At 44.3% G+C, this 72,089-nt stretch overlaps 1 protein-coding gene and 3 long non-coding RNA genes across 5 annotated transcripts; 2 read left to right on the forward strand and 2 right to left on the reverse strand.

Moving 5' to 3' along the window:
• Window positions 1-1,315: 1,315 nt before the first annotated feature.
• On the reverse strand, window positions 1,316-2,884 carry LOC122690847 (small integral membrane protein 10-like protein 2A). The gene has a single exon (XM_043897833.1). It carries the CDS (start codon window positions 2,841-2,843, stop codon window positions 2,637-2,639), a length of 207 nt encoding a protein of 68 aa, XP_043753768.1. The 5' UTR covers window positions 2,844-2,884; the 3' UTR covers window positions 1,316-2,636.
• A 27,036-nt stretch (window positions 2,885-29,920) lies between these two features.
• On the forward strand, window positions 29,921-33,948 carry LOC122690856. The gene is made up of 3 exons (XR_006340130.1): window positions 29,921-29,975; window positions 32,618-32,792; window positions 32,920-33,948. It is a non-coding gene; the product is annotated as an uncharacterized LOC122690856 (long non-coding RNA).
• A 16,722-nt stretch (window positions 33,949-50,670) lies between these two features.
• On the forward strand, window positions 50,671-53,010 carry LOC122690857. Its single transcript, XR_006340131.1, has 3 exons — window positions 50,671-51,037; window positions 51,736-51,830; window positions 52,832-53,010. It is a non-coding gene; the product is annotated as an uncharacterized LOC122690857 (long non-coding RNA).
• Window positions 53,011-55,668: 2,658 nt separating this feature from the next.
• LOC122690855 lies at window positions 55,669-60,164 on the reverse strand. 2 transcript variants are annotated; one of them, XR_006340128.1, is made up of 3 exons: window positions 59,443-60,164; window positions 56,629-56,803; window positions 55,669-56,501 (listed from the first exon to the last, which is right to left on the reverse strand). It is a non-coding gene; the product is annotated as an uncharacterized LOC122690855 (long non-coding RNA). The 2 variants fall into 2 exon arrangements; XR_006340127.1 differs by having other exon boundaries at window positions 56,629-56,866.
• Window positions 60,165-72,089: the final 11,925 nt, after the last annotated feature.

A 72,089-nucleotide genomic window follows, 5' to 3' on the forward strand; every position in this document is an offset into this window, starting at 1 on the left:
CTTTACCATCCGAGCCACCTGGGGAGCCTGATCCCCTAAAGGTAGCAGGTAATCTAATACCTCCCTATGAGAAGTGATCCTTTTAGCCACTTCATGAAAGCCATGAATGCATATTTGGGGATATGCTGTGCATATAGTGTTTCCAAGTATTAGTTCTCTATAATTAAGAAGAGTGTATGTTATATAATATATATTTCTGTCTGGCTCAGTAACGGCAACCCACTCCAGTATTCTTGCCTGGAAAATGCCATGGACAGAGGAGCCTGTTAGGCTACAGTCCCTGGGATCACAACAAGTCAGACAGGACTGAGCAACTGAGCATGCATATACTACCCCATTCCATTGATGGACTATTTCTGTTTAGCCCAGCTTCTGTTGCATATTTAGCTTATCCCCCCCCCCCCGCCCCCTTGCTATTATGATCAATACTAAAATGTGAGAACCTTGTCTAAACATCATGGGGTACTTGCCCAATTCTTCAGTTTTGAAAAATTAAATCACTGGAGCCCATCATACAGAGTGAAGTAAGCCAGAAAGATTAAGATCAATACAGTATACTAATGCATATATATGGAACTTAGAAAGATGGTAACGATAACCCTATATGCAAAAGAGAAAAAGAGACACAGATGTACAGAACAGAATTTTGGACTCTGTGGGAGAAGGCAAGGGTGGGATGTTTCGAGAGAACAGCATGGAAACATGTATCTTATCTAGGGTGAAATAGATCACCAGCCCAGGCTGGATGCATGAGACAAGTGCTCGGGCCTGGTGCACTGGGAAGACCCAGAGGAATCGGGTGGAGAGGGAGGTGGGAGGGGGGATCGGGATGGGGAATACATGTAAATCCATGGCTGATTCATGTCAATGTATGACAGAAACCACTACAATATTGTAAAGTAATTAGCCTCAAACTAATAAAAATAAATGGAAAAAAAAATAAAAGAAAGAAAAAAAAGAAAAATTAAATCACACTTTTTGTTTTGTTTTTACCTTAAACATGACATTGTAGAGATTAGCTCATGAGAAGTTTCATAGAGTAAGGAAGCTCTGGACTATCTGAAGATTACTGATCATTTCATCAGGCATTTCCTTATGATCTTATGCTGTACTTGGAAAGCAAGGAAATCATATTTCATGTGATCATTCGGGAACAGTTTAGGATACGCATCCACTATCGCAGAAAGATAGGAAGGCAGAACCTACCTGGACTCATGGGCCACTCCCCAACCCCCTTCCCCCAAATTTCATTCCAACTGCAGTAAATTCACTTTTAATAGGTTTTAATTTTTAATCAAGATAATACATGCATATAAAGGATTATTTAAAAAAAAATCAACCAGTACAAAAGGGCATATAATGAAAAGCAGTGAATCCCCACCTACCCTTCTTAGCTTTTGCTTCCCCATTCCAGAGGCAAAAACTTTACATGTCTGCCTAGAGGTTAACTCCATTTTTCCTAGTAATATGCTTTTCTTACTATTTGTTAACTTTGATGAAGTGAGACATTTTCTGCTGCCTTCCCGCTGTCTCCTGGGTTTTCCTGCCCCACTTCCCTACCATTGTATCACTATTTTTAAGTTTCCTGTTGGTTAACTCCTTCAGTTTAAAAATGTAACCCCTGAATCTGCCTTATTCTTTCACCTGGAGACTTCCTAGTTTAGGAGAATAACACCACTATTCCCTTTCCTCCCCTCTGGTTGCCAACTTGTTGCCTGTACTTGTCAAAGTTGATTACCATTCCCATTCTGTTCTATGACCATAATTTAGTCTTCCCTGATTTGTCTAGAGATTTACTCTAAAAACGAAAAAGCATAACTAATATTTCCCCTGTAATGGTTATTTAAACACTGTTCATTGAATAGGGATGTTGAAGCTATGATTGGATTTTCTGTGATTGCAGAGTCTTGATCCACGTATGCCAGTGTTCCGATTCCTTTTCTCACACTCCCCGCAATGGTTGAAAACTGAGGTTGCTTCATATAGGAAGCATGTTCTCCTTGTACAGTTTGAAATGTTTGTTTTCCCCTGAAAGTTCTGTTTTTTCCTTTGGGGGATGAAGACAAGTATGTCTTCCAGATCATGTGATCAGTTTCCTCCAGCTTCCATCCATCTATTGCCTAGAATTGATTCCATCCAGTGGGAAGTCCTTTCACTTCTTTTTCAAATTTGGAAGATTTGCTTCCGATTTGGACCATTCTTGTGCAGTTTATTTAAGTCCTTGGTAACTTTTCCTTTTTTTTTCTCCTTTAGCGCATCCTGTGCTCATTGTAATTTCCCAGCGTGCGTGCTCATTCTTTACCAGCTGAGCCACGAGGGAAGAAACCCTTTATGTACAGAAGAACTTCTTAAATATTTCTGAGGATTTTCAGATTTTTAAGTTCTGTTCCTTGAATTAGCTACTTCCTTGAGATTCAACTTCTCGTTTATTTTAGAGTTTCCTGGTTAGATTGCAGACTTGCCACAAATAATGATTTCTAGCTGCGCGTTTATATGAAAAGGTGGGGCGACAGCAGGACAGGCCGGCAAGTGTGTGTGCGTGAGGCGAGCTGGGCACTGTGCTCTAGGGCGGGTGAGCCAGTGGGTGGAGGTCAGCCATCCTGCTGGGCCTCCCCACTGCCACAAAGTTAGTTGCTCTAAATATGTACCTGCAGGCGGACGTTTAGAATCACCGAAGCCGCTATGTAGAAGTAGGGGAAATTCATGCGCAGACGCCAGGCCAGGTCGAAGAAGGTGATCAGCGTGCGCGTGAGCCCCTTGCAGAAGGCGCCATACGAGCCGCGGGTCGTGGCTGAGCGCGACAGCCGCACTGCTACGCCCGACAGGGCCGCTGCTGCTGCCATCGGTTTGCTGTGGCCCCGGATACAGAGCCCAGAGCCAGGTGATTCCCGCTGGTTCAGGGGACAGAAGGATGCTCTCGCGGGGGAATCGGCGCGGTAGGTGGATCGCGTGGCAGCAGATGCTAATTGCGCTGCACTGCGGGATCCCTCCTCCTCTGGCTGTGCTCCCTCCTCCTCTGGCTGTGCTCTGGCCACAGCCGGCACTGGTGCCCCGCCGGGCCGCCCTCCTAGGCTGCCTCGGGGCCACGTGGGGCGGGATCAGGCAGAGCGCCAGGGATCCAGAGCCCTGGGACGGGGAAGGGGCAATGTTAAGGGGGAGTCGGGAGGAGCGGGGAGGGGCGGGCAGTTTGTCCGGGAGACCTAGCTTCCTGACCCCAGTGGTCCTTTTTCAACTTTTAACTTTTAAATTTTAACGGAAGCAAAGTGAAACTTGCTCGAATCGTTAGAAATTTTGCTCCGTAAGCAGGATCTTGAGCAACTTCGAAGCTTGAACGCATTTCCTGTCGCCTCACATCCCTTTAGGAATTTTTTCGGTCCCCGGTTGTAAGCTAGTACAAACACACCAAACCAACTAATTGAACTTTAAGTTGTGTGCATTCTGCGTTATTCATTCAAGCGTCTTATTTGTTTTTGCTTTATATCTGTAGTATTCTGCTAATGGGCAAAGTCTAAAAGCGAGTTGTTAGACTTTGTCAGCAGCACAATGAGAACAATGGAAAGCAAATTCCCTGCTTCGTTTCCCTTTCACCACCCTGCCCCAGCAGCCATGAACTGAGATCATGTTTCCTGTATATACCTCCAGATGTGATGTGTTGATAAGGTGCCCTTACCATGTCAATAACACACAACTACCTCACTCTCCCTGAAGATGGATAATTACACCAATACATATATCAGCTCATAGTGTTCGATAATTCTTATAACAAGTCCCTTGTTGATGGGTGTTCTGAACGTTTCCAGTTTTTCTTATGCCAAAATTTATTGCAATAGCATCATTGTAAACATGAATTTGCAAGTGGCAGAAGAGGATGAATAATATAATTCATTCTTTATTATAAAAAACCATCACATAGCATAGATATTTAGTGTTTGGGGTCAAAAAGTTTTCCTAATACATGCGGTTGATCAAAGAAGTTTAGAGAAGGAAGCTCTATACAATATTGTCAGTCTTGGAATTTTTTTCCTCAACATGATAGACAACAGGTGTATCTTATTATTCTTCTAATTTGCATTTATTTAACTATCAGAGAAGCTTAGCAACTTTACAAAATTTCTTAAGTTTTAATATATATGATTTTTACCAATTGTTTGTAGATCATTGAAACTTAAGTATATATTATGAGAAAAGCAAGGTTTCTAGGATCACAACCACCAGAAAAAAAAGACTATTAACAGCTTGGTATATGTTTTAGTCAATTTTATTAAACAAAACACACAGACACACATACACACACATATATATATTTCACACACCAATAGTAAGACAAAAGTGAAATCATAGTAACATACTGCCTTGATAGTTGTTTTAAACATAATGATATATCTTGCTTATCCTTTCATATTGATTCTTTGTGATTAATAGTACCGTGTATGACTCCTTATAGCAGGCCAATCATTAACTGAAGGATATTTGGATGGTTTCAAAGTTTCCACAGTCATAAACAGTGTTGAGATTAGCATCCTCAGGCATATCTTTGTATACTTCTCTGATGTCTCGCTCTGGTACATTCCTAGAAATGGAGTTCTTGGATCAAAAGTTTTTCATTTGTTTAATGATTTTGATACATATTGTCAAACTGCCTTTCACACAGCTCTAAGGTATCCATGAACATCTTCTACTTTCTTAATAATAGCATTGATATTCTTTTAAATCTTGGGCATTCTAGGTGAAAATGACATCTCATTGTTTTAATTTGCATATTTTGTTTACTGGCAAGGTTAGACATCTTTTATACATACAGATATTGTTGCACATTTGCATGAAAGGAAGTACTCTGTCAAAAGATTTGTAGTCTTATAGAACACAAATTTATGGTTACTGGAGGGAGAGGGATAAATTAGGAGTTTGGGATTAACACATTGCTATATATAAAAGACAGTGAAGAATCTGCCTGCTATGCGGTAGACCCAGGTTTGATCCCTGGGTCGGGAAGATTCCCTGGAGAAGGGAATGTCTATGACCAACACTTTCACTTTTTCATATAGAAAAGAGATAAAGAACAAAGACCTGTATAGCATAGGGAACTATATTCAATATCGTGCAATAACATACAGTGGGAAAGAATCTGAAAAAGTATATTTAGATATAGATATATAGGCTTCCCCAGTGGCTCAGACAGTAAGTCAGTCAGACAGAAAAGCCCTCCATAAAACTGAGGGCTTCCTAGGCGGTGCAATGGTAAACCAGTGCAGGAAACACGAGTTCAATCCCTGCATCAGAAAGATCCCCTGGAGTAGTAAATGAAAACCCACTCCAGTATTCTTGCCTGGAAAATTCCATGGACAGAGGAGACGGCAGGCTACAGTCATGGGATCACAGAGAGTTGAATACGACTGAGTGCACACACACATATATAACTGAATCACTTTATTGTACACCTGAAACTAACACAATACTGTAAATAAATTATACTTCAATTAAATATATATATTAAATAAATATGTATATATATAAACATTTGGATGAGCTAAGAAAAAGATTTGCAGTCTTCATTTTAATCAGTATATTCAATTTCCGTGTAAGAAAGGTTGTACCAATTTCCACTCCCTCAGGTAATGTATGACGCTGTCCATTTCCCCACATCCTCACTCATATTATTATTAGGTATTATTTTATTATTGCTAATCTAAAAGCAAAGCATTATTCTGATTAATTTGCTTATATTTGATTACAGTTGAAGCTGAATATTATGTTTATTGGTCATTCATAGTGGCCTCAAAAGGAAGGAGGGCCCCATGGACTAGATGACTGGAAGGCAGACTAAAAGGGTCCTGGAAACCCCAGGGGCAGTGGCATCAGTGGGGGAGAGGAGAGTTAGGCTTTTTTTTTCAGTTAACTTTCCCTTCTCCTCACCCCTTTCTCTTTGCCCCTCAAGTTGCCCAGGCTCGGTTCCTTTGCTCATTTTTATATTAAAATTTTTGTCTAAGGCAAGCAGAACAGCACAAGCAATCTATAAATGATACAATCTCAACCCCAGCTTTAGGAGAAACAGAGTAGACAAGACAGCCTCAGGCAATGCATTGTCTTTGGGAAACTGTACAATCTTGTGAAAGTTGCTCAGTCGTGTCTGACTCTTTGAGACCCCATAACTATACAGTCCATGGAATTCTCTAGGCCAGAATACTGGAGTGTGTAGCCTTTCCCTTCTCCAGGGGATCTTCCCAACCCAGGGATCGAACCCAGGTCTCTTGCATTGCAATTGGATTTACCAACTGAGCTATCAGGGAAGCCCCTAGTGGCCCAAAATGTTTGATAAATTCCTGGAATGAACACAGATTGGCTCAAACTGAAATCACACAGGAGGGCACCACAGCCCAGCGAATCTCAGGCAGGCAAAGGATGCTGCAGAAACAGAGCCACTTTGAGGGAAGAAGGACCAGGTATGGAAAGCGGACATGGGAGGATGAGGGAAAGGAAATGATTATTTTAAAAAGTATTTGAAAAATGGCTGAATAATTTGGGTTTTACTTTCACCATCTTCCTTTCCCTCATCACCAGTGAAGGAGTGTATCTCCTGGATGAAAATGAACAGTGTTTTTTGTAAAGAAATTGAGTGATATGCCTGCAAAAGGCTAGGGCTCCAGAATAGGAGGGGGAAGAGGATTGGTGCCTGGGGCAGAATAAAAATCACCACAAATGCTCCCTCTCCCTGAATCCATAACTTTGCACTGAGGCTGCAGATCTGTCAAGAGGTGACCTATTTGTTTCTTCTCTTGAAGATATCTTTTAACTTGCTTTGGTCAATGGGACATTGGCAAAAACAGTGCAGACAAAAGCGAGAAAAGTGCTTATGCATTGGGGCCCACACTATTGCTAGTCTTGTAAGCCTGCTGGCATCAGACTGGATGATCAAACTCATGCCCCAATTATCCCTGTATGCCCAAATAATAGCCAACCAACTCCTAGAAGTAGTGTCACCAAGACTGCTAGCAGCAGCTGACCACAGATACGTGAGAGTCCAGCGGACACAAGCAAAAGAATAGTCCAGATGTGCCCAGCCCAAATTGCCAACTCCCAACAACTGTACATTAAATAAATAGTGGTTGTTTTAAGGCTCTGGGTTTTGAGTGGTTTGATCTTTGGTGGAAATTACTTGAATCATGGGGCCCTAGGACTCAAATAGAAATATGACTCATTTAACCAAAAGAAGTCTGGCAAAAAGAGAGTTGGGTCACCATGAGAGAGGGCCATAGCTCCTCAGGTTGTGTATCCAGGGTCCCTAGAATGAAGGGGCGACTGAGAGCCTCGAGGAAGGATGTTATGGTAACACTGTAATTATGCACAGTAAATCTTCCTAGTTACCCCTGAAAGGACACACAGTAATTTCCCAAAGTAATTGTGTAGCGGAGAAATAAAAATCCACATATTCGCCAGGGCTTAGTAGACAATGGCTCTGAGCTGACAGTCATCCTGGGGAATGAGAGCATCACAGTTACCCACAGTCAGAGTGAGGGCTAATGAATGTCAAATGATAAATGGATAAATCCAACTCATAGTGGGGCCAGGGGTGTACAAACCCACTCTCCGGTAATTTCTCCAGTTCCTAGGTTTACAGTTGTAATAGGTAAAACCAGCAACTGGCAAAATACCCCAACTGGCTCCCCGTGGAAAAAGAATTTTTCTGTTGAGGAAGGGACAGGTGGAAACCTGGAACTTACTCTCCTTTCCAATTGTAGCAGGAATAGCAAACACAATTATCACTCTTGTTACATGCCAGACACTCTTCCAAGCACTTTATATGCATTAAAAAAATATTCCTCAAAACAACACTACAAAGTAGGTACTATTTTTGTTTGCTTTTAGGTATTTTAAAATGATTTTTTAATCTAAGTCTAGTTGACTTACAATATTGTATTAGTTTCACAGTAGGTACTGTTATTGTACACATTTTACAGAAAAGTTAAGCTTAAGTAACTTACCCAGGGTCACCAGTTAATAATTGATAAGGTAGAACTTAAACCAGAAGCTGGCTCCAGAGTCCATGCTATTAACCGTTATATTGTACTGTCTAAATAGTAAACTGTAACCAATACTGCAGACACAGGAGACTCTCAGAAATGAGGGTCGCCATCAAGACTTTAAAATTCCAGTGTAGTGATCCCTATTACATAACATTCTTATGTGATATACTTGTTTGGCTAGTGAAGAGTACCAGAGGGCTCTTGAAATAGAAATGATATATATGGAGTGGCTTTGAGGAGGTTCTGAAGGCACAAGTAACATTTGTGAGCAGTGACTCACACTGCCACTGTGCCCCCACCTGCCACATGGCTTTCCTTTTGTCAACCCACACTTATGGTTTCATGGGAACTGTTATGGGCTAAACTGAATATTTTTTATTTGGCCGTGCTGGGCCTTTGTTGCCATGTGCAGGCTTTCTCTAGTTGTGGCGAGTAGGGGCTGCTCCTAGTTGCGGTGCTCAGGCTTCTTATTGCAGTGGCTTCTCTTGTTGTGAAGCACTGGCTTTTGTAGTTGCAGCTCGTGGACTCTGGAGTGCAGGCTCAGTAGTTGTAGCACTCAGGCTCAGTAGTTGTGGGACACAGAGTTAATTGCTTGGAGGCATGTGGGATCTTCCCAGTCTAGGGACTGAACCCATGTCCCCTGCCCTGGAAGTCAGACTCTCAACCTGGACCACCAGGGAAGTCCCAAGACAAGGTCGTTAAACATGTAACTGAGGTTATATAAGGTCCTTGAGGTGAGCCTTAATCCAGCATGACTGCTGTTCTTATAAGAAGAGTGAGTGAGTGACTGAGTGAGTCATGTCTGACTCTTTGTGACCCCATGGACTGTAGCCCATCAGGGTCCTCTGTCCATGGGATTCTCCAGGCAAGAATACTGGAGTGGGTTGCCATTTCCTCTTCCTGTCCCAGGGATCAAACCTGGGTCTCCCGCATTGCAGGCAGCGTCTTGACCAACTGAGCCATCAGGGGAGATTATAAGGACTCAAATAGGCCCAGAGAGAAGACCATGTGAAGACATTTGGAGAAGATGGCAGAGGTGAGGGCTTCAGAAGAAACTAACACTGCTGATAACTTAATTTCTGACTTCTAGCCTCCAGGGCTCTAAGGAAATAAATTTCTGTTGTTAGGGCCACCCATTCTGTGGTTCTTTGTCATGGCAATCCTGGCAAACTAATATAGGGACTTCTTTATAGACCAGTTGTATTTAGTCAGGGTTCTCCAGAGAAACAATAGTGTGTGTGTGTGTGTGTGTGTATATATGAAAAGATTTATGATAGAAATTGTCTCACACAATTATGGAGACTGAGAACTTCCACAGTCTGCTGTCAGCTAGCTAGAGAACCGGGAAGGCCAGTGGTATAATTCAGTCCAAGTCCTAAGTCTGAGAACCAGGGGTGCTGGTATAAATCCTGGAGTTCAAAGGCCCAGGAACCAGCACCACAATCAAATGTTTGAGGGTAGGAAAAGATGGATGTCCCGGGTCAAAAAGAGAGAGAATTCTCCCTTTGCCTTTTTGTTCCTTTCAGGCCCTCCCACCAAACTGGTGAGGATGGATGTCCTTACTCAGTCAGGAATCTATTGAAGTACAGCTTTGTGTGACATTAGGGCACCAGCCAGAAGCATATCGCTGCAGCAGTCCAGCCCCACATAGGAGCAGGCCGAGAAAGACAGTGCAAAAGTAAAATCTTCCCTGAAGATTGGTATATCTGGTTGTTCAATTTGCTTAGAAGGAGAGATGGCCTCAGGTATGGCTCTACACTGTCTGATGTTCAGGAACTAGGAAAGAAAATAATTTATAGTACTGGTGACAAGAAGGTTTGGGAGGAGTAATATGTAGCTGGACCTCTAGGAAGGGCCAGAGAGTGTGAGTACATTTGTGCTTCATATAAATGCCCAACAGAGCATGTTAGCTGTGATGAAGGCTCTCAAGAATCATGTAAACAAGGCGACTTACCTAAGAATGTCAGCCAGCCCCACCCTGAGTCTTGCTCAGTGGCCCACATACAAAGTGGCCATGGTTGCAGGGACAGAGGCTCTTCATAGGCTCAATTACATGGGCGGCCCCTCACCCAGGCTGATGTAGTTATCAGATCAGTTGAGTGTCCAACCCCAACTTGCCAATAGCAGAGGCCAATACCAAACTCATGATACGTGCCATTTCCTTCTGGGAGGACGGTTCCAACCAGCCATCTGGTGGCAGGTTAATTACATTGGACCCCTTCCATGAGAGAAGGGGCAGGAATATGGACTTGCCTTCCCTAACTGCAACACTGCAGCCAGCACCACTCTCGCCGACATACAATTATGATATCCCACACAACACTGCTTCTGACTAAGGAACTCCTTTTACAGAAAAAGGCAAAAAAGAGTTAAACAGAATTCACCCTGGTCATACCTTATCCTCCATCATCTAAAATGGTGAACTGCCTATTCAGCCTCCATTTGCAAGTATTTCCTTCACATCCTCTTGATTTTGGCCTCTGCTGATTTAAAACTCTGATTATTAGTCTACCAGTAGAAATAACAGTGATTCTGTTGAATAGATTGTTGAGACTGCAACCTAGCCATCTGAGCTTCATGCATCACTGGGCCAGCAGGCAAAATATGGGTTTGATTGGTGTGATTGATCCTGATCATCAAGGGGATGCATTCTCCTACACAATGCATGCAGGAAGAATTAAGTCTGAAACTCTGTGGCTCCTCTTGAAACTGGAATATTCAGTGGTCAAAGTTAATGAAAGATTACAGCCACATCACATAGGCAAGACCACTGAAAGCTCAAACCTCTGAGTAATGAAGCTTTACCTCTGCCCACTGGGCAAAGAGAACTCAATAGCTGAGAAACTGACTGAGGGCAAGAGAAAATGGGATAAGTTATGGAAGAAAGAAGTCATATTAATAAATACCAACTATAACTTTGTGGCTAGTTACAGAAACAACATAGAAATAGTTGTTTATATTTTCTATTTTCCCCATTTTGAAATATGTGTGTGTGTTCTAGATGTGTTAATGTACCCTCTTCACCTTGTCCCCTTATCTAAGGGATGTTGTGACTGAACTTCACAATTTAGTCCACAAATTACAGAATATCAGTATGTGATTATGTTGAACTTAGGAATCAACATGGGTCAATAATCCTAAATTTAGAGCTGGGTGTGATAACTTGTGAGAGTTTGGGCATTCTCTTTTGGGGGAAAGTTGAGTGTGATTTGTTTTGTACAAGCCATAGTTGTTCTACGCTAAATTGAACATCTTTATTTATTTGTTTGTTTGTTTTAGTCATTAAAAAACATTTTACGAAATATTCCTTGTAACCGCACAGGCCAAGAATCCAGTAAAGTGACAGATGCCCTTCCAGAGCCTGACCCTCCAGGAATGATGCCCACTTCAGAATGTGAAGAGGAGGAAGGGTCCGGAAGGCCATGCTGGCCATGCGTGGCAGGTGGGGCCATCCCGCTGGGCTGCAGGCTCTTCTCACCATGATCCGTGCACACTCCTCTAAAGCATAATTCGTGCTGTACCTCTGTGATGAAGCACCAGATTCTGGAGAAGTTCCCTGCTAATTATCTCTCCACTTGTTGCAGAGGTTTTGAGATTTCACCTTCAGGAATATAAACAAAAGCATCTTTTGGGGATCTGGGCTAAGAAGTCTGTCTTCTTGCAAAGTGCTTCTGAGAAGGGATTGAATTGCCTGAATACTGAAGTCTATGTACATGTTTATCTGCAAAACATATATGTGAAATTTTTATTTGTTGTTGTTTGTTTGCTAAGTTGTGTCCGACTCTTTCCTACCCCATGGACTGCAGCAATTGAACATCTTTTTAAAAAGTTATTTATTTATTTGGCTCTATTGGGTCTTATGAGACTGACACGCTGCCCACTGCGCTAAGAGGGCTGACTGTATTGGGTCTTAGTTGTGGCATGTGGGCTTAGTTGCCTCGCAGTATGTGGGCTCCTGGTTCCCTGACTAGGGATTGAACCTGCATTCCCAGTGTTGGAAGGCAGATTCTTAACCACTGGATCACCAGGGAAGTCCCTGGAACATTTTATTGTTGTCACCACGGCTATTTAGAATTTGAAGTGTGGAAAAAGATTGAATAGATATTCATCATTATTTAAATCTAATCTGTTACAGAAAGTACATTGAATAGCACATTGTTGTATAGCAGAAGCCTATCTTTCATTAATTTAAGTGAGAAAAATAATGTTTCTTAGCTTATCCAAACCCATTTTCCCAAATGTTACTAAAAGACTCTTAAAAAAATCTATATAATCTGCCAAAGTTTTCTGTAATAATATAAAGCATTTATAATCCAACTATCTAGCTATTTAATATTTAAGGAACTCACTAGTTTATATCTTTAGGTGCAGTATGTGATGATACGATAATGTATAGGATATGAATTACACTCTTCCACATTCCAGGACACACATTCTGTAATATTATTACACTATAATGTTACAGTAATCAAATAGTGTGGTATTGAAGAAGAGATAAATACACATATCAGTGGAATAGAAGAGAGCCCAGAAATAAACCTACACACATATGGCTAACTGAATTTTTACCAAGATGAAAAAGCAATTAAATGGAGAAAAGATAGCCTTTCAAAAATGGGTTGAAATAATTGAACATCAATAGGAAAAAAAAAAAAAAAGAAGAAAAGAAAAAGAAAAATTATCTCGACTTAAAAATAATAATTTATTTAAAAAGTAGTCTGAACTGGATAATAAATCTAAATGTAAGACATAAAGTATAAAAGGTTTTAGAAGAAAGCATAGGAAAAAATCTGTATGACCTGGAATTAGACAAAGAATGAGTAAGCATGACACAAAAACACAATCCCTGAAAAAAAAATTGATGAACATTATCAAAATTAAAAACTTGTGCTCTTTAGATGTCATTACTAAGGAAATGAAAAGACAAGGTACTGTCAAGAACTTGATGATATGAGATTTTATCATACTTAGAAGATTAAAAAGCTAACCTGTTCCATGGGTACTGGCAAAAGACTCTCGGGTCTGACACAAAGGACCTTATTGCTCCTGGCAAAAGCCATAGCTAGAGGATCAGCATGATGCTCATGTGGGTCCCTCATGCTCCCTAAGTCCCACGGAGGTGATGCAAAGCCTCTATTATGGATGTTAGGACACACAGGGGCTACATTACAGGAGAGGGACAGTGGGCTTGGTGAATACATTGCTTTTATAACAAGCGTAAGCAAGCCCTGTCTGTCTAGGGGAAGTCGCCATCTCATTCATCAAGGCTGTTTGCTCTGATATAAACACAATCCTGAAAAATGGACATGTAAAGAGGGTTAATGTTTCCAGTCTTGGCCAGCCCATCAGAAAGATGTGCAAGGGCACTAGTGGCCCATGGTGACTGTCTCTCCCAACATTCTTGGCCAAATGTGTTTTTTGCTGCATGAATATGCCACCTTCATCTGACCAAGAGAGCCTGGGATCAAATCTGTTGAGTTTGTCTCATAAACTGTTTTCACCAGAACTCCAAGCTGCAGGATGAGACTGCCTAGCAGTAGTCACCTCATCCACCCCTCCCAGAGTCCTAGGCTCACCCAACTTTGAATAAGTCCCAGCAGGGAGCACTTGGTCTTCTTTTACACACTAAGGATATAGTCTCAGGCCAGACTACTATCCATAACAACCCACAAAAGGGAGTTTAGACTATCCTGACGATCTTTAATATCACTGCCAATAATTATAAGGGCCAAAAAGCAATCTCTGTTCCCAATGCAGAGAGGCCATGGCTCATTTCCCCCCACATACAAACATACAACCCAAAAGGGCACAGTTCAGGATTTGTTGTCACCATTACACTGGTTTGCTCAAGCCACATGGGCAGTGTCACCAAGTATTTGTAGCCTCAGTCTTCATACGTGGCATGACTCAAAGTCACTTGGGTGTCAGGAGAAGCATATGAATCCGAATTAGATTGAAACAATGTTATACTGGATCATGTGTTTACACATGTTCACTTTCAGGGGAGGCTGTTGATGGCATTAGGTATACCAAAATACTTCTAGACCTGTCATAACCACGTGAGTTTTTCTGATTTCATAGAACATGGAAGGGGATTACAGTATTAAGCAGCAAGTCAGATTGCCAGTGCAGCTGCTGCCTGACTTAGGTGACAGTGCTGGATCCAGGGGACAAAGACAGCATTAATCACCCTCCATCCTTGGAGGTCTAAGGTGTTCTCTGTCAAAGTGCTGGGGATTGGTAATTTCCCTTCTCTGTCACATGATTGGGGTGTCCCTTCCTAATACCTACAACTTCGCTTTTTCGCCAGTCATCCCTTGCTTGTATGCAGAACTTTCATCCTGGCCATTGCAAAGGAGGCAGCCAAGTGATCTCTTTCTGGGGACAGCTGCAGTCAGTGACCAAATTGCCCCACTAAGGTGTGTGGACCAAGCAGAAGTAGAGTCATAAGTCATTCCAATGCTTAACAATATCAGATACTAATGGATGGTAGGGTGTGTGGAATGGTCATCAAATACTTTGACTATTGGTCCATTACTGGGTGACATTTGAGGGGGGAAAAAGATGTACTATTTGTCATGCTGCAGAGGGACTGGAGAACTGAAAATGTAACACAGATAAGACTCACAGAAGCCATATGGTATAGTTGAAGTCAAGTGATCAGGCTGAAACAGCAACACATAACCTTAAAAGGTGTCAAAAGTGATGAGACCATGCGTGGCATTGAGGGGGACAGTAAAAGGTCTCATGTGGTCAATCTGTCAGGAGGGAGCAAAGTCAATTCCCCATGCATTGTGGCTCCCATTGTTGCAAACAAACAGGCCAACTTTTGAAAAAAAGTCACAAATCTGGCACATGCTAGTGGCTTCTGCATCAGAAACAGAGTCCTTTAATTTGTGCCTAGTCCCCAATGCCAGATGTGTTGCCATGTCTGGTGGCATTGTGTCAGTGCAGCCTTGATCAGCAGCTGAATTTTAGTTGGTCTCCCAGGTGGTCCATTGGTTAAGGATCTGCCTGCCTGGAGCTCACACCCGGTGCTCTGTGACAACCTAGAGGCATGAGATGGGGTAGGAGGTGGGAAGGAGGTTCAGGAGGGAGGGGACATATGTATGCCCATGGCCGATTCATGTTGATGTATGGCAGAAACCAACACAATATTGTAAAGCAATTATCCTCCAATTAAAAGCAAATAGAAAAAAAGTAAAGAAAGAAAAAAAAAATCTGTCTGCAAATGCAGGGGACATGGCTTTGATTCCTGGTCTGGGAAGATTTGGCTCTAGAGCCTGAACTACTGAGCCCGTTGTGCCACAACTACTGAAGCCCTTGTGCCCTAGAGCTCATGCTCTGCAGCAAGAGAAGGCACCACAATGAGAATCCTGCACCCCGCAACTAGAGAGTAGCCCCTGCTCGCCACAGCTAGTGAAAAAACCCAAGCAGCAACGAAGACCCAGCACAGCCAAAAAAGAGAAAAGAACAGACCGCCTTTACTGTAGGCATCCCTATGAGTGAGCCAGACATTCTCATTAACACCCACAGTTTGTGTTTCCATAGTTTACAAGCCCCCACCCCAAGAGGTGTCTTTTATCTGCCAGTCTGTAGTCTTTCAACTGACAGATTGAATGGCCAAACCATTAGCAACAGCCTCAGAGCCAGTAAAAGTATAACAACGTTCATCAAGGGGCGGGTTGACCAAACTGAAGAGAACAGCCCTGAATTCTGCCCACTGAGCACAAGTGCTCCCTCCCTGCTGAGACGTCTGTATAGAGATCAGGAAGCAACAGCTAGAACCGGACATGGACCAACGGACTGGTTCAAAATTGGGAAAGGAGTACAGCAAGGCTGCATATTGTCACCCTGCTTATTTCACTTATATGCAGAGTACATCATTCGAAGTGCTGTGCTGGACGAAGCACAAGCTGGAATCAAGATTGCCGGGAGAAATATCAGTAACCTCAGATATGCAGATGACACCACCCTTATGGCAGAAAGCAAAGAAGAACTACAGAGGCTCTTGATGAAGGTGAGAGGAGAGTGAAAAAGCTAGCCTAAAACTCAACATTCAGAAAACTAAAATCATGGCATCTGGTCCCATCACTTCATAGCAAATAGATCAGGAAACAATGGAAACAGTGACTTTATTTTTTGGGCTCCAAAATCACTGCAGATCGTGACTGCATCCATGAAATTAAAAGACACTTGCTCCTTGGAAAAAAACTATGTCCAACCTAGACAGCATCTTAAAAAGCAGAGACATTACTGTGCCAACAAATGTCTGTCTACTCAAAGCTATGGTTTTTCTAATAGTCATGTATGGATGTGAGAGTTGGACTATAACAAAAGCTGAGCACCAAAGAATCGATGCTTTTGAACGGTGGTGTTGGAGAAGACTCTTGAGTGTCCCTTGGACTGCAAGGAGATCCAACCAGTCAATCCTAAAGGAAATCAGTCCTGAATATTCATTGGAAGGACTGATGCTGAAGCTGAAACTCCAGTCGTTTGGTCACCTGATGTGAAGAACTGACTCATTGGAAAAGCGCCTGATGTTCAGAAAGATTGAAGCCAGGAGAAGGCTATGACAGAGGATGAGATGGCTGGATGGCATCACCGACTCAATGGACATGAATTGAGCAAACTCCAGGAGCTGATGATGGACAGGGAAGCCTGGCATGCCAAGTCCTGGCACAAAGAGTTGGAAATGACTGAGTGACTGAACTGAACTGAGCTGAGCACAAGTGTGATAACATTGCAGTTAGGGCTGTTGATTTGGAGGAATTCTGATGTCATCTATACCATGGAAACTTTGGACCTCAGAGGATAAAGGCACTTGCAGTAAATGCTGACACACATGCCCCTCTTCCCCCATGATGGGTGGCAAATAGCAGGGGAGTTTGTCCCAGTAGCACCTCTCTACCTTTGTAAGTGCCCTGAATGGAAGTATCTCCTTTGACCTTTTTTTTGGCTGCCCTGCAGGGCATGTGGGATCTTAGTTTTGCCCGATCAAGGATCGACCCTGCGACCCCTGCATTGGAAGCTCAGAGTCTTAACCACTGAACTGCCAGGGGAGTCCCTCTGCTAACTCTTTGTGAGCATTTATAGTACAGTACAAGCCATTTAACACACCGGTTTCCTTGTACATTTTCACATCAGTAGATTGAATTGGCACATAATGCTCTAATCGCAAGATCACTTGAGCTGTTTTCCTTCACCGAGAGCTTTACTCAAGCTCTACCAGTTGAGTTCAGGCTCTTTTTGTTCCCCTGGGGGAACACAGACCAAGTTGTTTAGCACCTGCACTTCCGCAGTTGTAACCGCAGCTCCGGGCAGCTCCGGGCAGCTCCTGGCATGGGTGGAAGGAAGATGGGGAGGGAAGTGGACTGGAGGAGGTCAGCCTTTTTCTTTGTCTCCTAGCACTAGGAGTAGCTTCCCTCCACCCCTAGTACCTTCCAGAGTGCTCTGCTCCGGGAGTCTTCCCTTCTGCCTCTCCACTCGCCACAGCTCTACCCTGGAGACTGCAAGGCCATTGGCCCTGTGTGTGCCCAGTGGCTTCTCCTGCCAAAGGATTGTGTATGATGGTGGCTTGGATGTTCATTGTCAACAGTCATAAAGTTTGAGCCCCTCCCCCTGCACCTCCCCTGTGCACTCTTTTTTTGTTCTTTAAAGCACCTGGAATCTGGGTAGAGGAGGAGGGAGGCTTCACAGGGTGTGAAGGGAGAGAAGCTCTGCACCAGCAAGCAGGGCTTTCCATTTACTTTCAATTTTGATGGAACTTTACTTTCAATATTTCTCCCACTCGGGTTCAGCTATTGAATCTCTCATGTTTTTCATGACCTAAACCAGTACATCTTCGTTTCTGATACTGTTTATTTCAGCTTAGGAGACCCCTTGACTCAGCAACCATATTTCCTTTAACTAGGGATCCAGGGCTGTCCCATTGTCATGATAATGTCTTGTTCAGGATAACGACTCTTCCTCTGCCCTCCCACAGGAGAGGGATCAAGAACTAAGATAGGAAACTTGTAGAAAAAGAGATTAGACTGGTGGGGGGAGAGAGCATTGGAGCAATGTGGTCAAAAAGTAAAACTTGCAGTTATAAGATAAATGTTAGGGATGTAACGTACAACATGATAGTATAATTGATACTGCTGAATACTCTTCATATATAGTCCATGAGGTAGCAAAAAGTCGGACACGACTGAGCAACTTTCACTTTCACTTCACTTACACACTTTATGAAGGTTGTTAGAGAGCAAATCCTAAGGCATTCTCATCACAAGGAAAACTGTTTTTCTATTTATTTTGTATCTGTATGAGATGGTGGTTGTTCACTAAACTTATTGTGGTCATCATTTCATAATGTATGTAATCCAAATCATTATGCTGTACACCTTAAACATACTATTTGTATGAGTATTGTGATTATTGTTGTTATTGTTTAGTTGCTCAGTCGTGTCCGACTCTGCCACCCCATGAACTGTAGCCCACCAGGCTTCCCTGTCCTTCACTATCTCCCCAAGTTTGCCCAGACTCGTGTCCATTGAGTCAGTGATGCCATCCAGCCATCTCATCCTCTGTCGGCCCCTTCTCCTCTTGCCCTCAATCTTTCCCAGCATCAGGGTCTTTTCCAATGAGTCAGCTCTTCGCATCAGGTGGCCAAAGTATTGAACTTCAACATCAATCCTTCCAGTGAATATTCAAGGTTGATTTCCTTTAGGATTGACTTCTTTGATCTCCTTGCTGTCCAAGGCTCTCAAGGCTGTCCTCCAGCACCTCAGTTTGAAAGCATCATGTTTTTGACATTCAGCCTTCTTTATGGTCCAACTCACATTCATACATGACTACTGGAAAAACCATAGTTTGACTACATGGACCTTTGTCAGTAAAGTGATGTTTCTGCTTTTTAATACACTGTCTAGGTTTGTCATAGCTTTTCTTCCAAGGAGCAAGCATCTTTTATTTTCATGGCTTCAGTCACTGTCCGCAGTGATTTTGGAGCCCAGAAAAATAAAATCTATCGGTGTTTCCACTTTCCCCCAATCTATTTGCTATGAAGTGATGGGACCAAATGCCATGATCTTAGTTTTTTGAATGTTGAGTTTTAAAGCCAGTTTTTTCACTCTCCTCTTTCACCTTCATCAAGAAGCTCTTTAGTTCTTCTTTGCTTTCTGCCATAGGTGTGGTGTCATCTGAATATCTGAGGTTGTTGATATTTCTCCAAGTAAACTTGATTCCAGCTTGTGAGTCATCCAGCCTGGCATTTTGCATAATGTCCTCTGCATGTAAGTTAAATAAGCAGGGTAACAATATACAGCCTTGCCATACTCCTTTCCCAATTTTGAACCAGTCCTTTGTTCCATGTCTGGTTCTAACTGTTGCTTCTTGACCTGCATACAGGTTTCTCAGAAAACAGGTAAACTGGTTTGGTATTCTCATCTCTTTAAGAGTTTTCCACAGTTTGCTGTGATCCACACAGGCAAAGGCTTTAGCATAATCAAAGAAGCAGAAGTAGATGGGTGTTTTTTTTTTAATTCCCTTGCTTTTTGTGTGATCCAGTGGAGGTTGGCACTTTGATCTCTGGTTTCTCTGCCTTTTCTAAATCCAGCTTGACCATCTGGAAGTTCTCGGTTCACATACTGCTGAAGCCTAGCTTGAAGGATTTTAAGTATAATCTTGCTATCATGTGAAATGAGTGCAGTTGTATGGTACTTTGAACATTCTTTGGCATTGCCTTTCTTTGGGAGTGCTGGATGTCAATTATATAGCAATGAAACCCGGGGGGAATAAGGACCAAGGTATGTGGCAGATGAATTTTTGTGTCTTAGTTGAAAATTCCCTAGAGAATGATCACTTCTGAAATGAATACTGAGTCATAAGAAGATGGTTGAAGGAAGCTATTGCCTAGACGCTAATACCCTTTCCCTTGAGATGGTACCTATGGAACCCAGGGAGGGGAGAGAGAGAGAAAAAAAAAGAACTCAGGGACCAATCAGGTGGCTTGTTTCAATTCTGCCTCTCAGCACATAGGCTCTAATTCAGCTTAAAATGGGAAACAGAATCTTGCGAGCAGCACAGTTATGAAGACTGAGGAAGCAACCCAGAGTGGACTTCCTTCCTTTGAGTGGACTCCATGGGGGACTGGAGCTTTGGTACCAGCAGGTGCCCCTTGCGCCCATCTGCTTCCATGGCGAGTGCAGACGAATTTGGGTAAGTCTCTTCTGGTTCTTGAATCTCCCATATTGATTGAGATTCTGAGTTTTATTTGGTGGTGGAGCAGATTAACTGCCCCCTCCTAGTAGGAAAGATATTAGGGGGAGCCCAGGTGAAACATCCGAAGGATACCCACTCCCGGTCTAGACACTGAGTGGGGCTCACTTGAAAGATATCGAGGAATTCCCACCAGTAAAAAGATGCTAGGTGGGGGGCTGGCTGAAAGATGCCAGGAGAATTGCCCACCCAGTGGAAAGGTACTGGGTAGGGGGGCTCGATTGGGAAAACATCAAGGAATACCCAGGGCTCGGCTGAAAGATGCCAAGGTCGCTCCGTTGTAGGGGACTGAATGGTCTTGGCTGAGTGTTTAAGTAAGAGGCTGATCTGACACTTTTCCTCAATTTGACTGCCTTTATAGGATTTGTCAGGATAAAAGGGAGGAAAATACATGAGAGCTTTGCTCTGAAGAAAAGGGATCAGACCCCTCGCACCCGGTTTAGGTTTTCTCAAGTGACTGAGAAATTTATGGGAGTGGTGGAGGCCTAGTCCTCGTACCGTGCAGTGGGCCCACAGGGAAACCCACTCATTAATTAAAATACTTGCTCGTCTGGGAGTCGCACCTAAGAACTGTCCATTCAGCGACCTGAGCAGCCATGGTGGTCTTAGATTGCCGGAGGCAGAATCCGAGACACATAAGACGAGCTGAAATGACTCTGGGGTATCTCCTGAAAGAGTTAGGCTCACAAGCCACACATGAGCCCACTACACAAGTTCACTAGTGATCTCTCAACAGAAATAAAGGGGTGTCAGAAAGTCAGCCTCTCACTAACTCTCTAGCCAGGTTCATGTACACTACATATGGAGCTCATAGTTGCAAGTACCTAATTAATTGGAGAAATTCTACTAAAAGAGAGCTCAACCTAAAATGGCCAAAGTTGGGTTCTTTTGATAATCTAAAATTGATATTTTTACATGCACAATTAGAAAAGGCCGGCTGTGCTTTGACTGGTATGTAGCAGCTTCTAAAACAAGAAATGATAGAGCAACTTCTTCCCAGAAAATCAACAAGAAATTGCTTGAAACTCTCAGAACTAAAAAGGCTGCTAGCACTGATTTTGCCAGCTTGCAGGTCTAATTGAACTGGGAAGTCACATGTGGCATTTATGCCATTTGGCTTTTCATTTTGGGGCATCCCTTTACCATCTTTTTGGGGCACTCTTGCCACTTGGCTTTTGATTTCTGCACATCTCTTTGCCTTTTGTTTCATTTGGAGTGTGACTCCTGGCTGGTGAAGTTCTCGTTTGGTTTGGTTTGTTGGTTTGGTTTGTTGGTTTGGTTTGAGTGCACAGACATCTGGTACAAACTGTTTGAGCTAATATGTGAATTAAGGTTCCACACCCGACCTGGGAACCCTTTGGGAAAATATTTTTAAATGATTGGTCAATCTATAGCTATGATCCAATGACAAGAAAAATGGCCTGAAATTATTAGATCTTTATTGACATAGGATAGGAAAATGAACTGAAGTTCCCTTATGTCCAGGACTTCCTCCTGCAATCAACAGCCTGTGGCTGATTAAACCAAGACCCCTACTTCCCCAGAGGGACAGTCCTTGCTGGGACCAATCTGCCCTTGTCATCAGGGCCAAGTTGAGCACTATCTGGTCTAAATTTTGGCTATAAAACTATGGTCACAAAAAAAATACAATTTTTGACAATGTGGTCACAATATTCTTTAGAGTCCAGAGGAAGCTTGAAGAAAAAAATTTCTCTTTAAGAATTCTTGCCCAGAGGAAATAACTCTTCCTATACCTTTAGAGCAGATCTCTCTGGATCTAGACCATACCTAATTCCTGAAACCAAAAGGAACAAAAGGAGAACAAAGCCTTTTAAAATCTTACTCCAACCATTTTTTATGCATAACTAAGTTTGGAAAACAAAGCTATAGGGTCTCTTTGTCTGTTTTGGATGTATGTATGTCTCAGTGTGTGTCTTTGTTTCTTTTGATAATATTGCTGATTGCTGAGATCAGTTTGTAAATGAGCTCTAATCTGATTGGCCTTAAAAAAAAAAGTAAAACTCAACCCAATTGTTTGGTTGTAGCCAATTACCTTTGTCTAGTACTTCTGGGTTACCTTGGTGGATTTCTGTTCTCTAGGAATACCCACTAGGAAATTTATTTTAGATGAGTGTTCAGTCCTGTTCTAGCTTCATGATATCACTAGATGGGATTCTCTCACCTGGCCCATTAATAATACCTGCTCTGGGGGTGCTGGCCATAGATTTAAGTTTTCTCTTAGGGTCATTTAAACTCAATCAGAGTGATGAGCTAAGTCTCAATTAAAGAAAATTAACCTCTCATCTATGAAAAGTTAAATTCCCACAATTATGGGGTGGATCTACGTGGTTAATATCAGGCTATGGTCATTTAAAAGCTCCTCTATGTTGGGAAGGGTTAAATCATACTAAAACTGATCCACCTGGTACTCATGAGACAAGCCTGGGTGCTTTCTGAACTATGTCTATTATTACCCTTAGAGAGAGTGATTGGTATGGAACTCAGTGGAATTGTGGAACTAATTTACGGCCTTCACATCTACAGGGATGGATATGAAGGTGTAGCCTGGGATTCCCATGAATTTAAGGTCATACATGATAACGAATTAGAGGTAACACTAACCAATCTACCATTGGTATGATGGCAATGGGTCAAAATGTGTATTCTACTGGTATGACCATTTAGCAGCTTGTGTGTGTGTGTGTGTGTGTGTGTGCCTTCAATGGGGTTGGAGGATATAATTGACCATATCTATGCCTTAACAACTTTCATAAGCTTTAAATGATAGTAATTGGGCTATTAGCCTATTGAATTCTGAGATCTCTATGATGAGAAAGGCTTTGCTACACAACTGCAAGGCCCTTGACACATTACAGCATCTCAGGGAGATATCTTTGCTATAATTCAAACTGAATACCAGATTTTCATACCTGTAAATCCTTTAACGTAACACATTTGAACCACATGAAAAATCAGATTTCTGCTTTAAGTGACCCATTCCCTAGTCTTGACAATCTTTTAAGAAAACTGGTGTGGGAGGCTCATGGCTAAAATATTTACTTTTTAATTCCACTATACCATTTGTATTTTGTTTCACAAGATTCTTATTGTATTACCAAGTGTGTGACTGAGCTGCCAATGAAAATGATGACTAGACTTGAAGCAATTGATCAAATGTATAGCTCGATATATGATGAATGATTGTAATAGTGTAACTCTAGGTATGAAAAGTGAAGGCAATGGCACCCCACTGCAGTACTCTTGCCTGGAAAATCCCATGGATGGAGGAGCCTGGTAGGCTGCGGTCCATGGGGTCGCTAAGAGTCGGACAGGACTGAGTGACTTCACTTTCATTTTTCACTTTCATGCATTGGAGAAGGAAATGGAAACCCACTCCAGTATTCTTGCCTGGAGAATCCCATGGACAGAGGAGCCTGGCAGTCTACTTTCCACAGGGCTGAAAATAGTTGGACACGACTGAAGCAGCTTAGCAGGCATGCGCCACATGACTCATCAATCCCACTTCTAGGTATTTACCCAAGTGAACTGAAAACATGTGTTTCCACAAAACTTGTACAGACATATAGCAGCTCAATTCATCATTGCCAGAAACTAGAAACAACTCAAATATCATTCAACCAGTGAAAGGATAAGCAAACACTGGTACTTTCATACACTGAGATACAGCAATAAAAAGGAATGAATTCTTGATATACTGAACAAGTTGCATGAACTGCAAAGGTGTGCTGAGTGAAAGAAGCTAGTCACTACAGTTGCATACTACATGATTCCACTTATATGACTTTCTTGAAAAGACAGAACTAGACTTATGGAGAGATCAGTGGGTGCCAGAGTATATTGCTGGAAGGAGGGTATCAATATAAAGTGATTGTAGAAGGGAGTTCTTTGGGGAGTGATACATCTACTGTATAAAAAGACTATTAAAACCCATAGAACTGTATGCCCTCCTCCCTCGCTAAACTCCCTGCTTTTCCTAGCTTCCCTTGCTGCTAAGCTTTAGACATATAACTTAGGTTCTGCCAATCTGATGATAGTGATTTCTAAGTTCTCCCTCGCCTCTCCACCAGAGTTGGTCCAAGAAGCCGAACCTAGAGTCTGTTCCACTATCTTTCCCACAGATTATAACCTAATATATCTCTAATACATATTTGCTAATTTAAACTGGTTGAGTGTATTCTGTTGTGTAAAAGCAACAATGATTATTAACATATTTATGTATGACTGATGGTACTGTGCAATTCCAGCCCATGCCTGCTTCTTGAACATACCATTTAACCATGATAATCAGTGATTAACCATGGCAAGCCACCCTTTTAAGAGAGGATCATTTGGACGTCCTTTTAAAATGGCTAAATGAGGAGCTGTGAATCCTTGCGTGCCAAGTACTCCATAACAATTCCTTAGCACCTGGAATGGTGAAATATTGATTCTAGGTAGATTGGTCAGTTGATTGCAAAGAAGGTTCCAACAATTCCTTCCATTGCTAGATGTGCAGCCCTTTGCACTGGGACTATGCCAGTCTTTCCATCAATAAGTGCAGTCTATTTCTCTAGGCTCTTGAATCTGAGCTGGTCTGTGACTTGGCCTTGACCTACAGAATGTGGTGGGGGGGTGGTGCCAGGAGTCATTATGGGAGATCCCACCCATGACAAGGTCATGAGGAGAAGACCTGAAACGCAAGGCTGTTCAGGCTCAAGGGACCCTCCAGGTTGACCCCGGCCTCTACCCAACCATGTATCCTCCCCCTCTTGCTGTTTTCCTTGTTCGTCCTGTTACAGATCTTTGCGTTGCCTGCCGAGAGTTCTCCTGCTCCTCTTTCTCTAAATAAAGACCAACATAGAACCCTAAATAATAAACCTCCTGGATGCTGGTTCCCTATGAAGGGACCAGGAATGAAGGAAATGTTTCAATGAAAACCCTTTTGCTGGCACTCTGGCTTGTTTGGCAAATGCGTACTAATGCACATGACTGCTCACAACACCTTAATCATAAACAGCATAAAGAACCTGATCACAAAAGGCCCTGATAGGTAGGCTGAGAAAAGTGGGTAGTCTTCAGGTTTCTTCTTTAGGACCCCACTAGGGCGCTACAGGCCCCCCTGCATAAGAAAGAAAGGGTAAGAAAGGTGGGTACGTTTCAGGTTCCTTCTTTTCTAAGATTAAGATCCTCTCCTTTTTCTTCTTCTAGTTGCTAACAAAAATGGGTAACAGTGAGTCAAAGGAAAGACAAAATTTTATTGGGGTGATATTACAACTATTAAACAAGAGAGGTATTAAAGTAAAAAAAAAGCCAGCATTCAATCTTTTTTTCACATTTGTACAGGAGCAATGCCCCTGATTCCCAGAAGAGGGCACTGTTAACTTAGATACATGGGAAAAGGTGGGAAAACAGTTAAGAGGTTATTATACTTTACATGGACTGGAGAAGGTGCCCACTGATACCTTCTCCCTGTGGAGTATGATTAGAGATGCCTTAGATCCGACTCATGAATCCGAAAGAGTGAAAGTTAAGGGAAATGAGGACGATGCTGAGTCCAAACCGAGCTATCAACAGTTAAGAGAAATGTTAGCTGCTGTGAACACCAATAGTCATCCAGAAGGTGGGGACGAAAAGGAAAAACAACTTTCACCCTAAGATGAGGAAGACTTAGAGGAAGCAGCAGCTCACTATCATTCTAATGAGGACTGGTCCTTTTTTGCCAAAGACGCTCCTAAAAGTCTAAGAAATACATCTCCAATTAGGCCTTCTGTAAAATTCGATCCTAAAATCCCCAAAGAATCCTCAGAACAGGGTTAAAAAAGCATGGGGCGATCTCGACCCCCCATGCCTCCCCCTCCATATGGGGGTAAAGGTCCTCCCTTAGGTTTTTCACGAAGAAGGGTGCTTTGAAGGCACAAAAATCTCAAGAGCAGTTCTCCTGGGTTCCCTTACCCTCCTGCTCTCCACTCGGGTGCCCTTCCCAATAAAGTCTCTTGCTTTGTCAGCACATGTGTCTCCTCGGGCAATTCATTTTCGAGTGTTAGACCAGAGCCCAGTTTCGGGCCCTGAAAGGGGTCCCCCTTCCTGCAACTGGTGGAGACTATTCTTCACTGAGACTGACATCCTGACCACTCGGGGTACTCAGGGGCCAGCTTGCCTGCCAATGGACCAGACCGAAAGACCGCAATTGGGACCCTTTTGTCCCTGGTCTCCTCCTGACCTGGACAACTGGCCAGAGTGCCCTGACCGGTAAGGAACAAGAGACTTTATTGACCTCTCTCCCCTTCCCTCTCTCCCTCTCTGTCACCAATGCCCTTCATCCTGAGGATACCCCTGGATCCTGCTGAGGCTGGACCCTGACAGGGGGAGAACTCTGTAGGAGTACTGAGCCTAGTCAAGGAGGCTCTTGGAACCTTGAAACCTCCCTATCTGGAAGCCTGGAAGCTTAAATCTCCTGGAGAACTCTGAAATATATAGACTCCTGAGCCACTCTGCAAGCAGAGCTCCTGAGCATTAGTGCAGGAAGGTATGTCTACCCCACCCACAACTCCATCCCCACCCCAAAAGCTAGCCTGGAAAATACTGACATGTTATCTGCATGTGACACAAAAGACCGATAGCTCTTGATCCTATCCTCTCCAAGGCTGGCAGTGGGGACAGTAACTGGGAGTTTTCCAGGAGGGTAGAGCAAAGTCCCTGAGTGCTATATGGGCATATATTAATGTACACCATCCACAAGCTGTCCTCAGGACAGCAGGGCACAGAGGAAGGAGCATCTGGGCTCTCTCCAATACACATTTTGCAGGCTGTCCACTGTTTTCTAAATTCTTGCTCCCTGTCAAAGTTGTCTTGCCGGTTCACTCTCACCAGAACAGAACTTTGTTTTGTGTGCATGAGTAGACAGAACTGAGAGGAAAGAAAGAGTCCACACTGCGGGTGGCTCAGGCCTTGCTCTCCCATCCCACATGAGGCAGTTCCATGCATCTTGGCCTATGAGATCCCCTCTGCTCCATCGTGTGGGCCTGTGATTGGCATCACATACCACTGAAGCCTTGTGGTCTGCTGATAAAGGTGCTCTCCTCGACCAAACTCTAGCTAGTCTCCTCTGAGCCCTCTTCTCACTTAAGCCTCGAACTTGGTCAATAAAGATGTGAACAAATACTAAAATAGTTTGTAACAGCTCAGGGTCTCCTCCCAAGGATGACCTTAGTCCCCTTCAACATGCCTGTGTTAGAAAACTCAAGGCTGCCAAAATAAGTTACTGTTACTTCCAGGCAACAGCAGAACATAGGGTCCCTTTCTCCCAGGTTCTGTGGAAGGGGAGGACCTACATATTGACAGGCACCAGTTAATAAACCCAGATGGGTTTCAGGCTGACTCCCCTCAAACAACTTTCCACTTTTTGTAATTTTTCACTTTCCTGACTCTACTGAACCTCCACTTACACCCTTCCTTGTTCATTCATTTTCTCTTTAAAAACACCCAGTCACTTCTGTACAAATCAAAGGTCAGGCTGGAATATTCTCTGTGCTGCAATAGTATGTTACTGATTAAAATCTGTCCTGACCACTTTAGTGTCTGGCTTTGTTTATCTTTGATACTACCACCAACGGCAACATGTATCCAAATCTTCTAGATGCTACTGTGTTATTCAGATGGCAAGTCCCAAAGGAAAAATTATCAGGAAAAATGACTGCACTTGCTGCATTAGTGGGTTGAAATTTTAGCCTTGTTTTGCTTCTCACCCAATACAATTATTTCTTTTGATGTTGCCTTGAAGTTGTTTTGCAGCAAGAAAAAAAAATTATAGATGTGAAAAAGCATGTTGTCCACCAATACTTTTACAGACCAAATGCCAGTCTAGGATGACAGAACTGATCCTAAATATGATGAATTGCTGAAGACATTAGAAGGTTAAGTTAACCCTCCGGAACTCACCTTGTGTCCTGGCTACTCAGGAATTCAGGAAAAGAGCAGTGAGAAGAAAGGTAGTAAGGGAAGAATTTTGGAGGCCACAGCCTTCCTCATTTCACGTTTTCTAAAATAAGACTGCGCACTGTCATTACAGATTTTCAGTCTTGAAGCCTCCTCTCTGTGACTCCGCTTAAGGCTGGTGGAAGTGTCCAAGGCTTCTGCTCAGGGACACGGGCTGATTGCTTCTGCGTGGCCCTTATCACAAAGAGCGGTTTATCTTGGTGTACCACGCAGCACACGCGCCCCTGCGGCGCAAACGCCCCCGCACGCACCGTGCAGTAGAGCAGAGTATGTCCCTTATATGTGATGATGATGTCAGAGAAAGTAACTTAATGATCTGAGTGGTAATTTGATTTTCTGCTATTGGTAATAGACTAAAGGCAAATGCCTCTGGTAACATCAGATAACCCTTCATGTTTATCGTTTCAAAGCTGATGCAGATGACCAGATGATTATGTTCTTTTAGTCTTTTGGTATAGAAAATTAAGAGCTTTCTTAGCATTCAACCTTCCTTACATTTCCTGGTCAAGGTGAACTCTTTGAACATGCTGCTCTGGATTATGCTGGCTAGTATTTGGGGCTTTCCCATTAGTGTCGCAGGCATCATCTGCAGCATAGGTGCCAATAATCTGTCTGAGAGATGCATGAAGAAGCAGGAAAATGTGTTCACAGAACCTCATGCAAGCCAAGGAACTCAGAAGGACAAGTGAGTGGCGGGCTGGGCAGGCAGGGTGGGCACCGGGCTGACTCCTCTGCTCAGAGTGCAGTGGGCCTCGCCCTCATCCTGCAAGATGCAGAGTCCTGGGCTCCTGCCCTGGCCTCTGTCCCCTAGCCTTCACTCACCACCCCTCTGGGGAAACCGAGGCCCCGCCCCTCGTTTCTGATCCCGCCTCATTATCGCCTTTAGCCCCGCCCCTCCCCCAACCCTCTTCTCCAGCCCCTCCAGCCCTAGTTCCACCTCCATATTAAGCCTGTGCACTAGCAACCATCTGCTCTTGAGGGTGGGGCCCGCGCAGGCGCCAGTAAGGCTCGCGGCCCCGCCCTCCCCTGCCCTCGGCCCGCCTCCATGGAAAGCGCTTCTGGTGAGGCTTGGCCAGTCAGTGAAGATCAGAATGGTAGTGGGATTTCACGGTGTTTGGCAGTCTAAATGCAAATACCTTAGGTAAAATCATACCCACTGACCTGAAATAGCGCCAATGGGAGATGGCTTCCAGCTTTATGTGAGACTCATTTTGTAGCAGGAGAGGATAATCAAAGGGATATAAAGTTCCAGCTGCAATTAGAGAAAAAGAGAAGTGATATGAGCTCTGCATCTTGATGAACCTCTCCGGCAGGAAATGAGACATTGAAGCTTGGTGCCCTCTAGACTGAATGGTAAGAACGGAATTGCTGCCACCTTCAGCCCAAGATCTTTATGAAATGAAAGGAAGAGCAAGGCACCCAGCCACCCTGAAGATGTACAGGCAGAAGAGACTGCCAGTCTTACTCTCCTTTCCTGTGGGGGTGGGCAGGGGGTTGCTGACCACAGTAAGGCTATTTTCTGGGAAAATTTTTTTATATATTTTTTAATATTAATTAATTGGCTGCGCTGTGATTTACTTGTGGCATGTGGAATCTAGTTTCCCAACCAGGGATCGAACTTGGGCCCCCTGCATTGGAAGAATGGAGTCTCAGCCACTGGACCATCAGGGAAGTCCCTGCTGAAATGTTTAAACCATGGTAAGCTATACACATAAGACATGCAATTTTAGTTAATTGCATGTCAAATTCCAGTTAGAACTGGAAGGTGTATTGATATGTTTAAAGAATGAACACTGCCAAAAAATTCTACTCACCAGCTAATGTAATTCTGCTATTACAAAGTCTTTACAAGACCTAGTGGTGTGGTGTAATAAAAGATGTCTCAGGCACAAGGGACCGAGATTATAATGCAGGCCTCAGCAGGAATTAACTGTGTGCTTGCTGCTTCTAGTTTGGTCCTACTGACTTCTGAACGAATCTTCTATAAAACCATGCCGGTCACCCTACCTCTCCTTGCCCTTGGGAGTATCAGAAGATTTCTCCACGATCCCCAAATATGCATTCACGGCCTTCATGAAGTGGCTAAAAGGATCCCTTCTCATAGGGAGGTATTAGATTACCTGCTATCTTTAGGGCTCCCCAGGTGGCTCGGATGATAAAGAATCTGCCTGTAATGCAGGAGGCCAGGGATCGATCCCTGGGGTGGAGAGATCCCCTGGAGAAGGGAATGGCAAGCCACTCCAGTATTCTTGCCTGGAGAATGCCATGGACAGAGGAGCCTGGCGGGCTACAGGCCATGGGGTCGCACAGAATCGGATGCGACTGAGTGACCAACTTTAAGGGGAATACTTCTCTAGACAAAAGGGCGAGCTTAACAAAGAGGGGAACTTTTAGCATGGCCTGGAGACCCCATCCCCTTGCCACCGGCTCCTGTTCTTAATGCATCAGACTCCAGAGCTTAGAGCTCCGCCCCAGTTCAGGTGACAATGCACGTGACAGAGCCGCAGCTTCCTTGATCATGCTGGTGTTCATTGTGAATAATAAAAACATACAAGTGAGATCTTCTGGAGCAAATGAATTTTATTGGAAGAACACACGTATTTAACAAAATAGGAGAAACTTAAGCAACAAATACATTTTAAAGACACAGAAATGAGCTAGCTCAGGGAAACAGCAGTATGTCTCTCTCTCTCTATTTTTTTTTTTGTTTGTTTGTTTGTTTTGGCCATGCCATGCAGCATGTGGGATCTATTTCTCCCACCAGAGACTGAACCCTCTCCCCCCTATACTAGAAGCATGCACTCTTAACCACTGGACTGCTGGGGAAGTTCCAACAGTATGTCTTTTTATATTCCCTGTGGTGAAAGGTTACCAGTGAACCTTTGCAGGCTCTCACTCATTCTTGTGGGTCTAGTCCCAAACTATAATAAAAGTATTACTGGCTCAACTAGGATAAGATGAAAAATGCACCAAACCAAGTGGCTATGGCCAGGAAACTCTGTGACACACAAAATAGAAGGCTGTGGGAAGGTCTCAAACAAGAGGCCTGCTAGAGAGACCAGTGAGCCTTAGACAGTGCCTTCCTTCCTTCCTGTGGAATACAAATAGAGCACACACACACTTTGACATGCCCCCATGGGTACAATATTTTTGGAGATATCTTGAGGAAGCACAAAAGCACATATTATACAAAATGAAAACAACCCAAAGTCCAAGCCATTCCCAAAGGGACAATACCCCAAAGTCAATTTCTGGTCAAATGACAACTCGCTGATGTCACAGGGCCACTCCTTGAGCTGAAGTCCTCTGCATGAAGTTGACTACTTCTGTAGAACTGCTGTGATTCTATGACATTCAAAATCCTACAGACTAAAGGTTAACCTTATACACTACTAATGCAAATACTATGTATACATAGAGAAACCAAGGCAAAACCATAATACAGAAGCTGTAAATGGCATTACCCATTTCCCCAAGGAGAAACATTCTTCCTTCTCAGTTCAAAAATCTAATAACACGTGGGGAAAGGGCAGTCATTTGTGATCATGGAAGGGTCTTTCTTTATTATTTTTGAACCCCTTTATTAAGGTATAAGCAATGACTGACATACAAAAAGATGTACACATTTAACGTATACAACTGAATGAGTTGGAGATAAGTATACATCCATAAAGCATCTCCATAATCTATACCATAAACACACCCATCCACTCTGAAGTTTCATTCCACCTTCATAATTTATTATTAGTAGAATTTGGTAATAAAAACATGACAGAACAAGATCTACCCTCTTAGCCTTTTCAGGACACATCAGTTCCGGGGTCTGGACGAGATGCACAGGTGCTTGGTTCTTGGCTTTAACTACATCCCATATCCTGTAGCTCAGTACTCTGACAACCTACTAGAGGAAAATCTGCAACAGGCCTTTGAGCATTCTGGAAGGTGCTTTGTCTGACTGATGGGGGAGGCTGGGTAAACCAGTGAATCTCCTTAGGATTCACTGAAGTGGGTCCACTGCTGCTCTTTTCCAAAGCTGATAAGAAGTAGTACAGTAGACTTGCACATGAATAAGGAGAAGCAAAGGAATCTCAGAAAACCAACCCAAATCAAAACTGTGAGGTGGCCTGGCTGGCAACACTCAGTAACCCATTTTGGGTGCATGCTGGTGTCAGCATAGTGGACTGGGAGGGCAAATTGAAATCCAGAGGGATGAAGAGACCATTCAAACTGTCCAGGAATGCACAGATTTGGCTCATTCTGTCCACTCTTTTTGACAGAGCTGCACACTAAACTTCCATAAGTAAAACTCTGCCGGATCTAAGTCCTTGCCTCCTCCCAAGTATTCTAGCAGGTCCTGTGCACCACAAGACACAGAAATCGGACCTCTGCCAATTGGAGATCAGATCTCTGCTCCTTCAGAGTGCTTGAGAAAGGGAGGGTGAGAGATGAAGTTCAGCTCCGCTTGCCAACAGACTGCTGACGTCAGCAGAGCGACTTAAACCATCTCTAAACAAGGTTAGCAGTTTTAAACTTCATCCCCAGTGATCCTATTGATCACAGAGAAGTCGCCCTGAGGACATATGTATGGGTAAATAGCTCCTAGAGGACAAGCAGTCACTCATCCTTTTTACTTGTCCTTCAGGGGCTGTTTCCACAAGTTCCTCTTGAGGAAGTTCTCCGCACAGGTCTGGCTTTGGCCAGGACTTTAGAATCAGCACTTGGAGGGACGGTGAAGATACCCAGGGGACCTGGTATCTCACGAGGAGCACATTGTAAGGGACACTCAAATAAGGAAAATTAAATTGCTCATGCTGAAAAGGAATGAGGACTTCTTTCTCACCTTTCCTCAAAAACTCTGGAGTATGGTCAGTTCTTTGTCCGACCCTGCTAAATCACTTCATTCGTGTCTGACTCTGTGTAACCCCACAGATGGCAGCCCACCAGGCTCCCCTGTCCCTGGGATTCTCCAGCCAATAGGCTGCCATTTCTGACTCTGCAATGTATGCAAATCTTCTCTGTAAGTTAAACAAGCCTCTTGGGATTTGACAAACCAGGAGTGTTCCTTCAGGGACCTGGCAGCAAAAGCAGTGACCAAGAGCCCATAAAGCTACAGGAAAAGGGCAGAAAATATCACCGGAAAAAAAAAATAGTGTAAACAACAGCAGTCCCTTCTCAGAACTCCCTTAGATTATATGCTGTGCAACATTACAGCTGGACAAAGAGCTCCCCCTCCATAACAGCCATTTGTCACAGGTCTAGGCAACACAGAGCAAGGAAGAGACAGCAAAGACTTCACTTGCAGACAAAATCACAATTCACTTGAGAAAATGGAAAACAATCCTGTTCCCACAATAAATGCCCTAGTTTATACAAAAGCCGTTATCTTCTTATAGTATATCCATCAGGGCCCGTTGTTATCTTCTGTCCCTCAGCTATGCTAACCCAAATGAAAGGCATGGGAATGGAGAAAGGAGACAGGAGAAAGAGCCCTGAACCCACAATGCCCACCACAGTCATCACACCAAAGACCCTTGTCCTCCCCACTGTCAGTCTTTCCTTATACTCTCAGAGCCTCCTCCTCGTAGCCCTGCTGGGCCCAAATTTCCCAAATCAAGAGAAAGCAAAAGCCTGGCATGGGGAAACCATCAGGCCTTTTCCTTCTCTCTGTTGAGCTCCCCTTTCCTCTCCCTGACTCCAGTAGCACAACACCACAAAAATGCATAACTGTCCCTCCACTGTTGTACCAACACCTTCTTCCTTGAGAGTGCAGAGAAGGTCCCCCTGAGGCACTGTCACGCCCACCAACAGGAAAACTCAAAGGGAAGAGGAACCACCACCAGCCAGCCTTTCTGCTAGAAAGACTTTCTAACAGATACATGGGTAGAGAGACAGCAACAGCCTGGGGGTGCAGCCCTCTCCAGCAACAGGAATACAAGGGCTTCATCCTCCAGCTGGGGCACCTGACTCGGGAGGTTCCTGGACATCCAGGATCATTGGCATATGCCCCGAAGGAAGCAAATGGCCCTGGATTCATGGACAGTTCACGGACAAGACCCATCGGACCTCTGTCTTCCAGCCAATGCACAGAGTGTGCTCAGTGGAAGAGTGCAGAAAGTGAATATGGAAAGTTCCAACCACATTCTGACAAACAGAGTCGGGACTCCTCAGGATTCCCAGTGTGCCCTCGCTCGGCACAATGGCACAGAATTCTGACATCAGGCTACCGCCAACTTCTGCCCCAGACTCAACATTTCCCATGTCCCACATGCTGCCATTGCCAATATGTGCCTTCTTTAGGACGTTAGCAAGGCACCTGAGGTGTGTGAGTGTCAAAGGAAGAAGTGTCTAGTTGGTATATCAGTAGAACACACCAACAACAGCAGTTCACTTGCATGTGCCTCTTTCCGGCCACAGGTAGTCTCAAGAGTGAGCGGTCTACTCAACCAAGTGCAGTCACCATCAGTGGGCGCCTCCCAGGAGACCCTCTCAGACCACTGCTCTAGGCCACAGTATAGGAGGGGGAAAGGTCACCTTTCCTGAGTCGCTTTTCACAGCCTAAGGCAGTGCACAGACTGAAGCAGGAACACAAGAACATTCCTGACAGTGAAGTCCAAAATTCTGAGGAATGCTCTCACATAGGGTAAAGCCTTCATCATGAAAGTCTCACCTTTGCCGGAAAGGAATCCACTCTGATGTCACACTCAGCGATGTGCACTATTATGTTCAGTCCCCTTGCTACAATGATCCCAGGCAGTACCAGGGATTGAGAAATAGGTAGGAGACACATTTGACCACAGAAACTCCAATGTACCTTTCACATTGAGGGCCTATGACCTCCTGTCCAGCTTTCTCCTTGTGCTCTGACAGCAGCTCTACAGAGGGTCACTCTTCCCAGCCCCTTCCCCACCTCTAGGCTTTAGGCACCCCAACGAAGGTCCGTATGTAGCCAGTCATTCCATATTTCCTGATCAGGGAACTCCTTCTCACTTTGAGCCTCTAATCTCTACAGTACTTTTCCTGAAAAGAACCGACAATCAAAAGTGGCCTGAGAGCCACTAATGAAACTCATTTAGTTCAAGATTCCATTGGTACAGCTACTATGGAAAACAGTATGAAAGCCCCTCAAAAAATGAAAAAAGGACTACCATCTAGTCCAGCAATCCCACCTGTGGTATGTATCCAAAGGAATACCTCACACCAAGAATTTCTAGAACATTCACATTCCCACGAGTGAGTAGACATTCACTGAGGTACTGTCTCAGGAGCCTAAGTGACATGGCTGGCCTAGGAATGAATTCCTGGGAAAGAACCAGCAAGCCAGATTCCGTCTCAAATTCAGAAGAGGATTACCTTCTCTTTCCCCGAGAGCCCTGATTTGTGAGACTGTCACCAACTGGAGAGTCACCTTTTTGGAATCCTCAACCTTGTGACCTATTTTGAAGTGCCACTACACAGCAGATTGACCTCTTAAACCATCCATTTAGGTTTTCTTGACCCCTTCCTCAAATGAAGCCAGCCAAGATGACTTTGATGGGCAGTGGGAACAAGTGTGTGTGGAAGGGGAAGCAGGCTTCATTGTTGTTCTGAAGTTTCACAGTTGTCTTGACTAGGAAATAAGCCAGTTTTGATTATCATCATGTCACCTGGGGAAGGAACATGGGCTTAGGACAGGTTTCTCTAAGTATCTCAGGCTTCAGGTTTTCACTGAGTAGGAAGCTATCATGACACCCATTTTTCACAGCTTTAAAGTAATTTCACTGATTACATGATGAACAAAAATCTTTAAACATGCCCTCTGAAGAATACATACTTTAGTTTCCAATCACAAAGAAATGTGGATTTTCTTTTAACCTTCACTGAATGAAATTCACGTTCTGTGATGCCACCTTCTGGATAAAACCCATGCTAATAAAGCAACAGAGGAGTCCAAGGTTTCTATGAAACTAGAGCTTAGAAGTGTCTTGGAATGCACCTTAGAAGAGTTCATATTTCTATTTAGCGCTTTCCCCCCACCCCAACTGTGAAAACTCTTCCGTAGATTTTCAACAAATTACTGCTGTCCTGAAAAGAAGTAACGTTACACAGACAATGAAAGCGAGGAGACCTTTTTGGCACTGCCAGTTAACAAGCACCCTCTTGGTGCCGGAACTTGGTGCTAAGCCACATCAGCTTTGGCATAAGGCGTCAGAGATGGCCACACAAGAAAGTGGCTCAGAGCGAGGAAAGGTGTGAGTTGCTGGGCTGCCTCTTGGCATCATAGCAGGATTAAAGAGGCTGGTTTCCAAACAGAAGCCCCGTAATAGCTGAGGAAATTTGCTGGCCCTGTGAAAGGAAACAAATGTTTGGTTGAAATGTGGGCCTGGACGGGTAGGGAGACGAGCTAAATGAAGCCACAGTGATCTGTTCCCATATTCTGGAAATGGTGTGCTAATTCCTTCAGTACCTCCTGTGTGCTGAGCACTTTACAAAAACCACACAAAAGATATCCCTGAAAGCAAGGGGTGAGACCCATTTGGCAAATGTGGAAATTGAGGCTCAAAGATGACAGTAAGAAAGAGTCAGACTCAGACACTAAAATTTATTTTTAATGAAACAGGAGGCATTGTCTCAGCAACATCTGCAAGGCAAAAAATAAAAATACCGTGTCCCCCACCCACCCATCCCCGACAAACGGCAGAAGGGTAAATATTTAATGAAGTCTTGACCTGCATATTACTTGAATCGTTAGCCTACATCTCCAGGACCCCTGCAAAGTAAATGCCCACCCACTTATAGAGGGGATAGACTGGCAGACTATCATTCTCTGCCACTCACTTGGTGTACAGGCCTCATCTTTCTCCCCTTTCTTATATAGAGCTGGCTTGAAATTACATTCAAATCCATGTTCCCCTACATGAAAAAACCAGCACTCCCACAGTCTCTGGATTCCTGAAATTTGTTTTTCACAATCCCATCCAGTCTAACCTGCTTCTGCCTCATAGTACAAGTGTTATCCAAAAGGATAACAAGACAGATCAGAATTCTGATGTGAAGATGGCAAGATCAGGCTTTTTGGAAAGGTGACATTCTAATAAATTCAGTATGTCTGTAATAATGGCACTCACGCTGAACTGGAACAAGATGCCACTGACTAGTTAAAGACATCGATTATAAACATAGTGTCTGAGCAGCACTCAGGGAGTGATCCTGACACTGTTGCAAGTTCCTATCTTAGAGACTCAGGGAAGACATTTCAACACCATGTTAAAAAATGTTGCAGCTGACGGGATGGATGCTACCCTCCCCCCAGCATTTGTGGCCCCACAGAACACAAGGTTGCACTTACTCATCTGGCAGGTCTGGACAGCTAATTCCGGGTCCACTCTCTTCTCCTTACAGGCCCATCGGCTGGCCAGTACTCGATTTTGCCATCACCAGGTCCTGAAGGAAACAGTGATTATACAGATCTACACGGAGACTTGCTTACAGATGGACAGCCTAACACAGTTGCAGGAAAATTAGGTAAGCTGGAAGCTCGTAACATGAGTGGCTGGGGCAAACTTCCCCTTCCCCTGATCCACAAAACACCAAGGCAGCCAAGGGCCATCAGCTGTCCTAACACCACACGCGATCCCTCAGTGCCTTACTGTCTCGTTTCACATGGGAAAGAACAGAAAGACCCTCAATGGTTAAGAAAGGTCACGAAAATGGCCAAGATCAACATTTGAAGCAAGCCCCAGTGCCGGGGTCCAGCCCTGGCAGGATCCAGGGGAACCCTCAGGATGAACGGCGTCGGTGAGAGAGACACGTAGGACTGGCCTTGATAGGGCCAAGTCTGCTAGGGAGAGAGAGAGAGAAAGAAAGAGACCGGACCAGGAATGTGCAGCAGAGTCTGGCAGTTGCTTTATTTTTCACCATAGCCTTTATACCCTAAGTTGGTACATTTCTAAGGGGCAGATAAGCATACATACTTAGTTTAACATTATATCAGCTTGTCCTTCACGAATCCAGGTGTGCTCTGTATATTTTTTGTTTATGAGCATCTTTTCCCATAGATTTTTTGTACATTATCTTCTGGCCTTGAGGTTAGCAGAAAACAGAAAATTGGCAGTCTCATGGTACAGCAAGTCACAACATATAATAGAAATACAATCCTGTTAACATAAAGTCAGTCTTTTTGCAGAAATTCTCAGCTAAATTTATCTAAAAAGTTTAACACACAAAGACTCTGTGGCTCTGGTGAGGCAGCCCCTGTTTAGCACTCCTGGTTAAAATTAACAATTACCTTATTGTTTTTACACTAGGGCTAAACTCTTATTTTACTAGATCTCCAACTATATTAACAATAGTTTCCACTGCACAACCTCAGCACATTAACATCAATCAAACGTTGATCTAATAACCACTTTTAAAACAATATTTTTTGTATTTTCTAATAGGGCTTCTTCACCCCCCAAAGGGCTCTGTGCCTATTAGGGTCTTTTTTTATGGTTAACCTCTATGTATAATATCTTTTGGCCTTCAGACCTGTTGACAATTTATGGCTTGCACCTGGTGCAACTTTAAGCAACTTCAGTAGCCGACCCTGTCTTATTTGTGGTTAATCTATTTTCTTTCTATTAGGTGTCATCTCCATGGGAACTAGATAAGATTACATTTTTACAGAACAGAAATGCAAAGGATTGCAAAAACAGCAGATATGGCACAAAACACGGTCTTAGTCTAAAAGTTAATTACCTGCAAGAAGTCGCCAGCTAATCTCTATCTAAACTATTCTCTATTAGGCACATTTGTGGCTATAATATTTGTGGAGCTTTTCTCACCCCGCGAAGGGGCCTATGCTTAATAGTTTCTTTTGTTAGCGTACTGTACTTAGGATGTTTAGAACAATCATGAGCATTTTGTGCAATGAGAGCACACATTCATCAAACAAGCCAGAATGCAAGCAAAAGGGTTTGAACTGAAGCATTTCCTTCATCCCTGGCCCCTTCATAGGGTACCAGTGTCCAGGAGATTTATTAATTAGGGTTTTAAGTTGGTCTTCATTCAGTGAAAGAGGAGCAGGAGAGCTCTCGGCAGGCAACAAAAGAATCCGCGGCAGGGCAAACAAGAACAGCAGAAAAGGGGGGAGGATGTAGGGTAGGGTAGAGGCCGAGGCCAACCTGGAGGGTCCCTTATCCTAGACGGCCTTGCCTGTCAGGTATTTTCCTCGTGACCTTGTCATGGATGGGGTCCTGGATGGCCTTGCCTGCCCGGTATTTTCTTCATGACCTCGTCACGGGCGGGACCTCCCATAACGGCTCCCGACACCCCGGCAACAATATATCCACCCCAAACGCCCTACAATATAAAGCAGAATCAGCTCCATGGCGGCCACCACTCACCAGTCAGACTGTCCAACACCCCCCACCCACTCAGCTAAACGCTCCCACCCTTCCCTCACTTTAAGCCGCAAATACGACAAAGCAGTAAGACCACAATTGGGAAGGAGGCTCCGAGACCCACTTTTAAACAAAGAACATCTTCTTAAGTTTCATCATGCCCGTACAATAATGCCCAACACCAAACCCGGAAGTGCTTGAGAGATCGTGGTCTAGATTAATTCCATCCCCCTCCAGGAAGCCTTCCAAGTTTTATTCCTTCCAGGCAAAATGTGAGTTCTTCATATGAAATATGGACATGGAGATGTATCAGAGCAGAGATGCAGAGGACTGTTTCTGAGCCCTTGGGTCAGATACTACTGGGCTGTGCATGTTGTGAGGGACCCAAGGTTTGCACTTGGATGTTTTGCAAGTCAGTTCAGGTTGCAGACATTTGGAGAAGACCAGGGGACACTGACAACAGGCTAACTCTTAGAAGCTTGCTAGGATTGGTACCACCCTTTTCAGGAATTTTATATCCTTTCCTGCTTTTCTGTCTGTGAAAATCGTGTCCTTCCTACAAGGCCCAGGCATAAATATTTTCCCTAGCTCTTTTCCTGAATTCATGTTCCCACTCCAACCACAAGAGTTATTTCTCCTATTGCTATAGGAAGAAAGATATGAGGATTTCACATTTCTGCTACAAATGTGACTAAACTTCACAGTTATGCCAAATGAGACTTGAAGCCCACTTCTTTCCAGAAGGCCTCTTGCTGAGAGATTTCTGAACCTGCTCTCAATATGTGAGTTGTACAAACCAGAAGGTGCAGTTTCCCCTAGGTGTGACTACCTTGAGTGTTGAACTCATCTACACTCTACATGGTGTGTGGACCACATAGCTACTGGGTCCCTTAGCTGGACTGCGTGGTCACAGTGCACAGTGCTCCGAGGAAAGATGATCTGATGCCAGCACTGTCCTTCCCGTGGGAGAGATCCTTTAGGACGGTATCTGAGGCTGCGTGGTGTGCACACTGTTATGCAGCAGTCTATGACGTGGCCCTACCCACTGTGACGGCTAATTTTACATGCCACCTTGACTGGTCATGGAGCGTCCAAATTAAACATTATTTCTGGTTGTATCTGTGAGGGTGTTTCTGGACGAGATGAGCATTTGAATCAGTGACCTAGTGAAATAGAAGGCCTTCCCCAATGTGGGTAGGCATCATCCAATCCGTTCAGGGCCCAAATGGAACAAAAGGCAGAGAAAGGAAGAATTCTTCCCTTTTTATCCCTCACTGCTTGAGATGGAACCATTCTCTTCATTTTCTCCTTCTTTTCAACTTGGATTCACACCACCAGCCCCACTGGTTAACAGGCCTTCAGACTGGTACTGAATTATACCACTGGCACTCCTGGTTTTATACCTTGTAGGCAGGAGATTGTGGAATTTCTCAGCCTCCATAAATAGGGAACTAAACTCAAGATAAACCTATATATAGGCTTCCTTCATAGCTAAGTTGGTAAAGAATCTGCCTGCAATGCAGGAGACCCAGGTCTGATTCCTGGGTCAGGAAGATCCCCTGGAGAAGGACATGGCAACCCACTCCAGTATTCCTGCCTGGAGAATCCCATTGGCAGAGGAGCCTGGCAGTCTAGAGTCCATGGCGTCACAAGAGTCGGACATGACTTAGTGACTAAACGAACAGCCAATATATAGATAGATAGAGAGGTATAGATAGATATAGATAGATAGATATAGATAAACAAATAGATAGATATAGATATAAAATGTCTCTTATTGGGTCTGTTCCCTTGAATAACTCTGACTGGTAAATCTGGAACATCGCATCCAGCTGCAGCTGTTAGCCTTGGCTTCATAGTCCTCAAATAGAATTCAGAAGAAACAGGAAAATCAAATACATGAAAATTAGTTCCAAACTATGAGTGAGGAAACTAAGATACCAGAAACAAACAGCCAGATATTGGCTCAGAGGAGTTTCTTTTCCACTAGATTAGCTGCTCCTTTGCAAGCCCAGAGAAAGCTTACAGGTGAGCTCTTCTAGAACTGGGGTTGTTCAGTGAGACTCTGACAATGATCCAGAGGGCAGGAGGGCTGTTGCAGGCTTTGTCCAGTAATCAGTAAAGGATGATGAATCCACATGGAGAGGGAAGACAGATAAGACTGGGGCCATTGATGTGAATCCTGCCCCAGGATCTGCCAAGTCTTTCCCATGTGTTCCTAGGCTTGTTGCTCTGACTGGCATCAGCAGATGGGTACATGCTGGACCCTCTCAATCCCTGGCATACAATGACCACTACCACACAGGTCCTATCTTTCAGATCACCAGTGTCTCCTCGATCTGTGGCCAACATTCATTCTTTTTCATTTTTCTCTTGTCTAACTGCGCAGTTTATGGGTTCTTAGTTTTCTGACCAGGGGACCGATCCTGGGCCCACAGCAGTGACAGCACTGAGTTTTACCCACTGGACCACCAGGAAAGGCCTGCCTTTCATTCTTGTCTCATTGATACCTCATTCCACATTCATGGTCTGTCTGAAGAAAATCATATCTTCTTACCTACTGTGTACAGTACATGGGATTGAGGTATGCTCTTGGGATTCATACCACAATTATTCCTCCTACCAGCTGAATATCCTTCGTTGTTTTGTGCCTCAGTTTCCTAATCAGTAGAGTGAGGATCCTAATAAGAACTCTGTCATCAGGCTGCCATGACCCTTGGTGAGTTCATGACAAGCATTTAGACCAGTGACTAACACACACTAACTAGGACTGTTACCTTATCACCAGGCAGGTCTCTGGTCAAATACAACCTCCTTTCTGGAGACTTTCCCATGCTAGTTCTGCCAACACTCATCTACTTTCTCTGATTCTTTTTCCACTTACCATTCATGTAACATAATCCACATCTTACAAAGTGTTGGCCAGTTTGCCAGTTGTTTTGTTCCACAATTATTGCTTACATCTATGCTAATGTCTTTGTTGACTTATTAACTTTTGAACATCTAAATCTGTATGTCTTGTTCTTAAAACTTTTACCACCAGTTTCCAATTCATCAGCTTGGTCGTTCATTTTCTCCTGGTATAATATAGCTCACTATACAGTGCAATACATATGAAGATTCAATAGCCCATAAAGGAACACTGAAATAGTACCTTTCATTAGGGGACTCCCCGTGATATTCGATATTCCTCATGAGAATGACATAAACTCCCTTGTCCACTCATTGGTTTGACCAGAAGGCACAACGAGGGTGGTGCCCTGATAAGAGAAATTGGCAAAAATGTACTGAAGATTTGGTTGACCGTATCAGGCCCGTCTGTGAAGAAAAGATGCACCAGGCTAAAATGTGTGTTGCAGGAGAGTTGACGTGGAACATGGGCAAGAGAGGAGGCAGTTGAAAGGATTAAGGGGGAGCATGTGCACAGGAGCAGGAATGTGAAAGAATATGGCCTTCTCAGGGAAGAATGCAGCTTCTGGCCTCATGGGAGAGGAGAGTTAATGATATAAAGTGCATAAGATAAAGGGGAAAAGATAAGTGGCCCATAGCAAGGACACGTGGGTTGGATGTGGTAAACTCCATTCAGATCCAATTTGCTTTACAAATCTACCATTTGGGTGTCAGTGTGCAGAACAGATCAAAACAGAGGGTCAGCAGAAAAAGGGGGACTCAGCACCCATCATTGCCTCACTCCAATATCATGAGAGTCTTGCAGGTGCATGAGCCCGCCTTGTCTGCTGCTCCGTGGAACAGGGCTGTGGATGTGGGTGCTGAAGGCCAGGACGATGGCACAGCCGCAGAAGCAGTGTACGCTGCCATCAACCACATGTTGGACCAGGTAAATGCCTTTCTGGGCCACCTGGAGGAGAGGAATGACCACTCCCTGGCCGCCTCCAAGAGTGCTTGAATCCAACTGGCAGACGCATCTTGAGATCCAGCACCTGCTCAGGGAGGCCCCAAGCGATTGGCAGCCCCTAGTGGAGCCCTCCAAGGGCCCCGGGGCCAGACCTCTACCCTGCCTGCCTGAGCCGGGCTCTAGCCTGAGCCCTCACCACCTGGCTGAGGGCGGCCTGCAGATATCCTCGGGGATCTGCCTGCCTGGGCCTTCCTTCTGGTACTTCCCTTTTGCATACTTGGAAAGCCCCCACCGCCTGGCATCCCCTCCTGGGATCAGGAGTGGGCCTGTGACCCACCCTACTTGCCTACCTCTCCAAATCCTGGATGCTCCTCACTCTGCCCAGGCCTTGAGTGTCCCCATTGAACTAGAGTCCATCACGATGTATGTGCACCTGTGCATGTGTGCACAGGCACACACACACACACACACACACACACACAAAGTCATTCACATTCTCAACTTTATATAACATATGCACACCTCCTACAAAAGCTGTCTCCCAAACTTAATCCACCCACGAATGGAACGAGACTACCTGTTTTTCTGCATTCTGAATTTTAGATTTTCCAACCATCATAGTACATTTTATAGGGAAAAGTCGTGTCTTAATTTCTTTGTTTGAATGTGTTTGAATAATATTTGAGGGCAGACTGAATAACATTTGAATGAAAATGATATCGAATGTTCACTGCACTTCTGTAAGTTACCTCTGTATATTGCCTGATCAAGACCTTGGCCCATCTATCGGTTGGTCAGTGTGAGAGTGTCCCTAGTAAACCCAGTCACGTGCCTAGTTTCTGAACTGATGGCATTCTGGCTGCAGACTGTGCTCTTAACCTGTGAAGTTCAGCCTATATGTGGATGGTTAGTGTCACAGTTGCCACCCTCCTTCTTCCCCTCATTGGATGGGCTCCATGCTGCCACAAACATAAGGCTGTGCCAGGGTATAGAAATTGTGGTGGGTCGTCTTCTGGGACTTGGGTAATTCACAGAGAGTAGATCTACATCTGGAAGAGTATTGGCTGCCCAAAGTTGACCCAGATCACTTGTCTGAATCAGCAGACAAACTCAGACCACACATAGCAGGAACCCGACCTTCATGTCTGTGCCACCGTGGCTGGAGACCAGGATGCAGTTGTAGGCTGTGTCCCTAGCCTGTGTCCCTGGGATACAGATAGATGGATAGATGATCGCTGTAGGGATATAGAGACAGAAAAGGGAAAAAAAAAAAAAAGAATGGGGAGGGAGGAGGAAGGCTGAGAGGAAACCACCACAGGAAGCAAGGCACAGACTAACCTGCACTTGCTTTTGTCTGGAGGAGACTTGTGCCCTAGCGCCTTCCAAGATCTTCACAGCCTCCCCAGTCTGATCCACCCTTGCTGCAGGATTCACCAGAATCCCTCAGTACCTGGAGAACCATCCCGAATGTCAGGAGATGGCAACCAGTCACTCCCAAACACTTGGGAGAAAGGTGCTCCATGCCTTTCTAGTCTTGGCATACCTGGGGTGGGGAAAAGAACCAGAACAAAAAGCAGAAAAGGAGCCCAGAATGGGCAGGCCCCTACTCATCCCCTTTTCCTATAGGCTTCCTGTCACCCAGTCATTCATCTGCAAGTTGACACCACATTTAAGGAAAAAGGAGGGTAGAAGGAGGCAGGGACCCCCTGCTCTGAGTGTGAGTGTGTGTGGTGGTGGTGGGGTTGGGAGGGGAACACTGAGTCTTACAGATTTAAGAGACCCTTGATCTCCACCAAAATAACAGAGTTCTAGCAGTGCACACCTGGTGCAGGAGTCACGGGGAGGCTACATGCATGTGCCTGTGCAGTGAGACCCTGCTACTGAGTGCCGGGATAGCCAGTGCTTCACAGAGATCCCCTTTCAGCACCACGTTTATCCCCACAGCAACAGTTCTGAGGGAGACACATACAGCCTGGTCCATAAAAAGCCCTCAGTGCATGGAAGAAATGACGCAGACTCCTCTCAAGTCTTCCCCAGGTCCAAAATCCCTTGTTCTCCTACAAAACACAAAATGTGTCAATTGATTAATTATTGAATTAATACCTGCCAGTGCTGTATTTGGCGGAGAGGTGAGAAGTAGGACCCAACCCCAAATCTCAGCCTGTTTCTCTCCTGGCTGTCTACTTGGACTTGGATAGCTAAGTCAGGTAGCTGACATCTTAATGGATAAGTCATTCTTTAACAGGAGTAGGTCATAATACTGAGAAAAAGAAGTAAATTACAGGTGTGATGACAGTACAGAGGCCCTTCTTCGACCTCTGCATCCTGAGGAACCCCTCAGGCAGGAGATGACACGTTGCAGATCTGAGGGGCCCTTAGACCTGGGTGGGAAGAGGTGAGTTTGCTGACAGCCACAGCGTGTAAGATCTTTGGGAATAATCGGGGAGATACCCGAGCCCACCACCCAGCAGACACATTTTCAATCAGGACAGACTGTGACAGTCTTGCTTTCTTTTCCCCAGGAGGACGATTTCAATGAGCACAAGGGTTTAATGACTGCCCTCCACCCTCCCTGCCTCGGCCGTCCGCGCACCCAACGTGCAGTCTCGCTCTATGGCCGACACATGAGCCTTGCGGGTGCACGAGCCCACAGTGTCTGGAGGCCACGTGGAACAGGGTGTGCCTGTGGATGTCAGCACGGAAGTCAAGGTCGATGACTTCGCCCGAGCAGCAGTACAGGTAGCCATCAACCCCATGTTGGACCAGGTCAACGCCTGCCTGGACCACCTGGAGCACTGGAATGACTACCTCCCTGGCCGCCTCCAGGACAGCTTGAATCTAGCTGGCAGACACATGTTGAGTTCTAGCACGTGCTCAGGGAGGCCCCAAGCGATTGGCAGCCTCTAGTGGAGCCCTCCAAGGGCCCTGGGGCCAGTCCTCTACCCTGCCTGCCTAAGCCGGGCTCTAGCCTGAGCCCTCACCACCGGGCTTAGGTCAGCCTGCAGATGCTCCGGGTGATCTGCCTGTCTGGGCCATCCTTCTTGTACTTCCCTTCACCGGCCTGGCATACCCCCACCTCCTGGCATTCCCACCTAGCGTTAGGTGTGGGCCTGTGACCCACCCAATTTGCCTGCCTGCCCAACTCCTGGATACTCGCCCCTCTGCCTAGGTTCATTAGGCAGCTTGAGATTTATCTTAACATTTTCAGGAATTAGTATACCTGCACCATGTTGCCAATTGAATGGCTATTTCACAAAATGTTGCCCGCAAGCTTCCCTACAAAGGGTATGTAAATTTACTATTAGAAATTTTACACAATGTATGTAGACTTTTGTTATTTTTTCAAGCTTGAAACAATTCTGCCATTCAGTTACCTTTTTGATTTTGCCCATTCATACTCTGGGAATGAGTGTTACATAGTGAAAATTTCCTAATACTCAAGGGACTGGATTCTAATACAAAATGGACCAGGAACTTATTGTGTGCTTCCAGATTTTTGTTCCCATGACATCTGATGTTTTCCAGAACCATGGTGGGCCACTCCTCATATCCTCACCCTTAGCAGGAACGGGAGATACCCCCATCACCCCCACAATATCCAGGCATGTATCTGTCATCCTCATGAAGTGGCCAGAAGGATCACTTCACCTAGGAAGATGTCAGATTACCTACCATCCTTCTTACCTTAACAAGGGAAGAACTTCAATTCCGGCCTGGAGACCCCTCACCCTTCCACGCCATGCCCTGTCATCAATGCCCCAGATTAGAGAGCACGGAGTCCCACTGGTACGTGATGTGATGCACATGCAGAGCCACATCTTCATCGATGGTGCTTGGAGTCATCACAAATAATAACATCTACAAACGGGAGCTTTTCCATCATACAGATTTTATTGAAAAACAAAATTTTACAAATTCAAAATATTTTACACAATCTTCTGTTCCCCTCTGACAGAGTGGAACAGTACATCTTCCACTTGCCAAAACTGGTGAGATCAGCATAACAGCTGAAACCATCTGTAAACAAGGCCTCTGGTTATATTCCCTACTGCAAATGACCACAGAGAACTCGCCATGAGGGCACAGGTATTGGTAAAATACAAGTGAGCTGGAGGGTGAACATTGGTTCCTACTTATTCCTTGTCCTCATGGTACCTTTGGCACAAGTTCCACTAAAGGAAGTTCCCTGCAGCCTGAGTTTCACCAGGGTGTGACAATCACAATTTGTGGGGGACAGATACCTGGGGAGACGTGGTATCTCATGTTAGGATATTGGAGGGCAAATACAAAGTGACATAAGAAACAAAGGTTTGATTATCCCCATTGAAAAGTGAGAGCAGGCTTTCGCCCCTCACTTTGCTTTAGAAGATTTACTTTGGAAAACTCATCAGTTCTTTCTCTGTCTCTTTGCAATATGTGGAAATTGTTTTAAAAAGCTCAATAAGCCTCTAGCCAATTTGACAACCCAGGAATGCTCCTTTAAGGACCTGGCAGCAAAAATCCTTGCAAAGGGGGAGAACTAGGTAAAGAGGGAACAACTTAAACAGTTAAAACCAGAAACTGCTAGACCTTCTGGACAATCAGAGAAAGAAATGACTATCAAAGCAGTGCACTAGAGTCAATAAAGCTGCAGGAGAAGATCACGAAAAGGTGAGGGCAGTCAGCATCCTCAGAAGCAGGAGGTGTTCCTTCTCAGAACTCCCTCAGGTTATGTTCTTGTGCAACAGCATAAAACATTATAAACAACATTAAATGGTGCACAGAAACAGCAGAGGTAGCAAAATCATCTCCTGGCAGAGAGGCCCACAGTTCACTGGGAAAACAAAATGTGAAGATCTGATCCCGATATTCATGCCTCACCTTGAATAGAGGCCCACATTCACTCACTTCACAAGTATCCATGTGCTTTACTATCTTCTATACCACAGCTATGCCACCGAATGGTAGTGTGAGGGAACAGGGCCAGGAGACAGGAGAAGGAGCCCTGCACCCACAATGTCCACCACAATTTTCACACCACAACACTTGTCCTCCCCACTGTCAGTCTTTCCTTATACTCTCAGAGCCTCCTGCTCATAGCCCTGCTAGGCCCAAATTTCCTTAATCGAGAGAAAGCAAAAGCCTGAAATGGGGAAACTGTTGAACCCTTCCCCTCCCCAAACTGAGCTCCTCTTTCCTCTCCCCAGCTCCAGTAACACAACACCAGAAACAATGCATAACCAGCCCTCCACTGTTGTACCAACAACACCTTCTTCCTTGAAAGTCCAGAGAAGATCCCCTCGAGGCAATGTCACTCCCACCAACAGGAAGACCCAAATGGAAAAGGAAAAGGAGCCAAGCAGAAAGGCTTTCTAGCAGATACACAAGGGGAGAGACAGTTACAGCCTGGGGGTGTAGCCCTCTCCAGCAAGAGAAAAACAAGATCTTCATTCTCCAGCCAGGACGCCTGACTCAGGAGGCTCTGGGACATCCAGGCTCACTGGCGTATGCCTCAAAGGAAACAAATGGCCCCGGATTCAAGCATGGTTCATTGACAAGACCCATCAGACCTCTTTCTTCCAACCAATGTGCAGTGTGCTCAGCAGAAGAGTGCAGAAAGCGAACGTGGAAAGTTCCAAGCACATTCCCACACACAGAGCTGAGACACCTCAGGATTCACAATATGCCCTTGCTCAGAAAAATGACACAGAATTCTTACAACAGGCTACTGTCAACTTCTGCCCCAGACCCTACATTACCTATGCCCTTGGTGGCACAGAAGTCTGATTCAGGCCAGAGCCACCTTAGGCCTGAAACCCCACACTTCCTATGCCCTTTGCACAACAGAAGTCTGACTCAGGCCACATCTAACTTACCACCCAGTCCCAACATTTCCCATGATCCTTGCTGTGGAGAAGTCTGACTTAGGCCAGAGCCAACTAAAGTCCCGAACCCCACATTTCCAATGCTCTTTGCCACAGAAGTCTGGCTTGGGCCAGAGCCACCTTATGCCCAGAACCCCACATTTCCTATGCCCTTTGAGGCACTGAAGTCTTATTCAGGCCAGAGCTAACTTACCACCCAGACCCAACATTTCCCATGTCTGTTGGGGCAGAGAAGTCTGACTCAGATCAGAGCCATTTTATGCTCAGGACCCAACATTTCCCAGGCCCCTTTATAACACCAAGGTCTGCCTCACACTAGAGCCAACTTACACCCCAGACCCAATATTTCCCATGCCCCTTTGGGACACCGACGTCTGACTCAGGTGAGTGTCAACCTAATACCCAGACCCAAATTTCCCCACGACCCAAGGGACACAGAATTCTGACAAGAGGCCACAGATAATTTAGAGCTGGAGCCAACATTCACCATGCCCACATGCTGCCACTGCCACTATGGGCCTTTCAAAAGACATTCGCAAGGCACCTGTGATGTGTGAGCTTTGAAGGAAGTACTGTCTGGCTGGTATATCAGTAGAACATAACAAGAATTGGCGCTGACTATCAGTTGTCTCTTCACAGTGCACAGGGAAATCTCAACACGAGAGCTGAGCGTCTATTCAACCAAGTGTAGTCAACATCAGTGGGACCTCCCAGGAGATTCCCTCCGATTATCCTTCTAGGCCACAGTATAGGAGGGGCAATGGCCACATTTCCTGAACTGTTTTTCACAGCCTAAGGCAGTTCACAGACTGAAGCAGGGAACACAAGACCTTCTCTAACAGTGACATCTAAAAGTCTGAGGAATGCTGTAAAGTACGATAAAGCCCCCATTATAAAAGTCTCACCTGTGCCAGAAGGCAATCTATTCTCATGTCTCACTCAATCATGTGCATTACCATCGTCTGTCCCCATGCTCTGCCGATCCCAGACAGGGACATGGATGTGGAAGGGGAAGAAAACACTTCTTAAAATACAAGAAGTTTCTCATATCTTTCACACCACAGTCCCTTGTCCTTAATCATTATGAGCAGATGCATCCAGTGCTGCTCTTTCCCACCCTCTGTCCACCTGCAACCAGCAGGCCCCTGAAGGAGGGACCATGGTCTATATGCCATGTATCGGTCCAGCTAAACCAAGCAATAATGCCCCGCTATACCATTGGGGTGGGATAGTAAAACTTGGAAGGCTTCCTGGAGGGGGATAGAAATGATCTAGGCCTGGGTAAATTGAACGTGCATGCTTTCCAAAGTCTAAGATGACAAGAAACAAAGCACAAGGTATGTGCAAGGGCCTAAGAAGTAGAGCTAGGCACTGAGGGATGGACACGGATACAGAAAGACATAGGAATACCAGCAGAGATTTCACGACGACGGCTGGGCCTTGGCAAATGGACAGTTTCCCACCAGTAGACCTCCCTGAGAGGAATGACCAATCTCCCCGTCAATCATCTCAGGCCCACCAATGAGGATGTTGAGAGGCGGGGGCGTGAAATGTTGTGGAAGAAACCCTAGCACGTGCCTAAGATCTTGACTGTCTGGATTGTGCTGTGGGGGCTTCCGTAGACCGTTTTCCTCGGTTAGGATTTAACATGGCGGCTCCCTTTCCGGAGATCACAGAAGTGTATGTTTTACTAACTTTATTCGTATCTGGCCATCTGTGGTGTGATTTGGAGAGTCAGGTAGATGGTGTCTCCTCATGGACACTTTGACAGACGTGTCTGCGGGCTCCTGGGTGGATGGCGGAGAAGATCTCTCAGGCACTTCTGGGTTTGGTGTCGGGCATTATTGTACCGGCATGATGAAACATGAAGAAGACGTTCTTTGTTTAAAAGTGGGTCTCAGAGCCTCCTTCCCAATTGTGGTCTTACTGCTTTGTCGTGTTTGTGGCTTAAAGTGAGGGAAGGGTGGCAGCGTTTGGCTGGGTGGGTGGGGGTGTCAAACAGTCTGACTGGATACTGGCAGGCGCCATGGAGCTTATTCTGCTTTATATTGTAGGGCGTTTGGGGTGGATATATCGTTGCCGGGGCTTGCTTCAAATGTTGAACTTGGCCATTTTGGTGACCTTTCTTAACCATTGAGGGTCTTTCTGTTCTTTCCCATGTGAAACGAGACAGTAAGGCACTGAGGGATCGCGTGCGGTGTTAGGACAGCTGACGGCCCTTGGCTGCCTTGGTGTTTTGTGGATCAGGGGAAGGGGAAGTTTGCCCCAGCCACTCATGTTACGAGCTTCCAGCTTACCTAATTTTCCTGCAACTGTGTTAGGCTGTCCATCTGTAAGCAAGTCTCCGTGTAGATCTGTATAATCACTGTTTCCTTCAGGACCTGGTGATGGCAAAATCGAGTACTGGCCAGCCGATGGGCCTGTAAGGAGAAGAGAGTGGACCCGGAATTAGCTGTCCAGACCTGCCAGATGAGTAAGTGCAACCTTGTGTTCTGTGGGGCCACAAATCCTGGGGGGAGGGTAGCATCCATCCCGTCAGCTGCAACATTTTTTAACATGGTGTTGAAATGTCTTCCCTGAGTCTCTAAGATAGGAACTTGCAACAGTGTCAGGATCACTCCCTGAGTGCTGCTCAGACACTATGTTTATAATCGATGTCTTTAACTAGTCAGTGGCATCTTGTTCCAGTTCAGCGTGAGTGCCATTATTACAGACATACTGAATTTATTAGAATGTCACCTTTCCAAAAAGCCTGATCTTGCCATGTTCACATCAGAGTTCGGATCTGTCTTGTTATCCTTTTGGAAAACACTTGCACTACCAGGCAGAAGCAGGCTGGACTGGATGGGATTGTGAAAATCAAATTTCAGGAATCCAGAGACTGTGGGAGTGCTGTTTTTTTCAGGTAGGGGAACATGGATTTGAATGTAATTTCAAGCCAGCTCTATTTAGGAAAGGGGAGAAAGATGAGAGGCCTATACACCAAGGGAGTGGCAGAGAATGATAGTCTGCCAGTCTATCCCCTCTATAAGTGGGTGGGCATTTAGTTTGCAGGGGTCCTGGAGATGTAGGCTAACAATTCAAGTAATATGCAGGTAAAGACTTCAAGTATTTACCCATCCACTGTTTGTGGGGGAAGGGGGGCGGCGGGCGCGGTATTTTTATTTTTTGCCTTGCAGATGTTGCTGAGACAATGCCTCCTGTTTCATTAAAAATAAATTTTAGTGTCTGAGTCTGACTCTTTCTTACTGTCATCTTTGAGCCTCAATTTCCACACTTGCCAAATGGGTCTCACCCCTTGCTTTCAGGGATATCTTTTGTGTGGTTTTTGTAAAGTGCTCAGCACACAGGAGGTTCTGAAGGAATTAGCACACCATTTCCAGAATGTGGGAACAGAACAATGTGGCTTCATTTAGCTCATCTCCCTACCTGTCCAGACCCCCATTTCAACCAAACATTTGTTTCCTTTCACAGAGCCAGCAAATTTCCTCAGCTATTACGGGGCTTCTGTTTGGAAACCAGCCTCTTTAATCCTGCTATGATGCCAAGAGGTAGCCCAGCAACTCACACCTTGCCTTGCTCTGAGCCACTTTCTTGTGTGGCCATCTCTGACACCTTATGCCAAAGCTGATGTGGCTCAGCACCAAGTTCCGGCACCAAGAGGGTGCTTGTTAACTGGCAGTGGTGAAAAGGCCTCCTCTCTTTCATTGTCTGTGTAACGTTACTTCTTTTGTGGGCAGTGGTTAATTTGTTGAAAATCTCTGGAAGAGTTTCCACAGTTGGGGTGGGGGAAAATGCTAAATAGAAATATGAACTCTTCTACGGTGCATTCCAAGACATTTCTAAGCTCTAGTTTCATAGAAACCTCAGGCTCCTGTGTTGCTTTATTAGCATGGGTTTTATCCAGAAGGTGCATTACCTGAATTTCATTCAGCGAAGGTTAAAAGAAAATCCACATTTTTTGTGATTGGAAACTAAAGTGTGTAGTCTTTAGAGGGCATGTTTAAAGACTTTTTGTTTATCCCTGTCATCGGTGAAACTACTTTAAAGCTGTGAAAGATGGGGGTCATGATAGCTTCCTACTTAGTGAAAACCTGAAGCCTGAGATACTTAGAGAAACCTGCCCTAAGCCCATGTTCCTTCCCCAGGTGACATGATGATGATCAAAACTGGCTTATTTCCTAGTCAAGACAATTGTGAAACATAAGAATAACCATGAGGCCTTCTTCCCCTTCCACACACACTTGTTCCCACTGCCCATCAATGTCATCTTGGCTGGCTTCTTTGGAGGCAGGGGCCAAGAAATCCTAAATGGATGGTTTAAGAGGTCAATCTGCTGTGTAGTGGCACTTCAAAATAAGTCACAAGGTTAAGGATTCCACTCTCCAGTTGGTGACAGTCTCACAAATCAGGGCTCTCATGGAAAGAGAAGGTAATCCTCTTCTGAATTTGAGATGGAATCTGGCTTGCTGGTTCTTTCCCAGGAATTCATTCCCAGGCCAGCCATGTCACTTAGGCTCATGAGACAGTACCTAGTGAATGTCTACTCACTCGTGGGAATGTGAATGTTCTAGAAATTCTTGGTGTGAGGTATTCCTTTGGATACATTCCCCAAGTGGGATTGCTGGACTAGATGGTAGTTTTCTGTTTCATTTTTTGAGGGGATTTCATACTGTTTTCTATAGGAGCTGTACCAATTGAATCTTGAACCAAATGAGTTACATGAGTGGTTCTCAGCCCACTTTTGATTGTCGGTTCTTTTCAGGAAAAGTACTGTAGAGATTAGAGGCTCAAAGCGGGAAGGAGTTCACTGATCAGGAAAGATGGAATGACTGGCTACATACAGACCTTTGTTGGGGTGCCTAAAGCCTAGGGGTGGGGAAGGGGCTGGGAAGAGTGACCCTCTGTAGAGCTGCTGTCAGAACACAAGGAGAAAGCTAGACAGGAGGACATAGGCCCTCAATGTGAAAGGTTCATTGAAATTTCTGTGGTCAAATGTGTCTCCTACCTATTTCTCAATCCCTGGTACTGCCTGGGATCATTGTAGCAAGGGGACTGAACATAATAGTGCACATCGCTGAGTGTGACATCAGAGTGGATTCCTTTCCAGCAAAGGTGAGACTTTCATGATGAAGGCTTTACCCTATGTGAGAGCATTCCTCAGAATTTTGGACTTCACTGTCAGGAATGTTCTTGTGTTCCTGCTTCAGTCTGTGCACTGTCTTAGGCTGTGAAAAGCGACTCAGGAAAGGTGACCTTTCCCCCTCCTATACTGTGACCTAGAGCAGTAGTCTGAGAGGGTCTCTTGGGAGGCGCCCGCTGATGGTGACTGCACTTGGTTGAGTAGACCGCTCACTCTTCTGTTGAGATACCTGTGGCTGGAAAGAGGCACATGCAAGTGAACTCTTGTTGCTGGTGTGTTCTACTGACATACCAACTAGACACTTCTTCCTTTGACACTCACACACCTCAGGTGCCTTGCTAACGTCCTAAAGAAGGCGCATATTGGCAATGGCAGCATGTAGGGCATGGGAAATGTTGAGTCTGGGGCAGAAGTTGGCGGTAGCCTGATGTCAGAATTCTGTGCCATTGTGCCGAGCGAGGGCACACTGGGAATCGTGAGGAGTCCCGACTCTGTTTGTCAGAATGTGGTTGGAACTTTCCACATTCACTTTCTGCACTCTTCCACTGAGCACACTCTGTGCATTGGCTGGAAGACAGAGGTCCGATGGGTCTTGTCAGTGAACTGTCCATGAATCCGGGGCCATTTGCTTCCTTCGGGGCATATGCCAATGATCCTGGATGTCCAGGAACCTCCTGAGTCAGGTGCCACAGCTGGAGAATGAAGCCCTTGTATTCCTGTTGCTGGAGAGGGCTGCACCCCCAGGCTGTTGCTGTCTCTCTACCCATGTATCTGTTAGAAAGTCTTTCTAGCAGAAAGTTCGGCTGGTGGTGGCTCCTCTTCCCTTTGAGTTTTCCTGTTGGTGGGCGTGACAGTGCCTCAGGGGGACCTTCTCTGCACTCTCAAGGAAGAAGGTGTTGGTACAACAGTGGAGGGACAGTTATGCATTTTTGTGGTGTTGTGCTACTGGAGTCGGGGAGAGGAAAGGGGAGCTCAACAGAGAGAAGGAAAAGGCCTGATGGTTTCCCCATGCCAGGCTTTTGCTTTCTCTTGATTTGGGAAATTTGGGCCCAGCAGGGCTACAAGGAGGAGGCTCTGAGAGTATAAGGAAAGACTGACAGTGGGGAGGACAAGGGTCTTTGGTGTGATGACTGTGGTGGGCATTGTGGGTTCAGGGCTCTTTCTCCTGTCTCCTTTCTCCATTCCTGTGCCTTTCGTTTGGGTTAGCATAGCTGAGGGACAGAAGATAACAACGGGCCCTGATGGATATACTATAAGAAGATAACGGCTTTTGTATAAACTAGGGCATTTATTGTGGGAACAGGATTGTTTTCCATTTTCTCAAGTGAATTGTGATTTTGTCTGCAAGTGAAGTCTTTGCTGTCTCTTCCTTGCTCTGTGTTGCCTAGACCTGTGACAAATGGCTGTTGTGGAAGGGGAGCTCTTTGTCCAGCTGTAATGTTGCACAGCATATAATCTAAGGGAGTTCTGAGAAGGGACTGCTGTTGTTTACACTATTTTTTTTTTCCGGTGATATTTTCTGCCCTTTTCCTGTAGCTTTATGGGCTCTTGGTCACTGCTTTTGCTGCCAGGTCCCTGAAGGAACACTCCTGGTTTGTCAAATCCCAAGAGGCTTGTTTAACTTACAGAGAAGATTTGCATACATTGCAGAGTCAGAAATGGCAGCCTATTGGCTGGAGAATCCCAGGGACAGGGGAGCCTGGTGGGCTGCCATCTGTGGGGTTACACAGAGTCAGACACGAATGAAGTGATTTAGCAGGGTCGGACAAAGAACTGACCATACTCCAGAGTTTTTGAGGAAAGGTGAGAAAGAAGTCCTCATTCCTTTTCAGCATGAGCAATTTAATTTTCCTTATTTGAGTGTCCCTTACAATGTGCTCCCCGTGAGATACCAGGTCCCCTGGGTATCTTCACCGTCCCTCCAAGTGCTGATTCTAAAGTCCTGGCCAAAGCCAGACCTGTGCGGAGAACTTCCTCAAGAGGAACTTGTGGAAACAGCCCCTGAAGGACAAGTAAAAAGGATGAGTGACTGCTTGTCCTCTAGGAGCTATTTACCCATACATATGTCCTCAGGGCGACTTCTCTGTGATCAATAGGATCACTGGGGATGAAGTTTAAAACTGCTAACCTTGTTTAGAGATGGTTTAAGTCGCTCTGCTGACGTCAGCAGTCTGTTGGCAAGCGGAGCTGAACTTCATCTCTCACCCTCCCTTTCTCAAGCACTCTGAAGGAGCAGAGATCTGATCTCCAATTGGCAGAGGTCCGATTTCTGTGTCTTGTGGTGCACAGGACCTGCTAGAATACTTGGGAGGAGGCAAGGACTTAGATCCGGCAGAGTTTTACTTATGGAAGTTTAGTGTGCAGCTCTGTCAAAAAGAGTGGACAGAATGAACCAAATCTGTGCATTCCTGGACAGTTTGAATGGTCTCTTCATCCCTCTGGATTTCAATTTGCCCTCCCAGTCCACTATGCTGACACCAGCATGCACCCAAAATGGGTTACTGAGTGTTGCCAGCCAGGCCACCTCACAGTTTCGATTTGGGTTGGCTTTCTGAGCTTCCTTCGCTTCTCCTTATTCATGTGCAAGCCTACTGTACTACTTCTTATCAGCTTTGGAATAGAGCAGCTGTGGACCCACTTCAGTGAATCCTAAGGAGATTCACTGGTTTACCCAGCCTCCCCCATCAGTCAGACAAAGCTCCTTCCAGAATGCTCAAAGGCCTGTTGCAGATTTTCCTCTAGTAGGCTGTACTGAGCTACAGGATATAGGATGTAGTTGAAGCCAGGAACCAAGCACCTGTGCATCTCGTCCAGACCCCGGAACTGATGTGTAGTGAAAAGGCTAAGAGGGTAGATCTTGTTCTGTCATGTTTCTATTACCAAATACTAATAATAATAAATTATAAAGGTGGAATAAAACTTCAGAGTGGATGGGTGTGTTTATGGTATAGGTTATGGAGATGCTTTATGGATGTATACTTATCTCCAGACTCATTCGATTGTATACATTAAATGTGTACATCTTTTTGTATGTCAGTCATTGGTCATACCTCGATATAGGGGTTTAAAAAGATAATTAAAAAAAAGAACCTTCCATGGTCACAAATGAGTGTCACCTCCCTCCAAGTGTTTTTAGATTTTAGAACTGAGAGGGAAGAATGTTTCTCTTGGGGAAATGGGTAATGCCATTTACAGCTTCTGTATTATGGTTTTGACTTGGTTTCTCTATGTATACATAGTATCTGCATTAGTGGTGTATAAAGTTAACCTTTAGTCCATAGGATTTTGAATTTCATAGAATCATAGCAGTTTTACCGAAGTCATCAACTTCATTCAGAGGACTTCAGCTCAAGGAGTGGCCCTGTGACATCAGCGAGTTGTCATTTGACCAGAAATTGACTTTGGGGTATTGTGCCTTTGGGAATGGCTTGGACTTTGGGTTGTTTTCATTTTGTATAATACGTGCTTTTGTGCTTCCTCAAGAAATGTTTAAATATATTGTACCCATGGGGTCATGCCAAAGTGCCTGTGTGCTCTATTTGTATTCCACAGGATGAAAGGCAGTGTCTCAGGCTCATTGGTCTCTCTCGCAGGCCTCTTTTCTCTGAGACCTTCCCACAGCCTTCTGTTTTCTGTGTCACTGAGTTTCCTGGCCATAGCTACTTGGTTTGGTATACATTTCATCTTCTCCTAATTGAACAAGTAATACTTTTGTTATGGTTTGGGACTAGACCCACAAGAATGAGTGAGAGCCTGCAAAGGATCACTGGTAACCTTTCACTACAGAGAATATAAAAAGACATACTCTTGGGTCTTCCCCAGCAGTCCAGTAGTTAAGACTCCATGCTTCCAATATAGGGGCGAGGGGGTTCAATCCCTGGTGGGGGAACTAAGATCCCACATGCTGCATGGCATGGCCAAAAAAAAAAAAAAAAAAAGACGAAGAAGGAGATACTGCTGAGTTTCCCTGAGCTAGCCTAATTTCTGTGTCTTTAAAATGTATTCCTTACTTAAGTTTCTTATATTTTGTTAAATACTTGTGTTCTTCCAATAAAATTCATTTGCTTCAGAAGATCTCACTTGTTTGTTTTAATCATTCACAATGAACACCAGCATGATCAAGGAAGCTGCGGCTCGGTCATGTGCATCGTCACCTGAACCGGGGCGGAGCTCTAAGCTCTGGAGTCTGATGTATTAAGAACAGGAGCGGGTGGCAAAGATGATGGGGTCTCCCGGCCATGTTAAAAGCTCCCCTCTTTGTTAAGCTCGCCCCTTTGTCTAGAGAAGTATTCTCCTTAATGCTAATCACTCAGTTGTGTCTGACTCTGTGCGACCCCATGGCCTGTAGCCCGCCAGGCTCCTCTGTCCATGAGATTCTCCAGGCAAGAGTACTGGAGTGGCTTGCCATTCCCTTCTCCAGGAGATCTTCCCACCCCAGGGATCGAACCCTGGCCTCCTGCATTACAGGCAGATTCTTTACCATCCGAGCCACCTGGGGAGCCCAGTCCCCTAAAGGTAGCAGGTAATCTAATACCCCCTATGAGAACTGATCCTTTTAGCCACTTCATGAAAGCCATGAATGCATATTTGGGGATTGTGGAGAAATCTTCTGATACTCCCAAGGGCAAGGAGAGGTAGGGTGACCAGCATGGTTTTATAGAAGATTCGTTCAGAAGTCAGTAGGACCAAACTAGAAGCAGCAAGCACACAATCAATTCCTGCTGAGCCTGCATTACAATCTCGGTCCCTTGTGCCTGAGACATCTTTTATTACACCACACCACTAGGTCTTCTAAAGACTTTGTAACAGCAGAATTACATTAGCTAAGTGGGTAGAATATTTGACATTGTTTATTCTTTAAACATATCAATACACCTTCCAGTTCTAACTGGAATTTGACATGCAATTTACTAAAATTGCATGTCTTATGTGTATAGCTTACCATGGTTTAAACATTTCAGCAGGGACTTTCCCGGTGGTCCAGTGGCTGAGACTGCATGCTTCCAATACAGGGGGCCCAAGTTCGATCCCTGGTTGGGAAACTAGATTCCACATGCCACAAGTAAGACCCAGCGAAGCCAAATTAATTAATATTAAAAAAATAGAAAAAATCCATTTTCCCAGCAAATAGCCTTACTGTGGTCAGTAACCCCCTGCCCACCCCCACAGGAAAGGAGAGTAAGACTGGCAGTCTCTTCTGCCTGTAGATCTTTAGAGTGGCTGGGTGCCTTGCTCTTCCTGGCATTTCATAAATATCTTTGGGCTGAAGGTGGCAACAATTCTGTTCTTATCATTCTGTCTAGAGGGCACCAAGTTTCAATGTCTCATTTCCTGCCCGAGAGGTTCATCAGGATGCAGAGCTCAGATCACTTCTCTTTTTCTCTAATTGCGGCTGGAACTTTATATCCCTTTGATTATCCTCTCCTGCTACAGAATGAGTCTCACGTAAGACTGGAAGCCATCTCCCATTGGCGCTATTTCAGGTCAGTGGGTATGATTTTACCTGAGGCCTTTGCATTTAGAATCCAAACACCATGAAACCCCACTATCAAACACCATGAAATCCCACTACCATTCTGATCTTCATTGACAAGCCAAGCCTCAGCGGAAGCGCTTTCCAAGGAGGCGGGCCGAGGGCAGGGGTGGGCGGGGCCGCGAGCTGTACTGGCGCCTGCGCAGGCCCAGCCCTCAAGAGCAGATGGTTGCTAGTGCGCAGGCGCAATATGGAGGCGGAGCTAGGGCTCCATAGCGGGAGAAGAGGGCTAGGGGAGGGGCGGGGCTAATGGCGATAATGAGGCGGGATCAGAAACGAGGGGCGGGGCCTCGGTTTCCCCAGGCGGGCGGTGGGTGAAGGGCAGGGGCCAGGGGCCAGGGCAGGAGCCCAGGACTCTGCATCTTGCAGGATGAGGGCGTGACCCGCTGCACTTGGAGCAGAGGAGTCAGCCAGGTGCCCACCCTGCCTGCCCAGCCCGCCACTCACTTGTCCTTCTGAGTTCCTTGGCTTGCATGAGGTTCTGTGAACACATTTCCCTGCTTCTTCATGCATCTCTCAGACAGATGATTAGCACCTATGCTGCAAATGTTGCCTACAACATGAATGGGAAAGCCCCAAATACTAACCAGCAAAATCCAGAGCAGCATGTTCAAAGAGTGCACTGTGACCAGCAAATGTAAGGAAGGTTGAATGCTAAGAAAGCTCTTGATTTTCTATACCAAAAGACGAAAAGAAAATAATCATCTGGTCATCTGCATCAGCTTTGAAAAGATAAAAATGAAGGGTTATCTGATGTTACCAGAGGCATTTGCCTTTAGTCTATTACCAATAGCAGAATATCAAATTACCACTCTGATCATTAAGTTACTTTCTCTGACATCATCATCACATATATGCACATAATTCACTGTTTACTTAGGGCAATGACACTCCAATTTCTTTCACAAATCATGTGTTTTTATGAGACAGTGCTACAGGTCAACCTCTCTAGATACCCACAACAGCTCAACCCGAAGAGGAGCTGACTCCTGCTCCAAATGAAAATATGTAATTAACTAATCTGTTTGGAGTTGGGATTTTAGTTGAACTCTTACTTAATATATTGCATATATATTGGAGCATTGAAGGGAATCTTACGGATTTTATAAGTTTATTTTTTGAAAATTCAACAGATTTAGTATTCATGAAGGTTTTACTCACTGACTGCTTTTTCCCCTCTCGCAAATCTGTTCTTCCTCTGTCTTCTGCCCCTTGATCAATGAAAGGGGCATGCTTTTCTTCATATTGCTTAGATCAAGCACCTTGGCATCCTCCTTGACTCCTCTGTTTCTTTCATGTCCCACATGAACTCCAGCAGCAAATCCTCAGCTATGCCCTCAACATATGAGCAAAGGGCTGCACATCCAGGGACAGGAGGAATTGCTGTGGCCTTTTTTTCAGTCAATTCACCACTGTCTGTATGTGGAAATATGAGCCAATACCTAGAAGCAGAGTCCCATAAGCAGAATATGGACTCATAAAAAGACATGAGGTAAGATATAGAAACAAAGTCACTATGTAAGGTATGTGCTTACTCAAGGTGTATGAATCCCTTCTAATCCACTAGGGTGAACACAGAATCAAAAATGGGTGTAAAGGAAACATCTGTGGATTTGCAAGGGGTTAGAATTTCGTGATTCCGTCTTGTGCTTCATCCAGCCTGGCATTTCGCATGATGTACTCTGCCTATAAGTTAAATAAGCAGGGTGACAATATACAGCCTTGAAACCCTCCTTTCCGAATCTTGAACCAGTCTGTCATTCCATGTCTGGTTCTAACTGTTGCTTCTTGACCGGCATACAGATTTCTCAGGAGGCAGGTAAGGTGGTCTGATATTCCCATCTCTTTCAGAATTTTCCACATTTTGCCGTGATCCACACAGTGAAAGGCATTGGCATAGTCAATAAAGCAGAAGTAGATGTTTTTCTGGAACTCTCTCGCTTTTTTGATAATCCAACAGATGTTGGCAATTTGATCTCAAGCTCCTCTGCCTTTTCTAAATCCAGCTTGAACTTCTGGAAGTTCTCGGTTCACGTACTGTTGAAGCCTGGCTTGGAGAATCTTAAGCATTCCTTTGCTAGTATGTGAGATGAGTGCAATTGTGCAGGACTTTGAACATTCTTTGGCATTACCTTTCTTTGGGGTTGGGATGAAACTGACCTTTTCCAGTCCTGTAGCCACTGCTGAGTTTTCCAAATTTGCTGGCATATTGAGTGCAGCACTTTCACACCATCATCTTTTAGGATTTGAAACAGCTCAGCTGGAATTCCATCACCTCCACTAACTTTGTTCATAGTGATGCTTCCTAAGGTCCACTTGACTTCGCATTCCTGCATGTCTGGCTCTAGATGAGTGATCACACCATCGTGGTTATCTGGGTCATTAAACTCTCTTTGTGTAGTTTTTCTGTGTATTCTTGCCACCTCCTCTTAATATCTTCTGCTTCTATTAGATCCATACCATTTCTGTCCTTTATTGTGCCCATGCTTGCTTGAAACATTCCCTTGGTATCTCTAATTTTTCTTGCAGAGATCTCTACTCTTTCCCATTCAATTGTTTTCTATCGTAAGTGTGTGCCGATTCCTTATAATCATCTCTTTCTCTCTTTCAATCTCTGTCTTTCCCTCTTTACACACACACACAAACACACACACACACAGAGTACATCCTATTAGTTCTATTGTTATGGAGGACCCTGACTAACACAAATGTTGTATTTTATATTTTTTTTTAAATAGACAAGTGCCTTTTATTTTGGCCTTAAATATTTAGCTGAATGTAATGTTGTATCAATTATCTGATTAAAGTTCATTCCTAGGCTTCATTTATAAGATATTTACAAATCTTTCTGCATGATATTTTTATTGTTCCTCATCCCTTCATGAATGATGTGCAAATGACTGTTTTCCTGCATTCTGAATGTTAGATGTTCCAACCTTCAATCAGAAATCTTATTGTGAAAAATGATGTTTTAATTTATTTTGTCAGTGTGTTTGAATAAAATTTAGATGAATAGTTTATTAAATATTTAATGGTCATTTGTAATGTATTTTATGGATTGCCTGATGAGGTCTTTTCTTATTTGTCAGTTGAGGAGTCTCCCTCCAGTGAACAGGCAGCACTTGATAAAGTGGATCTCAGCCTTAAAATAAGACTGAATGGTACAAAAATGTGGATGGAACTCAAATTTTTAGTATTGTATCATCTCAGTCTGTAGATTTTAATTCTCACTTCACAAGCCGATGTTCCAAAACCACTGAAAACCATTATAATCACGTTCATCCTCATGTGAATTTGTTAACTAATGTTATAAAACTTGTTTTTATTAAAAATGGTGTGCAAAAAACAAGATTTTCAAGTTGTACAATCTTAAAACGGTATTCCGGATGAGTCAAAAACTTATAGGATTAAAAATTTAAAGAAAATCTGTTAGAGAAGATTGAGGTGTTTACTTTGTCTTGGTTCAGTATTAAATTGAATATGATAATCACAGAAATCCATTTGGTTAATTAAAGTGTCAACAATTACATTTGTCCAGAAATGATAATTCAAGGCAGTGAAAAAATATTTTATATTATTATGGATTATATTATTACAGCCATGAAATTAAAAGATGCTTTTTCCTTGAAAGATAAGCTATGACAAACCTAGACAGCATCTTAAAAAGCAGAGACATTACTTTGCCAATGAAGGTTGTATAGTCAAAACTTTGGTTTTTCCAGTAGTGATGTGTGGGTGTGAGAGTTGGACCATAAAGAAGGCTGAGCACAGAATTGATGCTTTTGAACTGTGGTGTTGGAGAAGACTCTTGAGAGTCTCTTAGACAGCAAGGACATCCAACCAGTCCATCCTAAAGGAGATCAGTCCTGAATATTCATTGGAAGGACTCATGCTGAAGCTGAAGCTCCAATCCTTTGGCCACCTGATGTGAAGAACTGACTCGTTAGAAAAGACCCTGATCCTGGGAAATACTGAAGGCAGGAGGAGAAAGGAACGACAGAGGATGAGATTGTTGGATGGTATCACTGATTCAATGGACATGAGTTTGAGCAAGCTCCAGGAGATGGTGAAGGACAGAGAAGTGTGGCATGCTGCAGTCCATGGGGTCGCAAAGAGTGGGACATGACTGAGCAACTGAACAACAACAATTATTACAGATGCATAATATGTACACTAATACTTAATACAAACAGGTAAGCAAAACTTAGACCAAAAAACGTGCATCATATAAACAGATTCATCTGAGAAGATAAAAGACAACTGAAATATAAAGATACAAAAATATTTCCACTTTAGTGGTAATGAAATATTGTCAATTAATGCACATATAGACCCACCGTGTAATCCATCATGTTCAATTGCTATTAAAAGAAAATCACTGCTGGTGGAGTTGTTACATGATGGGAAGAACATACACTGTTTAAAGGAGCTTGAAATCTGCACAGTCCTTCTGAAAATGAATATGATCAAATTTTAAAAATGGGATTTCATTATCTGAATCTTCCCTGTACTTTGATACTCTTGGTTTTCTTGCTGTTGGCAAAACCTTCCCCCAAGCAGCTTAAGTCCTCTTCATACTTAGCCTTTCTTTCAACCCAGAGAACTCCTGAACAAACCTCCTCACCACATGGGCCCTTGTCTTCTTATTTTCCAGTATGAGAAAAGAATGTGTCTCAGTAAATGAGCTTGTGTATTTAAGAACGGGAGGGTGGAATGGCTGGAGCAGTAAGGAGAGGTGTCTGAGTTTGGGAGGAGGTGGGTTGGGAGAAAGTAGGCAGAATAAGATTCTCATAGAAGCTTGTTACCTCAGGCACAGTTGAGACTTTCTTCAAAGTGTGACATTGTAGCTCCCTGAAAAATTTCCATTCTCAGGACAGTGTTTATTTCACCTAAGTGGGAGCTAGCTATGGGAAAGCCCTATCCTCAGGGCATTTACTTAAAAAAAAATCAGAGGCAATTTTTTCACATCATGGCTACCTGAGGTTGCCAGCATCTTATATTTTAGTCAGGAGAAAAAGACAATGAAAATATACCAATAAATAATCATGTATTTGTGATAACCTGTTGAGGCAAGCCATCCATCACTAACCTTATGTTTCAAAATTTTTCATACCACTTTTCATTGTTTACTCTTCCACATGAATCTTAAAATCAGTTCATCTAATCAAAACAAAATCTTCTTGGTGTTTTGGTAGGATGATGCTGGAGGGAAAAATAGTGCCTGTGCTTGATTAAACACAATATTGCCTCAGGACAAGATCCCATTACTAGTCATGTGTTGGAAGTATAATTTAACTCAGGGAAATTTAACAACTTTATGACACTGAGTCAACCTGTCTCTGGGGATATCATTCCATTTTTTTGAGTATTCTTTGCACACCTCTTTAGCATTTAAAACATTTTTCATGTGGTTTTTGCACTTTAAAAATACATTCCTAGTCACTATTTGCTTTGAATTGCTTTACTGAATAGGGTTTTCTACCATTACGTATTTTAACTGGCTATTTTATTTATATATGGAAGCTGGTGATAAATTTATATTAATTTTATACTCAGTCACAACATGGAATTCAGATATAACAGGTAATGGTTAAATTCCTCTCCTCCTTTCCTATTTGGTAAAATTCTTAGTTTTTCATTTCCTTTATTCTTATATTGAACATGTATAAAATCAATTTGGGAAGCATCCATCCCTCTCACATTTGCCTTTCTCTACTGATTAGTCTCTTTTGGTCTTTTAGTATAGGAAATTAGAAGATTTCTTAACGTTAAAACTTCCTTACATTCCCTGGTCATGGTACATCATTCTATGAATATGCTGCTTTAATTTGTGTTAGCTAATATTTGGGGATTTCACATTAATATGGCAGACAGCCACATCCGCAGCATGGGTGCCAATAATCTCTGGCTGAGATATGCATGAATAAGCAGGAAAATGTGTTCACAACAGAATCTTAGGCAAGGGGCGTCCAGAAGCCGAGGGTCTTACAAGAAACTCAGAAAGACAAGTCAGCCCACGGAGAGAGTGGGCACCAGGCCTACTTCTCTACTCCAGAGAGGCCATCCCTGGCATCTCCAAGTGCTGCGAGCTCTGCCTGGCCTACTCCTGCGGCTCCCGCCCCTCACTTGAGTACCGCCTTAGGAAAATTTAGCCCAGCCCCTTATAATCTGACCCCGCCTTCTAGAGCGAGTATTAGCCTCGCTTTCTTCCGCTACTCCCGACCCGCTCAACTCGGCCCCACTGTCGCTCCTGCGCCACAGCAAGAGCCGGGCCTTGTGGGCGGAGCCCCGCGGCGCCAGGCACCGCCCATGCCCCAACCCACTCCCGGCCCTCCTCCACACGTACGCACTTCCCGCCACGCCTTCTTGCCGACCCTAGCTGAACCTCGCCAAGCCCAGAAAAGCGAGCCAGGCGCGATGGATGGCCGAGTGCAGCTGATCAAGGCCCTCCTGGCCCTGCCCATTCGGCCCCAGACACGTCGGTGGAGGAACCCGATCCCCTTCCCCGAGACGTTTGATGGCGACACCGACCGGCTCCCGGAGTTTATCGTGCAGACGGGCGCCTACATGCTAGTGGATGAGAACCTGTTCACCAACGATGCCCTGAAGGTGACATTCCTCATCACCCGCATGACTGGGCCAGCCCTGCAGTGGGTGATCCCCTACATCAGGAAGCAGAGCCCCCTCCTCAACGATTACCGGGGCTTCCTGGCCGAGATGAAGCGGGTGTTTGGATGGGTGGAGGACGAGGACTTCTAGGCCTGGAGCGCCTCGGGTCTGGGGGCGGGTGCTCGGGAGAGGGTCCGCCGCGCCAGTCGCCGCCTCCCAGATCGCCACAGGCGTCCTCCCGCCGTGTCCCCCCCTCACCTTCGGATGGCCGTGATCTCCCCCGTGCTCGTGTCCCCTCCCGTGTAGTGCTTGCCTTTGTTCCAGGAATAGCGCTCCAGGTTCCCGCTGCTGCAGCCATCAGGCCCGGCCCTGAAGCGGCCGCCGCCCTGGCGCCAGCCAGGCCTCTCCCCTGCACACTTGAACTCGGTCCTGCTCTCCAGCTGCAAGCCGGGCTCCTGTTACCTACTGGGCAGACCACCCACACCCGGCCGCTGCCAACTGCCCGCCCCCTGCCAGACTCCCAGGCCCGCCTCCGGGTGGCCAGAGACCTGCGCTGTGGCGGCCATCACCATTCACCGCATCCCACCTGCAGCCTTCGGCGATCTGGACTCACCCGGGAGGTGACTGAGCTGGCCACAGCCTCTGGACAAACAAGGATTCCAACAGCTCGCCACCGTCCTGGAGGGGCCGGCCAGCCTTTCACCTGTGATGGGACCCAGGTCCTCCCTATCCAAGAGACATCTTTTGTTCCTGCTGGGTGTGACCGCCAGGTCCCAGGGCTGCCTGGCAGTCAAACCGAGTCACTCATTGTCTCCTGTGGGCCCTTAGTTTCACCCAGAATCCAATTCTCTTCTGAATGTGCAGTATTTTCTTAGTTATGTGTTTGTTGGTCAACAATATAACTCATATCTCCCCAACTCAGCACTACTTGGAGAAAAGTCTTTCTTATTTTCAATAAATGTCAGACACTATTTAAAAAGAAATTGAGTCTCAATGAATATAACATTTCTTCTTCCCTGTTCATGTAAAAGTTGTTCAGAAGATGTATCTCTTGCTGTTCCATGGGTGATGTTAGAGATACTCTCTGTTGCGTCTTGCATATAAAATATCAAAGTCAGTATCCTGAGGTGTTCCTGAGGATGGAGACCCCACTGGCAACTGTTCAGTCACAGATAATGAATCCTTTAAACCAGTTAGAGTTGTTCCATGCCTTTTTAATGGATCTTTACTTTGGCCATGGTGATGTGAGAAGTCAGTCTGGAGGCTTCTCAGAAAAGCTTTCCTCATTTCCAAAAAGCCACTGGAAAGCACCCAAATTGTTACAAACCGTTAATTCCACAAAGATAGTGAAAAATGTCATAGTTTTACTTATCCCAATATTCAGGGAGCCAGCAGAATGATACAGGTACTTTTGAAAAACATTTATAGAACCTTCATTATGTAGGTAGTGGGATGGGAAAAGGTGTGCAAAAATTATATTGTTTACACATAAACCTGGTTGATGCCCTGTGGGACAGTAAAAATATAAACTTCCCTAATGAGCAGAAAAAAAGTCCTCCTTCCTTACTTGTCTACAGTGTAACCTCTTATAGTACTATAGAAAGCCTGTGCTCCCTTATAAATTGTTGGTCAACAAAGTTAAATATCCTGTGTCAGATGATACAGGGGTGAGCTAAAATAGACAAATCTCTGGTGTGATGTTCAAAGGTTGTACAATCTAACATTTTGTCTCATTTTTAAATTGTGATTTTTCCAGAACATAGGATAGAGAAATAAATCACACCAGTGTTTTGTTGGTTTTTTTTTTTTTCACTTTTTTTCCTCTATCCATCTCTTTCTTCATTTGGACAGGTAAGCTTTTGCCATTCATGTGTTATAGTTCACAAGACAACATTGAGATGGAGGTATGTTACTTGCATTATGTGTCTTGATTTTTTTTTCCTCCAAATACTGAAACCATCATTAACTTGCAATTTGGAATGTATTAGGTCAAAGTCTTAAAGTCAGAAGCAAAATTTGAATCACTTAATGAAATAAAGTTTTATGATTCATGGGTTCTTAAAATAATTGACAGCTGGCTAATTTTGAGGTTCCAATTCAAGTTGCTGGCAGTCAGCTGACCTGGATGGGTACGAAAGATGATTGTGTTAAGCATATTCACTGTTTGGTTTTAAACATAGATTCTGCTAAAGTAGTTTGAGAAGTGCTTGGAAGCAGTTTATGGTGTAGATCCAGCATGTTCCTTACAGTCTGTGTCCATCTGGCTCTCAAGGTAGATAGAATGACCTAGGACAACTGGCTATCCTTTGAACAGTGTTGGTAACCCCTTGCCTCCCTCAACAAAAATGCCCCTGCAGTTTTCTTCCTCCTGCCAGAATGGCTCTGTTAAGCATTATCCCTTTGTCTATACCACTTGTATCATCCCAGGTCCTTTTTTGTGATACAAATGTTTTGGGGGAGGCAACATTTTGCAAGAATTAATCATGATCTTGAAAGCATTTGAAAGATTCCACAAAGGGACAGAAGAAGAAATGGCATTTGTAAGTAGAGAAGGGAGGTTATTTTTCATTAGTGTCTCAGTTCAGTCTGCTATAATAAAATCGCATAGACTTGGTGGCTTAAACAACAAAACATTTCTTTCTCAGAGTTCTAGAGGCTGGGAAATCCAAACTCAAGGTGCAGGTATATCAGGTGTCTTTTGAGGGCTCATTTCATGGTTTGGAAGTGGCTGCCTTTTCTCTGTATTCTTACATACATGGTGGAGAGAGAAGGAGAGAGAGAGAAGTCCTATCTCTTCCTCTTTTTATAAGTACACTAATCTCATCTGGGCACTGCAATCTCATGCAACCTTAGAGCTCATCTAAGCCTAATTACCTCCCCCAATGCCCTACCTTCAAATACCATCACTTTGGGGATTAGAGCTACAACAGAAGGATTTGGGAGGAGGAATACAAACTTTTTCATAGCAATTACTTTGCCATCTCACCTATTACAGTTGTCATTCATGGTTTGTTTCCCTAACTTCCTTCTCAGCAATTAACTCTGTCCTCCACCATTAAGCCCCACCTCAGAAGTGAACAGCAAAGGAGAGAAAAACATAAAGACTGATGAAAAGAAGGGGAAATAAAACATAAGATGCATGAGGAAAAATGCAATTAAACTTTTTTTGTGATAGGGCTTGGGGCCAATATTGACTTGAACTCTAAAAGTCAAGATATTACACAAATTTTGTGACACATATACAAAAAATTTCATATAGGAAATATAGACACAGAGGGGACAAAGTGGCCTTTGAGTGATGCGTGTCTTGAGATCTTAGATTCCAAAGCAATCCCTGTGGAGAAAACTTGTATAATAAGTAGTTTGCAAGTATAACTCTCAGACTGTTACAACCATAATTCTCACACAACTTGTTGATGAGTACCTGTCAAAATTATTTAATGCATTATTCAGGAAACCAGTAGAATGACAGAGCCCATAGGAAAAAAAATCATTTATAGATTTGGGGAAAAAGAATGCACTAACATGATTGTTAATTTATGTACAAACCTGGTCAATGTCTAGAAAACTATCACTTCTTAACTACATTTCTACAAACTAATTCCTTAAATCTACAGAAGTGTTTTTATTTTTTGCAATTTTCACAAGACTAACTTTCTTCTATTTTAAAAATGTCCTTGAATTAGAGACGAAAGCCTATATCATAGCAAAATGGACAGCTATATTGAGATATAATTGGAATACCATAAAATTCAGCCATTTGAAGTGTACAAGCCAATGGCTTTTAGTTTATTTACAGAGTTATGAAAAGTGCTCAACATAACTAACTTGCATAATCAGGGAAATGAAAATCGAAGCCACAATGAAATGTCACCTTACACCTGTTATGATGGTTATTATCACAAAGACAACAAATAAATGCTGGCAAAGATGTAGAGAAAAATGAACCTTGGCACACAGTTGGTGGGGATATAAAATGGTGCAGCCACTATGGAAAACAGTATGGAGGTACCCCCCAAAAAGTTAAAACAGAACTACCATAAGATCCAGCAATTCCACTTCTGGATATTTACCCAAAGGAATTGAAATCAAGATCTTGAAACGAGACCTACACCCACATGTTGATTGCAGTATTATTCACAATAGCCAAGATATGGAAACAACCTAAATGCCCATCGATGAGTGAATGGATAAAGAAAATGTAGTACATACATACAATGGAATATTCTTCAGCCTTAATAAGGAAACAAACTCTAGTTGGCTTGAACCCAGGTAATTCCCTTTGCACTCCCTGGTATTCCCTTGCTCAATTTCAACTGTTAATTGCTGCACATTTGTAGCAACCCCAACCTATAAGGACATGGCTGGCAAGGACTCAAGCCCTCATGACCAGCTAAGCCATCAAGACCTACAAGATGAAATCTGAAAATGATGGAATTTTAGGCTAGATAGTGGAGGAGGAAGAGAGCGAGTCACAATTGTGGCCTGGAGATCAATGACAGCAACAGGGGTTGTAGCTCATTACACTAACCTACATCTTCTAACGGAGAAGGGCATGGCAACCCACTCCAGTGTTCTTGCCTGGAGAATTCCATGGACAGAGAAGCCTAGTGGGCTACAGTCCATGGAGTGGCAAAGAGTTGGACATGACTGGGCAGTTAAGCACACATCTTCTAAGTTTCCTCTTGCGAAGAGAGGCCATAGGAACCATGAAGAAGATGCTCCCCTAACCTGCACAGAGAAGTAGATCCATGCTGCACAAGACGCACACTGAAGTACCCACAGAAGATTACCACTCAGATCTCCTTTCTAGACAACCTTTTATGACAGTAAGAATGAGTAGCTGCCATCCAGCTGCTGTACTTTTGGACCCAAAGTAGTCTTCACACTGAGGTCATGCTCTCTTCAGGCTGCTACCAGCTAATGACTGAGGAGAGGACGGGTACTAGAGTTGGACTGTTCCTGTCTGACACAAGACTCCAATAACAGACAATATTTGCCTGAATGATTTTTTTTTCAGAGTAAGGCTCTTTCTTTCTTCTCTCTCTCCTTGTACAGCCTAGCATCATGGACTGAAGGCTCTTCCCTCCTGTCCCTTCTTCTCTTCTTTATCTTCCACAGGTGTTTCCCCCAATAAACTACTTGAATGTCTAATTCTATCTCAGCATCAGCTTTTTGGAGGGCTTCAAATCACAAAAGACAAAAATTATAAACTGGACTTTATATAAACTATGAAAAACATCATACTCGAAAATTAAACTTTCAGAAAATTGAAAAGCAAGATACAGATCTAGAAAAAAAAACATTTGGAATACATATATCTGACTAACGACTGTTACCTAGAATATGTAAAGAACCATCATAACTCAGTAATAAGAAGAAAAATAACAATCAAAAAATGGCTAAGAGATGTGAACAAACCCTTCATCAAAGAAGATATATAAATG

The sequence above is a fragment of the Cervus elaphus genome, chromosome X (genome assembly GCF_910594005.1).
Source record: "Cervus elaphus chromosome X, mCerEla1.1, whole genome shotgun sequence".
Lineage (NCBI taxonomy): Eukaryota > Metazoa > Chordata > Mammalia > Artiodactyla > Cervidae > Cervus > Cervus elaphus.

Bases quoted from the DNA above. Each gene is read 5' to 3' on its own strand.
- LOC122690847 (XM_043897833.1), bottom strand. From the start codon at position 2,843: ATGGCAGCAGCAGCGGCCCTGTCGGGCGTAGCAGTGCGGCTGTCGCGC.